General features: G+C 37.2%; 2 protein-coding genes, 1 non-coding gene and 2 pseudogenes across 5 annotated transcripts; all 5 read right to left on the bottom strand.

Moving 5' to 3' along the window:
- Window positions 1-28,635: 28,635 nt before the first annotated feature.
- TRNAA-CGC (transfer RNA alanine (anticodon CGC)) lies at window positions 28,636-28,708 on the bottom strand. Its single transcript has one exon. It is a non-coding gene; the product is annotated as a tRNA-Ala (tRNA).
- A 589-nt stretch (window positions 28,709-29,297) lies between these two features.
- Window positions 29,298-32,338, bottom strand: LOC146887692 (cysteine proteinase EP-B 1 pseudogene; annotated as a pseudogene).
- LOC114176058 (uncharacterized) lies at window positions 31,806-36,428 on the bottom strand. 2 transcript variants are annotated; one of them, XM_085670548.1, is made up of 9 exons: window positions 35,816-36,428; window positions 34,454-34,529; window positions 33,702-33,935; window positions 33,375-33,623; window positions 33,069-33,281; window positions 32,888-32,980; window positions 32,710-32,811; window positions 32,276-32,626; window positions 31,806-32,044 (listed from the first exon to the last, which is right to left on the bottom strand). In XM_085670548.1, exons 4-8 carry the CDS (start codon window positions 33,534-33,536, stop codon window positions 32,405-32,407), a joined length of 792 nt encoding a protein of 263 aa, XP_085526674.1. In that variant the 5' UTR covers window positions 33,537-33,623; window positions 33,702-33,935; window positions 34,454-34,529; window positions 35,816-36,428; the 3' UTR covers window positions 31,806-32,044; window positions 32,276-32,404. The 2 variants fall into 2 exon arrangements, with proteins under 2 accessions (XP_085526674.1, XP_027916765.2); XM_028060964.2 differs by lacking the exons at window positions 34,454-34,529; window positions 35,816-36,428 and having other exon boundaries at window positions 33,375-33,529; window positions 33,702-33,841.
- A 136-nt stretch (window positions 36,429-36,564) lies between these two features.
- LOC114176059 (uncharacterized) lies at window positions 36,565-47,028 on the bottom strand (annotated as a pseudogene). The gene is made up of 7 exons (XR_014993366.1): window positions 45,663-47,028; window positions 39,517-40,506; window positions 39,127-39,434; window positions 38,940-39,045; window positions 38,037-38,861; window positions 37,188-37,302; window positions 36,565-37,039 (listed from the first exon to the last, which is right to left on the bottom strand). The product of XR_014993366.1 is annotated as an uncharacterized LOC114176059 (transcript).
- Window positions 47,029-58,880: 11,852 nt separating this feature from the next.
- LOC146887691 (uncharacterized) lies at window positions 58,881-59,499 on the bottom strand. The gene is made up of 2 exons (XM_085670343.1): window positions 59,248-59,499; window positions 58,881-59,201 (listed from the first exon to the last, which is right to left on the bottom strand). Exons 1-2 carry the CDS (start codon window positions 59,497-59,499, stop codon window positions 58,881-58,883), a joined length of 573 nt encoding a protein of 190 aa, XP_085526469.1.
- Window positions 59,500-72,089: the final 12,590 nt, after the last annotated feature.

The raw sequence follows: 72,089 nt of genomic DNA, 5'->3' as shown, positions 1-72,089 counted from the left end.
AGGAATGCTTCGAAGAGATGAAAAAGAGGTTGACTACCGCTCCAATCTTGATTATTCCAGATACCAGCAAGATGTTTGAGGTATACTGCGATGCATCCTACCAGGGTCTGGGTTGTGTACTAATGCAGGAGAAGAGGCCGGTAGCTTATGTCTCTAGACAATTGAAGATGCACGAGAAAAACTACCCTACCCACGATTTGGAGTTGGCTACTGTAGTATTTGCTCTTAAAACATGGAGGCACTATTTGTATGGCTCTCAATTTCAGGTGTTTAGTGATCATAAAAGCCTGAAATATCTATTCGATCAGAAGGAACTGAATATGAGACAGCGGTGTTGGATGGAATATCTCAAGGATTACGATTTTGAGTTGCTTTACCACCCTGGTAAAGCTAATGTGGTTGCGAATGCCTTGAGTCAGAAACGGATGCACATTTCAGCTATAATGGTGAAGGAGTTGGAGTTAATTGAGAAGCTCAGGGATATGAATCTAGGTATGCAACTGAGTGATGATTGCATCAAATGTGGGGTGCTCACATTGACTAGTGATGTATTGGGAGTTATCCGAGATCGACAGAAGGATGATGCTGAGTTACAACAATTTGTGAGTTAGATAGGGACTGAGAAGGGGAAAGACTACCGGATTGGGACACATGGTATCCTGAGGTTCAGAGATCGAGTCTGTGTGCCTGGAGATTGGAGGTTGAGGAAACAGATTCTAGAGGAGGGCCATAAAAGCCGTCTTAGCATACATCCAGGTATGACTAAGATGTATCACGACTTGAAACAGTCTTTCTGGTGGAACGGGATGAAGACTGACATTGCAGACTTTGTGGCATCGTGCTTGGTATGTCAGAAGGCCAAGATTGAACATCAGCGACCGGGGGGTACACTGGAGTCATTGGATATTCCTCAATGGAAATGGGACAGTGTAGCTATGGATTTCGTTACTCACTTGCTGAAGTCTGCGAAAGGACACGACTCAATCTGGGTAATAGTGGACAGGTTAACAAAGTGTGCTCATTTCCTTGCTATTAATCAGAAGTGGTCAATGGACAGATTGGCGGAATTGTACGTAAGAGAAGTGGTCAGATTGCATGGTGTGCCGACCAGTATAGTGTCAGATAGAGACCCGAGATTCACATCTCGTTTCTGGCAGTCATTGCAGGCAGCGTTGGGGACTCAGTTGAGGATGAGTTCTGCATACCATCCTCAAACTGATGGTCAGTCGGAGCGTACCATTCAGTCTTTGGAGGATCTGTTGAGGGCTTGCGTATTAGATCATATGGGTAGTTGGAGTGAGATGCTTCCCTTAGTAGAGTTCACATACAACAACAGTTATCACACCAGCATTGGTATGGCTTCGTATGAGGCATTGTATGGGCGACGGTGTAGGACGCCACTGTGTTGGAACCAGGATGGAGAATCATTAGTGTTGGGCCCCGAGTTTTTACAGCAAACCTCTGAGAAGGTTAGGGCAATCCAGGAGAGGATGAGGGCCACACAGAGCAGACAAAAGTCCTATGCAGATAAGAGGAGACGACCTCTGGAGTTCGAGGCCGGGGATCATGTATTCCTCAGGGTAACACCGACAGCTGGTATTGGGAGGGCCATCAAATCGAGGAAGTTAACCCCGCGATTTGTTGGGCCTTATCAGATTCTAAGGAGAATTGGCGTTGCAGCTTATGAGATCGCCCTACCACCACACCTGACGAATCTGCATAACGTGTTCCACGTTTCCCAGTTGAGGAAATATGTTGCAGATCCGTCACATGTACTACAGTCAGATGATATTCAGATTCGGGAGGATTTGACGGTGAGCACTGGACCAGTGCGAATTCTGGATTCACAGGTGAAGCAGCTGCGGGGGAAGGAGATTAAAACTGTGAAGGTGTTGTAGGATGAGACTACTCAGGAAATGACCTGGGAAATGGAGGATCGCACGAAGCAATCCTATCCGTACTTATTTCCTGGTAAGTTTTATTTTCGAGGACGAAAATCTTAAAAGGTGGGTGTAATGTAAGACCCGGGAAAATTAAATAGTTATTTAATTAATTATTTAATTAGGACGGGTAGCGAGAACATTTAAAGCAATAAATGCGAGGAGCTATGACGTGGAAGAGTACTAGCTCAAGTGGTTGAGAGTACTTTATTGTGTGTGAGGACTTGGGTTCGAGTCCTATGTGTGCCACTTGGATGTTATTTAAATTATGTGTTTTTGTGTGCTTATATATTGAACGCGTATGGATGATGATAAATCCTTAAAATTGTGGGAGTCATCATGAAACATGTGTTGGTTGAGTGGTTTGGCCTTGGCTTGGTATGTGCATGAGAGTGGGCTCAAACCTTGTTGGGAACTAAATAATTCCTTTTTGCCAAATTTTTCTTGTGCATGAATGTGGAAGGATTAGAAACTTAGCAGCCAAGGGAGGGGTAACCTAAGGGCTGGAAATCAGAGAGTTAGTTGAGTATTTGGTTAGCCTTGGTATCATTTTTTTTTATTTAAAATTCGTGTAAGCCACTAAAGGAGCAATTAAAGGAGAGAGATAGTGAGAGGAAGGGTTAAAAGAGAAGAAAATAGCATTGAGGGTTCGTGGTACTCATAAGCAAAGGCTTTTCCGAGAATTGGGACTGATAAAGTAAGGTAGTGAGGCTGGAAACGCAAAGGTTGGAGTGGAAAGCAAGGGCTAGGGAGGTTTGGTGAAGGGATAAGCACACTTATTCGAATTTGGGCCAAGAATCCAGGTTAGGGGAGTTGCTTACTGTGTTTTGATTCGTGATCAATTGAATATGTACTGTCTTGTATAATTGCATGAATTCCTTTTCTTTTTGACGCTGTTTTTCTGAAAATTCTGGGTTCCGTCCAGAAACCGCCTGGCGGGCATGAAGGTGCCGCCAGGCGGCACATCAGTAATAGCCATTCTGGGTTTTGTAACATGAGCTGCCTGGCGGTGAGCATGAACCGCCAGGCGATGTGTGGCACTGTCGTTGTCTTTATTGTGTTTTGTTGAACTTGTGGCCTGCGTTATTTTCAATTGGATATTTCTGTCTGTGTAATTGGATAATCTTGTGTTATTTCATGTGTTCTGAGGTTTTGGGCATATTAAGAATCTGATTGGAGACATGAGAGATTTGTACGGGAATCAAGGGATGGTGTGAGTGGTAGGCTAAATAGGATTGCTATGCAATCGGAAGAAGTATGATAGGTAATTGAATAATATAATGATGTGATGGTTTGTTAATTCATGCTGAGTGAATTGAGCCTGAGATTGGGAATTGGTTAGAACTTTGGGGGGGTTTTGGGTATTCGCGGGTGCAGGAAAAGCTGAGATTCCATCATGGTACTGGGATGCCGCCTGGCGGCGTTACCCTTGTCGCCAGGCGATAGTGGGACGCAGACCCGTTTTGTGCAGAGATAGGGTGACGCGAGAAGGGGCAAAATTCGTGCGTAAGTTGTTAGGAAACTTTAATTAAGGAAAGATTCGTGATAATTGATAGAGTAAGAGAAGAAGAAGGGAAGTGTATTGTAAAGTATTGGTGATTAGTGGGTAACGGGAAGGTAATGAAGATGAATAATCGGGTATAAGAATGTGGTGGAAGAATAGTGTAGCTTCAATTAAATGGGGAGTATAAGATTTCAGGTTTTTGGTAAGCCAATTGATGACAAATTACTGAATGAAACAATGTTGGAAGTTGGTAAGTATAAGGATTTGGGGATTTATTGAAATTTGGTGTTAGTAGAATTAAGCAACTGTTCTACTGTGATACTTAGATAGCCTAGGGGGTGAATGATTTCTGAATCTGTACTTGAATAAGTCAGAGGGAATGAATTAGGCAATTTCTTTAAGGTAGACCTAGACATCATGCTGGGATAAAGAACTGGGGGAAATTCTTGTGGGGAGTATATGGACATAGGAGTATGGTTATGAGCAATTCCATTGATTGTTGTATGGTTGGGTAACTTTGCATAATGTACTGATGAATGGGAAGAGTGATACTTATGGTAATATTCTAGTAAGAACCAAATCAGTGAGTGTGCCAAAAAAAATCAGCTGCTGGAGGCTTCTGGTATGGCGCCTAGCGGTCGGTTGATAACCGCCACGCGATAGCCTTAGTGAGAGAGAGTCTGCACTGAGCAGGCGCCTGGCGGCACGTCGAGCTCTGCCAGGCGATGACGAGAAAACAGTGGGTCTGGGAGGACGCTGGCGCCTGGCGGTGAGTGAATACCGCCAGGCGGTCTGGAACAGTTTCGCCTAGCGGCATGTGGGCCGAGCTAGGCGGAAATGCTGTTGCTCTTTGCTTTTGAGTGTGTTGTTTCAACTGACCATGACGCTTTGCTTGGATCGGGAGATGCTGTGCCATGAGCGGGTAGGTTCATGGATGGTGTTTGACATGTGATGATATGGGCGGGGAGGTCCATATCAAGTTACTCTTACATGGGGATACGAGCGAGGTAGGTTCGTATGTTCCGTGCTCACGTTGAGAGATGCCACGTGCGGGGAGGTACGGGGGTTGGTGGATCACATGTGTTGGACTACGGGCGGGCAGGTCCGTAGAGTAGGACTACGAGCGGGGAGGTTCGTAGAGCAGGACTACGAGCGGGGAGGTTCGTAGAGGCAGGACCACGAGCGAACATGTTCGTGTGAGCATCAGATTCCCGAGTCCAAGGCTAACAAATTGTATGAATTGGAGACTGATAAGTCTTGGGGTTAGGGTCTTGGACAAGAATTAACTAGAACCAAATAGATGGGTAAATGATCTACCTTGTGTTTATATACTTGTTATTTTATTTTCTCAGCTCACCCTTTCTGTTTGTGTTTGGCGATGATCGTGTGATTCGTTACACGGGAGCAGATGTTGATACAGGTGGTGCTGAGGATGTTCAGATGGCGGAGTGAGGGCTAGCATGGGATTAGAGCTAGAGTTTTTAATCATATGTATTTTATGTTTTAAACACAGACTTTGGAAACTTGTAAACATTTTATGAATTCAGTTATGAGTTTTGGCGCGCTAACTTTATAAATTGAAATTTTCCCGCGTTGGGATTCTTATCGAGATGACCATTAATGAATTTATTTCTTTTATTATTTATTTTTAAGTAATATTCCCTAGGGATGTTACAGACACTGTGTCGAAGTGTACGTCGACGATATGGTTGTCAAATCCCTAACTCATCACCAACATGCTGAAGACCTGTCAGCAATTTTCTCCGCGCTACGCCAATACAACCTCTGGCTCAACCCCGACAAATGCGTATTCGGCGTTGACCGAGGCAAGTTCCTTGGTTTTATGTTAACCCAACGCGGCATAAAGGCCAACCCTGAAAAATGCAAGGCTATCATCGAAATGCGCAGCCCCACTACGATTAAAGAGGTCCAACGTCTCATTGGCCGTCTCACAGCCATTTCTCGTTTTCTACCCAAACTAGCCGAACAAACCCAACCCATAATCCAGCTCCAAAAGAAATCCGCCCGGTTCACGTGGACAGATGATTGTGAACAGATATTCCAGAAACTAAAAACAACCCTAACCTCCCCACCTATCCTCCACAAGCCGGACACCCAACATGACTTTTATTTTTCAAGAATTATGATCATCCCAATTACTGAATCAAATCCTAAAAATCCAATGTCAATATGTTTTATTGAAAGTAGGGAAATATTTTTGGTGGATTTCTTATGAGACATATTGTTTAAAAGTTTCACTTAGTAAAAAGTTAACTTTCACAATTTTCTCAAAAAGAAATCACAATTTTTTTTAAATGAAAAAAAACACAAAAAATAAAAAACACAAAAAACAAAAAACATAAAACATAAAAAGGAAAATCCTACCTACAGTTTGTCTCCCCCACACTTATTTCAAAAAAATGTCCTTGATGGACTTATTTTGGGGAGGAAACGAAAAATCTTGTGACAATTGGCTCAATCTGGCCATATGTCAAAATTTATTTTCTTTAATTTTATAAAGTACAAGTCAGCTTGTACAATTTTATTAAAGAAAACAAAAACACATATTTTTGAAATTTTTTTAATATTTTTAAAATTAAAAACAGAAACAAAAAATAAACATGCATGCAAATTAACTTTTCTATCAACAATGATTTCAAAAGAATATGAATCTAAGATTTTTACCTTTTGCAGCAACCTTTCTTCTTTTTCTGCAGCCATGTCAACAAAGATAACCACTGAAAACTTATTTGCATCATTCACATCAACAAACTTGATGTGTGGAGTATGTGGTTTCAACTCAACTTGAGCATCATCAGGTGCATTTAGATGGTTAAGCGGATCATCAGTAATCCTCATAATTTCATCTTCTGAGCAAAATTTTTCACCTGGTGTTGTTGACTCTACTACTTCATCATTAACCAAGTTAGTTGCAATAGTAGATGCTTCAGCTGCATCTTCGAATAGTGTAGGCTCTTCAACTGCACTTGGTTCCTCCATTGTATTGTTCTCACAACTTTGCTCTTGAAAATGATCATTTGTACTAATATCCTCATCAACGGGTACAACTTTATATTCACATTGAGCATCGTCAACATATCCATCAGTAGATATGTTTTTGTGAGAATCTTTAATTTCTTCATCAGCAACATCTTTAGCAAAATTGATATGTCCATCAGTAGACATATTACTATGAAAATCATTATATCCATCAATAGATATATCAATGTGATGTGATTCCGCTATTGGTTTTTCAGACTGATTTTGTAAGCTTTGTGTAGCGGCATTCATCATCTCTTTCTGATCTGTCTGATCCATCTTCATCATTTCAGTCATCATTTTCATCATATCTTCCAAAGTGACCTTTCTCACTGCATCATTCATTAGCTGACTCAAATCTTCAGACATTTGTTCAGCTCTGATGGCCAACTTCAGAAGCACATCTTTGATTTCATGACGAAGTACGTTAAAATCTGGATTTTTAGGAAATCTCTGATGGGGTTGAGAGGTGGTGTTAACAGTTACAAGTAATATTTGCTTATTTTCGTACCACTCTTGCTCAATATTTCTACATCTTTGATCAACTCGCAACCTTTCATCCATGGACTCTAATTTCTCTATAACTTCACCCATTAATATCATAACTTCCCTGTAGGATGGTCCATTGGTTGCTTCAACTTGTTGTGGTGGTACATATTGTTGCTGAAAACTATTTGGAACATATGGTTGCTGAGGTGGACACTCAGAATATGGTTGTTGCTCATATCCCAAAAAAGATGATCTAGGATATAGATCATTAAATTGTCGTAAAGTTAACCCACTTATATCAGGTGCAGAAGTAGGTTTGACAATTTGTTGTTGATAATCATATGAATCACGTGGTTGCTGTGGATAGTAATCATAATTCACTTGAAAATCACACTGTTGATTATTTTCATATGAAAAACTATTTTGCATTTTTGAAAGAGGTTTTCTGAAAAGAAATAAGTTGAAAGCTTGTTGAGTAGACTTCCAGGAAAGAGAGGTGCGTCTCAATGGACAACTTAAGTACCTTGTCTTTCCTTAGCCAAAGTTTTTCCCAACTAGTTTCACAAATCTCCCAACAAAATTCCTCAAACAAAAACTATGCTTAAAAAAAATAACTAAATAAAATAAAATAAAATAACTACAGAAAAAAAAATGTTAGTACACAAATTGAGAGAAAAAAATATGTTAGCGATAAAACAAAATCAAAATCAAAATCAAAATCAAAATCAAAATCAAAAATCAAAATCAAAAGAATAAAAATAAGAACTAAAATGATAAAAATTCTAACCGTGTTCCCCGGCAACGGCGCCAAATTTGATAACGCTGTCATTGACGCGATCAAATTAATACTACTTATCTATAACAACTTCAGTATTATTAAGAAAGTAGTCAACAAAATAGAAAGGGTAAAGTAACCCAAAGTCGTCTCCCAACGAACACGGAATTGATTTTTAACAAATTAGTTCTTATAAATTCTATACAAAAGAGTTAGTCAAATAAAATAATAAAAATATGGGGATTAAGATAAACACAGATAGAAATAAAATTTAAAAGATAAAAAGAAATAAAAACAATAGTAAAGAAAATAGATTGATTCCATTGCTTTTTCAAAATAAATTCATCATTGGTTATCTGAAGATTATTGCTCTATTAATTATTGTTATAGATTTACAAATTAATCAATGTAAAGTCTCAATTAATTTGTTGGCGTTCTCACTTTTAACCAAAGTACAGTCTCAATCAAAAGTGAGAACTTTTAGATTATCCACAGTAAATTCAACCAAAGTACAGTCTCAATCAAATTTTACTATGCCTAATCATGTCTATTCTTTTATCTTCTCACCAAATAAAAAGCTTAACTAATCAAAGTAAAGTCTCAATTAATTGTAGTTAGAGTAAATACCTTTAACCAAAGTAAAGTCTCAATTATTGGTAAAAACTCATTTAATCATATGAAAGTTTCTAAATAAAATCAAAGTAAAGTCTCAATTAAATTTAAAAACCCTTGAACTCATATGATCAACATGCATATAGATTTAAAATCATTACTTTTTACGTGATTCAAAGATAAAAGACATAGATGAATTAAAACCTCAACAATAATAAAAAGAACAAAGAAATTAATTCATTCTAACCTCAGAATCCATAATGAAATTACAATGGAATCAACCCAAGAAGTTTAGCACTCCATGAAATACAAAATAGAAATAAAAGAAGAATAGAGAGAGAAAGGAAACGAAATTAGGCCCCCTTGAGGGTTCCTAAACTCCGAAGTCCCGAGCTTGTTTTTTTACTTCTCCCTTGGTCTCTTTATATAGGAATTGGACTGGGCTTTTCTGTTGCTAAAATCTCTCAAATATCTTTTAAAATAAAGATAAATATAAATATTTAAAAATATTTGGAGAGATTTAGAGTATTTGACAAATATAGTTGGTTGATAATATCAATATCTAATATAATTAAATAAATTAATTACTTAAAGATATATGATAAATTATCACCAATTAATATTTGTATTAATTTTCCAAATCAACACTTTGCAATCTCCTCAAATTATCTTCTAAATAATCCAATATCTTCAAGATATATTTGTTTGTTGTGGATCTAAAAAGATTCCAGAAGATCTTGTCATATTTAAAAAGATTTGGTAGTTATTATCTTTTAATATTTTATGATATAATTAAATAAGATAATTATTTAAAAATATCAAATAAAATATCTAAGATATATATTTCTCAAATTATCTTCTATCATAAATATAAAGAAAATTGCAAGGTCCAATTTTTCTTTCCTCTCTTCTTGGTTTAGCCAAACTTCTTCACTTTTCAAGCTTTTCTTGTCGTCTTCATGTAATGCTTGGCCTGAATTTTTGTGCTTTTGATCATTTCTTATTCTTTGATTTATCTTTAAGGTGTCATGAAGCTTTAATCAATTTATTTCCACACCTCTAAATGAGCTTAAAACTTAACTTCAGCTGCATCAACAAACGTTAAAATATCCAAAAATAATTTATGCAGCTAAAAATCACTTTTTAAGACATTTTTATCACACAAGCTCAAACAACCTAATTATCAGAATTATCAATTAAATCACTCTTTAGGCACACAAATTCAATTAAATACCCAGAATTAAACATTAAATGAGGGCAAAAATACGCACTCATCACACCCATCAACCCCTGCTCGTATACATTACAGCCACTGACTATACAGTCAGCGCCGCACTGGTCCAAGAAATAGAAGGCACACAGTATCTTGTGTATTTCGTGAGCAGAACGTTACAAGACCCTGAAACCAAATACCAAATGGTAGAAAAGTTGGCCCTATCTTTGGTCCACGCGGCACGCCGTCTACGCCCATATTTCCAAAACCACAGCATAACCGTTAAGACCGACTACCCAATCCAAAAAATATTACAAAAACCAGATCTAGCCGGACGCATGTCATCATGGGCCGTGGAACTATCAGAATTCAACATCCGCTATGAACCCCATGGCCCCATCAAAGCCCAGTGTCTCTTAGACTTCATCAATGACCTACAACAAACACCTATAGGATTTGTGATTATTGGATTTATTGAGTAAGTTTGGTAAAAGTGGCGTAAAAATTGATTTTAGTTGCGTAAAATATTATTGGATATTCTAAAGTTTGTTAATGCAGCTGGAATTTATTTTTGGTCAATTAATAGTGTGATTTTGAAATATTCAAAGTTACAAAATAAGTCCAAAAATCAAGAAATTCTGGAAAAGAATAAATCAGGAGCTAAATGCACCCCTAGATTTTATTTGCACACTCCTCCTGCAAGTGGACCACAAAAAAACCTGTTCTGCACCCCCAGTTTTCACTAAGTTGCACCCCTCCTACCACTTAAACCCAACTCACTCAGATCATGCCATGTGGCAATCCTTCACTTATTAAATTAACCAATTAGATAAAGACATGTGTCATGATCTAGCAACTCAAAATTCAGCCAATAACATGTTGCAACGTCATCACCTTCAACCTCCCAAACCCTAGCCTCCATCTCCTTCCATCACCATGGCAGCCGCCACCAGCGCATCTCTATCGCAGCTTCACCATCTCTGCAGCAGCCACGACAACCACCGCAACACCGTCGCACACTGCCAGCGCGAACCTGCACAGCTCCGCACACCTCCACGAAGCAAACTGGCGCGCCTCCATTACAGCATCTGCACCGCACCACCACAGTTCAACCACTATCTTTTCTTCACGGACCATGACGCAGCAGCACCACCACGCCCGCCGGAGCAGCCGCCATTGTCGTCAACCGCGTCGTCACGCACAGCCAAGGGAGGAAGGAGGAAGGAGCAGCAAACCCTAATTCTGGAGAGAGAGTACTCTGCACCACGTGTCAGCATTTGATAGGACAGTCAAACTGGTCAACTCTGGTCAACTGGTCAACTCTGGTCAACTGGTCAAAGTCAGCAGTCAACTCTGGTCAAAACTGCAAATATGGTTAAATGAGAGGGGCAGAATTGGAAATTGGACAGGAATTAAGTTGCTAATTAATTAAATAAAAATAAAAGGTTTTAGCAACTGACAGATAAAGCCCAAAGTCCAGTGGAAGCCTATATAAAGAGACTTAAGCGAGCTGAAGCGGGGGAACTTACAACTTACAACGAAGACACTTAGAACTCTCTGGTTTTGGCAGACTCCGTCGTCCATCACATCTCTCATTCTCTCTTTTCGTTTTATTTTCTTTCCTTCATCATATTATCATGTATTCCATCAAAGCCATGGAGGGCTAAGCTTTTAGGGTTGATTCCACTGTAATTTCTTAACTGGATTCTGAGGTTAGATGAATTTATATGTTTTGTTATTTTGATATTGTTGTGGTTTTTGTTTATCTATGTCCTTTGCTTCTTAATCGAATAGAAAATAATGATTTTAAATCTACATGCATGCTAATCATATGAGTTAAAAGGTTTTTAAATTAAATTGAGACTTTACTTTGATTTTGTTTAGAAACTTTCATTTGATTAAATAAGTTTTTGCCAATAATTGAGACCTTAATTTGATTAGAGGTAACTACTTTAACTAAAATTAGTCAAGACTTTACTTTGATTAATTAAGTTTTCTATTTGGTAAAGAAACAAAGGAATAGACATGATTAGGCATAGTAAAATTAATTGAGACTGTACTTTGATTGAATTTACTATGGACAATCTAACAATTCTCACTTTTAATTGAGACTGTACTTTGATTAAAAGTGAGGATGTCAACAAATGAATTGGGTCTTTACATTGATTGATTTGTAAATCAATAACAATAATTAATTTAACAATAATCTCTAGATAACCAATGAAGAATCTTATTTAGAAAAAGCAGTGGAATTGACCTATTTACTATTACTGTGTTTACAATCTTCCGTGTCATTTTCTTTGCACATCAAAATCCCCCTATTTTTATAGTTGCTAGTTTTAATTGCATTTTTAAGAATCAAATATTTGAGATCAATTTCGTATTCGTTGTGAGACGACTCAGGGTTATCTTAACCCTAACTATTTTGTTCACTACTAACTGGCAATACTGAAGTTGCTAAAGTAGTGGTAATTTGATCGCCTAACGATAGTGATATCAAATTTGACGTCGTTGCCGGGGAGTACGGTTAGTATTTCTTTTATTTTGATTCTGCTTTTATTTTTTTTTATTTTTTTTATTTTTATTTTTTATTTTTATTTTATTTTTTTATTTATTCATTTTACGCATATACATTTAATAGAGTTTGTTATTTTGTAGTCTCTAGTTTTCTTTTAATATATTCCAATCAAAGTTCTATTTTTTTTTATTAAGAATTTCTTTTAAGAAATTTTTTGAGACTAGTTTGGAAAACTCTGTCTAGGAAAGACCTGGTATTTAAGTTGTCCACTGTGACACACCTCTCTTTCCTGGGAGTAGACCCAATGACATCTTAACTTATTTCTTTCTTGAAATCTTTCTCCAAAACAAGAATAGGAAGAAAAAAAAAACACACAGGGAAACACTTTCAGGTGGACTGCATAGTGCATGACTCGGGCCAATCCGGGTCAATTTTATCAACTTGATTCAGAACTTGAAAGGAACTTGCGTAAATCACGTAGGAGACTTGAACTCGGGTGTTCTACTAAAGGAGCACCATCATCATCTGAACCTACCACTGAAAGTGTACCACTAGAATCACCTCCGGTGATTAACATATCTTCTGATCCATCACCTAAACCAGAAATTCAAGAAGATAGAATGGAAGAAAGAACAATAAGAGAGTTGGCTTCACCGGATGCAGCAATTACACAAAACATGTGCATCCAATATCCAGATGGAGAATGTGAGCTTAAGTCTGGGTTAATCCATCTTTTACCCAAATTCCATGGATTAGCAGGAGAAGACCCGTACCATCATTTAAAGGAATTTCATGTTGTTTGTTCATCCATGAGACCTACAACAGTGACAGAGGAACATATCAAGCTTAAGGCTTTTCCATTCTCATTGCAAGATGCCGCTAAGAATTGGTTATACTGCCTTCCGCCAGGATCCATCAATACCTGGGAGACTCTAAAAAGATTATTTCTGGAAAAGTTTTTTCCAGCATCTAGAGTTGCTGCTATTCGCAAAGATATTTATGGGATAAGGCAACAAGAAAGAGAAAGTCTTCACGAGTATTGGGAAAGATTCAAAAAGTTATGTGCTTCCTGTCCTCATCACCAAATAAACGAGCATCTCCTCATTCAGTACTTTTATGAGGGATTGAGTATCATGGATAGACAAATGATAGATGTTGCAAGTGGAGGGTCATTGGTGAACAAAACGCCAACAAATGCAAGACAATTGATTGAAACTATGGCGTCGAACCATCAACAATTTTCCACAAGGAGTAATTCTATAACTCTATTGAAGGGAACCCATGGAGTAGAAGCTTCATATCTTGCAGATCACAAGAAATTAGAAGGGAAGTTGGATGACTTAGCGGCCATGGTAAGGACCTTGACAAACTTACAGAAAAAGCCTATCCCTTCTACTTTATGTGGAATTTGTGCTTCTACTAATCATCCTACAGAGGCTTGTTCTATGTTAAAAGAGACAGGGACGTTAGACAATGAACAACCTCAGGCATATGCTGCAAACATCTATGGCAATAATAGACCACCTCGGCAGCAATACAACCATGATTTGTCCTCTAACAAGTACAACCCAGATTGGAAGGAGTATCCCAGCTAGAAATGGGGAAATCAACAGCCTCAACACCAACAAGTCTATGTTCCACCTCAACAGAGGCAACAACCACAACCAGCTGCAACCTATGGTGATTCAAACATGGAAGCAATGATGAAAATGATGGCTGACATGATGAACGGACAAATCAATGAGTTGAAACAGACGATGGAAGCAACCAATCAAAACTTGCAGAACAAAATTGGACAAATGGCAAATGAGTTAAATCAGATGAAGTCTCAACAAGGCTCGAGCAATTTGCCTGCACAAACTGTAATCAACCCGCGAAATGTAAGTGCTATTACTTTAAGATCAGGTAAGCAAATACAAGGCCTTGGGGATGCCTAAGAAGATGAAGATAAGGACAATGAAGTTGTACCTAATGATGAAAGAGGAAGATCAGATGAAGCAACACAAGCAACATCTGAAATACCTACACCCAGTGATAACTCCAGGTTGGTATCCCCTAATACTTCCTCTGAAAATTCTTCTCCTTATTCTCCTCCTCCTTCCTATCCAAACCGTTTGAAACCAAAAACTAAAAAGATGGAGGAGTTAGACAAAGAAATCCTGAATACCTTCAAGAAAGTGGAGATAAACATTCCTTTGTTGGATGCTGTAAGACAAATTCCTAAATACGCCAAGTTTCTCAAAGAATTATGTACACATAAAAGGCGTATTATGGACAAAGAGGTAGTGAACATGGGAAGAAACGTCTCTAGCTTAATTAAGAAGCCTGCAGTCAGAATGTCGCAAAAGTGTAAGGATCCAGGTATGTTTTCTGTTCCTTGCATTATAGGAAGTACTAAGTTTGACAATGCTATGTTAGATTTAGGAGCTTCCATTAATGTAATGCCTTTATCAGTTTTTACTTCACTTCATCTTGGACCTCTTAAGTCTACTGGTGTGGTCATTCAATTGGCCAACCGTAGCACAGTTAACCCTACAGGTGTGCTAGAAGATGTGCTTGTTCGTGTGGACAAGTTAATTTTTCCTGCAGATTTCTATATCTTGGACATGAAGGATGATGAAGGAATGAGTTCAACCACAATTATCTTGGGAAGACCATTCATGATGACAGCACGTACCAAGATAGACGTGCATGCAGGATCCTTGACTATGGAGATAGGAGATGAGAAGGTGCAGTTCAATGTGCTAGAAGCCATGAAGCACCCAATTGAAGACCATTCTTTGTTTTGTATTGATTTATTGAGTAATGTAGTGAGCAATTATGCTTTTGGACTTTTGGACGTTTTATCTGGTTTTTCTTCTTCTTTGGATTTTTCTTTTTCGAATATTTCGGCCTCAATTTTAGACGAAAGAGAAAATTGTAAAACAGGTGATGTTGAGGACGTGGTGTCACTATTTGATAACTCTGTGGTGTCCGAGTGTGATGCTGAGGTGGCTAAAATTACCTTAGGCAGTAAAATGTTGCCATTTGTGGAACAACCACCCACTTTCGAGTTGAAACCTTTACCATCTCATTTAAAATATGTTTATCTTGAGAGGGATGGGAAACTCCCTGTTATTATATCTGCCTTGCTTACTAACGAGTAGGAACAAAAGCTATTGCAGGTTATCAAAGATCACAAGCGAGCAATAGGCTGGACTTTGGCAGATATTCCTGGTATTAGTCCTTCTTTCTGCATGCACAGAATACTCTTGGAGGAGAATGCTAAGCCAGTAAGGCAACCTCAGAGGAGACTGAATCCTCAGCTGATGGAGGTTGTAAAGAAGGAAGTCACCAAGTTGCTACAAGCAGGTATTATATATCCCATTTCTGACAGCACTTGGGTGAGTCATGTACATGTGGTCCCTAAGAAATCTGGGATCACCGTGGTTAAGAATGAGAAGAACGAGTTGATTCCTACTCGTATTCAGAATAGCTGGAGGGTCTGTATTGATTATAGAAGACTAAACCAGGCCACCAAGAAGGACCACTTTCCTTTACCATTCATGGACCAGATGTTAGACCGATTGGCAGGTAAGTCTCATTACTGTTTTCTTGATGGATTCTCTGGGTATTTTCAGATTTGTATTGCCCCAGAGGATCAACATAAGACTACCTTTACTTGTCCATTTGGTACATATGCTTATAGGAAAATGCCATTCAGCCTTTGCAATGCTCCTGGAACATTTCAGCGATGTATGATGAGTATTTTTATAGATTTGTTGGAGCATTGTATTGAGGTTTTTATGGATGATTTTAGTGTATATGGTTCATCTTTTGATCATTGCTTGTCTAATCTTGCTAGAGTCTTGGAGAGATGTGAAGAAACTAACCTTGTTCTAAATTTTGAAAAATGTCATTTTATGGTGGAACAAGGTATAGTTTTAGGTCACGTTATTTCCAAGAATGGTATATTTGTAGATCCTGCTAAAATTGATATTATTTCACAATTGCCTTACCCCTCTTCTGTGAAAGAGGTTCGATCTTTTCTTGGACATGCATGATTTTATAGGAGATTTATCAAAGACTTCAGCAAGATAGCCAACCCTCTCTCCAATTTGTTGCAAAAGGATGTAGCATTTGACTTTGGAGAGAGGTGCAAAGATGCGTTTGATACATTGAAAAAGGCGCTTACCACCACTCCTATCATCTAGCCACCTGATTGGACATTACCATTCGAGTTGATGTGTGATGCATCAAACTTTGCAGTAGGAGCGGTGCTTGCACAAAAAGATGGGAAGCTATCACATGTGATATATTATGCTTCCAGAACGTTGGACACAGCGCAGGCTAACTACACCACGACTGAGAAGGAATTATTGGCTATTGTGTTTGCCTTGGACAAATTCAGACCGTATATACTTGGTTCCAAGGTAATTGTTTATACTGATCATGCAACATTAATATTCCTTCTTAAGAAAGCAGATTCGAAACCAAGGTTGATCAGATGGATGCTACTGCTCCAAGAGTTTGACATTGAGATTTTAGACAGAAATGGAGCACATAACTTAGTAGCCGACCATCTTAGCAGGATTGAAAATGGAGAAGATAACATTCCTATTAAGGATGACTTTCCTGATGAACTCCTCCTAGCATTGACTGCTGTGAAAGGTATGTTTCCTGAACCTTGGTTTGCTGACATTGTTAACTATTTGGCTGTTTCTGCTATTCCTCATTCCTTCTCCAAATATGAAAGAATCAAGCTAAGGATTGGGCCACAAGATTGGATGATGCACTTTGGGCACGCAGGACAGCCTACAAAACACCTATAGGTATGTCACCTTTCAGGGTGGTTTTTGGAAAGGCTTGTCATTTACCTGTGGAGATTGAACATCCGGCCTATTGGGCCGTGAAAGCATGCAACTTGGATTTGGAAAAAGCAGGAAATGAGCGAAAACTTCAGTTGCAAGAACTAGAGGAGATTAGGCTTGCAGCCTATGAAAATTCAAAGTTCTACAAAGAGAAAACCAAGAAGTTCCATGACCAAAAGCTTGTGGCTAGAAAGGATTTCAAGGTAGGCCAGAAGGTATTACTATACAAATCCAAACTTGGTCACATGAGTGGTAAGTTGCGCTCTACTTGGGAAGGACCATACATTGTTACAGAAGTCTTCCCTTATGGAGCGGTGGAGATCAAGGAAGAATCTTCAGCAAGAACTTTTAAAGTTAATGGGCATCGTCTTCGGATATTCAATGAAAATCAAGATATGCTGAATAAGACGATGGATGGGATGAACTTGACTTCTCCCTCATACCTTCCACCTTGAGGAGGTAAGTACACTTCATACTTTTTCTTTGCATTTTATACATATTGAATACATTGAGGACAATGCATGGATAAAGTGTGGGGGTGTGGGGAGATTTCCCCCTTTTCTGATTTTGTTTTCTATTTTTGTTTTCTTTCTTTTCTAAATTTTGTTTTCTATTTGTTTTTATTAAAAAAAAAAGTTTTCAATAAAACATATTGACATTGGATTTTTGGGATTTGATTTACTAATTGGAACGATCATAATTCTTGGAAAATAAGAGTCATGTGCTATGAATGGATTGTTTCTGTGATTTACTGATTGAGTTGATGTGAGAGTTTCTGGAATAAATCTTTTGTGAAAGAGTTTTTGACCTTGTGAGTTTTGAGCTTTATTGTAAGGATGAACTACCATGTGTCATTCCTATTTTTCTTGTGTGACTTGCTCATGTCTTGTTGGTACTCAAATGTTTAGCTTGATTCTGTTGTTTTGCATCTTAGGTGAACATGCATGATTTGATATGACTGAGGCATTTCTTGTTTTTAGCTACTTGGCCAAATAAGCTAACCATGACATTGATCCATTGGCAGCCCCTTGAGCTTAAACCTCTTTTTCTTGTTTTGAGCATATTGCTAAATCTTAAAAAGAAAAAGGCCATGTTTTTCCTTACCTTAGGGAGAAAGAAGGAGCTAGTGGATTATGTTGAGATTGGTTGAGGAATAAAGTGTGGGGGTGAGTATTTCCCCCACAAAATTATAAAAATGGCAAAAGGAAAATAATTGTTGATGACATAGTGTTGTAATGATTGTTGTCTGAAAAAGAGCAACAAAGGATAAAAGAGAAAAAAGAAACAAAGAAAAAAAAAAGAGATTGTTTTTGAAACTATGCTCCTTAACTCTTTCTTCCTTACTATTTCAAAAACACACAAATCCTAAAGTTTTTCCTACCTTTGCCTTGGCCTCATTATAACCTGTGAAAAGTCCTCATGATTTTTGAATGCATGTTTTCTGAAAGCTGTGAATATTAGAGTCTTGCTAAGCATTAAGAGTGTTTACTTGCATGGGTATTTTGAGTGAGAACATAAGCCAAAACACTTGAGCGAATTTTGGTGAGAAAATATACATTTAACTTGAGTGTTTCTCTTTCATATTTGATTATCTTGTAAACTCAAAAGATTAACTCATGTGTGAAAAACAGAATTTTATCCATTTGTTTGTGCATGACAACATGATTTCTAGAAGATTGATCTGTTTCCATTTGTATTCATTTCTTTAATCCACTGAAAATATGGAATAAAAGACCTCAGAATAAAGTTTTGAAATTGTTCAATTTTGCCCAGGAGTGCAAAAGGATAAGTGTGGGTGTGTGATGAGTTCAGATTTTTGCCCTCATTTAATATTTAAATTTGGAGATTTAATTGAATTTTCTATGCTTAAAGATTGATTTAATTAGGATTTGTGATTATTGGATTTATTGAGTAAGTTTGGTAAAAGTGGCGTAAAAATTGATTTTAATTGCATAAAATATTATTGGATATTCTAACGTTTGTTAATGCAGCTGGAATTTATTTTTGGTCAATTAATAGTGTGATTTTGAAATATTCAAAGTTACAAAATAAGTCCAAAAATCCAGAAATTCTGGAAAAGAATAAATCAGGAGCTAAATGCACCCCCAGATTTTATTTGCGCACTCCTCCTGCAAGTGGACCACAAAAAACCTGTTCTGCACCCCCAGTTTTCACTAAGTTGCACCCCTCCTACCACTTAAACCCAACTCACTCAGATCATGCCATGTGGCAATCCTCCACTTATTAAATTAACCAATCAGATAAAGACATGTGTCATGATCTAGCAACTCAAAATTCAGCCAATAACATGTTGCCACGTCATCACCTTCAACCTCCCAAACCCTAGCCTCCATCTCCTTCCATCACCATGGCAGCCGCCACCAGCGCATCTCCATCGCAACTTCACCATCTCTACAGCAGCCACGGCAACCACAACAACACCGTCGCACACCGCCAGCGCGAACCTGCGCAGCTCCGCACACCTCCGCGAAGCAAACTGGCGCGCCTCCATTACAGCATCTGCACCGCACCACCACAGTTCAGCCACCATCTTTTCTTCACGGACCATGACGCAGCAGCACCACCACGCCCGCCAGAGCAGCCGCCATTGCCGTCAACCGCGCCGTCACGCACAGCCAAGGGAGGAAGGAGGAAGGAGCAGCAAACCCTAATTCTGGAGAGAGAGAGTACTCTACGCCACGTGTCAGCATCTGATAGGACAGTCAAACTGGTCAACTCTAGTCAACTGGTCAACTTTGGTCAACTGGTCAAAGTCAACAGTCAACTCTGGTCAAAACTGCAAATATGTGTTAAATGAGAGGGGCAGAATTGGAAATTGGACAGGAATTAAGTTGCTAATTAATTAAATAAAAATAAAAGATTTTAGCAACTGACAGATAAAGCCTAAAGTCCAGTGGAAGCCTATATAAAGAGACTTAAGGGAGCAGAAGCGGGGGAACTTACAACTTACAACGAAGACACTTAGAACTCTCTAGTTTTGGCAGACTCCGTCGTCCATCACATCTCTCATTCTCTCTTTTCTTTTTATTTTCTTTCCTTCATCATATTATCATGTATTCCATCAAAGCCATGGAGGGCTAAGCTTTTAGGGTTGATTCCCCTATAATTTCTTAACTGGATTCTGAGGTTAGATGAATTTATATGTTTTGTTATTTTGATTATTGTTGTGGTTTTTGTTTATCTATGTCCTTTGCTTCTTAGTCGAATAGAAAATAATGATTTTAAATCTACATGCATGCTAATCATATGAGTTAAAAGGTTTTTAAATTAAATTGAGACTTTACTTTGATTTTGTTTAGAAACTTTCATTTGATTAAATAAGTTTTTGCCAATAATTGAGACTTTAATTTGATTAGAGGTAACTACTTTAACTAAAATTAGTCAAGACTTTACTTTGATTAATTAAGTTTTCTATTTGGTAAAGAAACAAAGGAATAGACATGATTAGGCATAGTAAAATTAATTGAGACTGTACTTTGATTGAATTTACTATGGACAATCTAACAATTCTCACTTTTAATTGAGACTGTACTTTGATTAAAAGTGAGGATGCCAACAAATGAATTGAGTCTTTACATTGATTGATTTGTAAATCAACAACAATAATTAATTTAACAATAATCTCTAGATAACCAATGAAGAATCTTATTTAGAAAAAGCAGTGGAATTGATCTATTTACTATTACTGTGTTTACAATCTTCCGTGTCATTTTCTTTGCACATCAAAATCCCCCTATTTTTATAGTTGCTAGTTTTAATTGCATTTTTAAGAATCAAATATTTGAGATCAATTCCGTATTCGTTGTGAGACGACTCAGGGTTATCTTAACCCTAACTATTTTGTTCACTACTAACTGGCAATACTGAAGTTGCTAAAGTAGTGGTAATTTGATCGCCTAACGACAGCGATATCACATGTCATCATAGGCCGTGGAACTATCAGAATTCAACATCCGCTATGAACCCCACGGCCCCATCAAAGCCCAGTGTCTCTTAGACTTCATCAATGACCTACAACAAACACCTATAGAGGACCAGTGGACACTTTATGTAGATGGTTCCTCAAATCCAAGGGGTGCCGGCGCCGACATCGTCTTAGAAAGCCCCAACGACATCCTCATTGAAAAATCCCTTCACTTTGCTTTCAAAATGTCAAATAACCAAGCCGAATACGAAGCCATCCTCGTTGGCCTTTCCCTAGCCCGCGAGGTAGGCGTCAAGAGATTAACGTGCAAAACCGACTCCAATATAACGTGCAAGCCCAATATATCATCAAAGAGCTACACAAAGGTATCTGTGGTTATCATTCTAGTGCACGCACCATGGCTACCAGAGTTCTTAGAGCCGGGTACTTCTGGCCGACCATAGAAGCAGACTGCCAGGATCATGTCAGGAAATGCAAGCCATGTCAGAAACATGGCAACCTTATTCACCAGAAACAAGAACAACTACACCACATACTGTCCCCATGGCCATTCGCTAAGTGGGGAATGGACATTCTCGGCCCCTTTTCACCTGGCAAGGGGCAGGTAAAATTCCTAATTGTAGCCGTCGATTATTTTACTAAATGGATCGAAGCCAAGCCACTAAATACCATCACGGCCCAGCAAGTTCAACAATTTGTGTGGAAGGACATTATATGCAGATATGGTGTACCACATACCATCATCACAAACAATGGCCGACAATTTATTGACAAAGAGTTAGCCAAATTCTACACTGGCCTAGGCATCAAGCCCATCACAAGTTCTGTAGAACATCCACAAACCAATGGACAAGCAGAGGCGGCAAATAAAGTTATCCTCGTGGAGCTGCGCAAGAGATTGGATACCGCAAAAGGCCGATGGCCTGAAGAGTTAATAGAAGTACTACGGGCTTACAGATGCACCCCCTAATCATCAACAAACGAATCCCCATTCAGCCTAGTCTACGACGCAGACGCCATGATTCCAGTAGAAATTGGCGAACCATCCCTACGCCGAGAACTATACGACCCAACCCACAATCACCAAAACATGGCCTTACATCTCGACCTTCTACCCGAACTTAGAGAAAAAGCCCAGATACGCAATTTAGCTGCCAAACAACGAGCTGCCAGGAAATATAATGCAAATCTATGTCCACGATCATTCGTCATCGGGGACCTAGTATGGAGAATGGCCAGCAGTGCTAGAAAGAAGGATGACAAGTTCTCCGCCAATTGGGACGGCCCGTACCGCATATGCGAAGATGCAGGAGGAGGAGCTTATCGCCTAGAACAATTATCTAGGAAGAGATTCCCAACACTTGGAATGTATCCCACCTCATGTTCTACTTCAGCTGAATGTGTATTGTAATCGAACCAATACTTGTAACCCCGGGTGTACTCTTTTTCCTCACCGTGTCTTTTTTCCCTAAGTTCCCCACCCTTACCCTAAGTAAGCGACCTGGGTCGAACACCCTTATCTTGTGCTTAATTCGTTTAAGTTCCCCACCCTTACCCCAAGTAAGCGGCCTGGGTCGAACACCCTTATCTTGTGCTTAATTCGTTTAAGTTCCCTACCCTTACCCCAAGTAAGCGGCCTGGGTCGAACACCCTTATCTTGTGACTTACCGCGACACGCATACACCCCATATAAACAAAACACAACATACATAATAACATGTAGAATCTTAATCGCATTTAAACACAAGTGCAGTAATGTACCAATGTAGCTAAATGTACCAAATATTACAGACAAGCTCAAATAATATTCTTAAATCAGTTAAGACCAAAATCCTAGTCTGTGGGGACAGGTGTATCCTCGGAATCGCCCGCCTTCTTCTCCTCCTCCGCCACCTTCTCCTGCGCCTCCTCATTCCCATTGTCCTCATCCTCCTGGACCAGCTTCCCGTCAATAACATCCTTATTCACATCGAACCTCGAATCTGTTACGTCCATGTCTTGATGGAAAAAAGCCGCTTGACGCAACCCCTTCTCAAAACCATTGATGTGTTCCTGTATGATGCTATTCTTCAGAACATCCAGCTCACCAACAGCTCCATCATACTTGTCCTTCAAGTCATCATAGTCCTCTTCCAATTCCCCTATCCTTTTATTCAACTTTTCCTCAGAATCCAAGCAACGAACCCTCCATGTTGCCAACCTTTTTCTCTACGCTTCCCAACTTTCCTTTGCCTTCTCCAACGCAGCCTTTTCCTCCTCCAGCTTATCCACCTTCCCCTGCAACTCCTCCACCTTTTCCCGGCCCCTCTCCTTCACTTCTCTCCTATAAAGGGACCCCACGCGCTGACTCAAAACTAAAGCCTTGCTCCCAAACTCCACCATTGTCCTCACAAGGTGGTCCACATCCATGCCATCAATAGAATTCAAAATGGTATCTGGGAGGGTAATCGAAATGTCCTTCCTCATAGATATTTCTGGCAGCTCGATCAACCCAGATTCCGGCCCCTTCTCGCCACTGGCCGATCCTGCCCCACTAACCGACCCCGTTCCGAGCAGGACCGCCCTTACCTTCTTCACGTCTTTTCCCTTCCCGGGTCGAGGTGGTAACTCAACCCTCTTCTTCGTCCCGCCGTGCACATGCACCTTCACCACGGAGTCTTGCAAGTTGGGAACATCAGTCTTCCTAGCTGCCTTGGCCTTAGCGGCCATCTCCTTCCTCAGCGTTTGGAAAAGCGCTAAGTTCTTCTTTCTAGACTGCGCCATATGCCCTAATATGATACATTACAATTTGGATCAAAACAACTTAGAATTATTAACACAGTTTAAGTAACAAACAGATACCTTCGATATCTATTATCGGATGCACCGAATTATAAACTCTAACTAGGCCCTTAGTGGGCAACTTATCAATAAACTTCAACAACATCCCCACCACCTCCTTATCACCAGTCGACAACTCCTCCATCCCCATGTCTTTATACCGAGAGGGATTGCTGGTCAAACTAAAGGGAAACTTGGTACTCCCATCTGCATTGAAAAAATGAGCTTTGCCTCCTTCCTTGACGACAACCTTGAAGTACCCGTCTTTGAAATGCTTGAAAGACTGGGAAAAGGCATCCAGTCTGCTGATATTGGGCCGACTTATCAAAGATAACCAAGTAGTCGGCTGCCGGGGTCTGGTATCGTAAAAATATAAAAAAGCATAAGGAGTGGGCTCCAAATACAAGGATTGGCACAGGATGCGAAAGGCTTGCTAGTAGGCCCAGCTATTCGGATGCAGCTGTGTAGGTGCCACATTCAACGCCCGCAATACGCCCATAGTGAAGTCGTCTAACGGCAATCGCACATGAAGTTGAGAGAAATGACACATATACATGTAGAAAAACTTCTCGGTAGCCCCCTCCTGCCCATGGCATACCCGATTGATGGCACTAACCCTCTATAGGGAAACAATGTCCCCACTGACACCCTTGGAGACTACAGGTGTGTAGTTTAACCAAGAGTTCAGTAGACGGGACCACAGGAACAGGGATGATTGGCTGCGGACGTCGGCAGCCGCCCACCCATAGCCACCTTTTGCCGGCCAGTCACTTTCCGCCAACTCTTCGGGGGGATCTTCTCGAACCTCCCTTACAGTCTCCATTGGAATCCCACTTGTCACTACCCCAGAACTTGTACCCTCTTTGTCAAATCGTCTACCCTTACTTCTCTCCGACTCAGTACTCTCACTACTACTAGACATAGATAACGATATGCTATCGCTACTAGACATACTTGTTTTCGTTTTTACGGGAAGATGTCGGATGAATTTGGGAACTAGTCGGACACTATGATGCGCACACAAGACCTCTGAATGCAAAACTCTCGTAAATGAACCAAGTAGCCCTTCCCCTGTTTTGAAACCTATATCTATAGTCCACAATCGCAAACGACGAAAACTTTTCCCGCCAAAATAATACCCCAGACCAATCGACACCATCATTGCGAAAGATTCGACCTTTAAAAACGGCGGCGCCAAAACGTGTTGATTTGACCCCTGACACCCCCTCACCTACCTTCAGACGGTTACCACTTTTTTAGCCTTAACATTGTTCATCACACTTAAAGGCTGAGGGACTGGTGTATCACACCTAGCCGGTTCCGTTAGCATACCAACACATATCACCCTTGACCGACAACTCCTATCGGACAAGGCTGGGGGACTGGTGTACCACACCTAACCAAACTCAATCAAAGCAGCCAAGTGCTCAACCTAGGCTGAGTCAGTCTAACTTATACTGGACCTGGTCAATTTAACCATATAAATGATAAACCTCACAACATGCCAGAGACAACCCAAGTACACGACCTGGGCCGCCATGGTCTCGAACTTAACTGAACAAAGGCTAAAGTAACAACAAAATGGCCGACACGGATAGTGCGCGGCCAAGGACGACATCTGACAAGCCAAGAAGTAAACGGATCAGACCGCTCTCGAACACTTAGTAAAATGGAGGTCCCCGTGTTCGATGAACCTTAGAGGCCTGGGTTAGGGCCCAGGCCCACTCATAACCCAGGCTGGGCCCAAGCCATGGCCCGGCCCATTGGATAAACGAACATCATTAATGCTCTATAAATACGCATGGACCCCACGAATTAAAGGTACGCATTCATTAATCTCTGATTTGACTTTCTGAGAGCTTTGACTTACTTGAGCTTCGGAGACCCTTCTACAAGTAACCCCTCCTGGGTTCAAGCTGACATGTATCAACCAGGGAGAGACCAACTGAAGAGATAGCAGACTACATGGTAAGGTGCTACTTGTGCCTAACTCATCTTATTTGTTCTCTGCAGGAACAATGTAATATGTTAAAAATTCATTTTTAATAAAAAAATATCAATATAATATTTATACAAATGATAAATTTGGTGTCAAATTGGAAAGAGACAATATTGTTCTATTTTGAACAAATGTAATAATTAACAAAAGGGTTAAGTATGTTTTTAGTTCCCAAACTTTGACTCAAAATTGGAATTCATTACTGTCTGAAACTTCGATACATTTTGGTCCCTAAACTTTAGAAATGAATGAATATAGTCCTTTTAACCCAATTATGTTAACTTTGTTTGACGTATCGAACACTTTTCATATTAATATTGGAGTTTTTTACACTGTTTGACACATTCTTGGTTCAATATCTACTGAGAAATATGTTCGACACTTCAAAAAAAGTTAACATAATTGAGTTAAAAGGACTATATTCATTCCTTTTAAAAGTTTAGGGACCAAAATATATTGAAGTTTCGGACAGGGACGAATTCCAATTTTTGGTCAAAGTTCAGGGACTAAAAACATACTTAACCTTTAACAAAACATAAGTTAATAATATACAATAATATTGTATGTTAAATAGTCATTTTTAATAAAAAAAGTATTAGTATAACATTTATATAAATAATAATTGGTTTCAAATTAGAGGGAGACAAATTGCTGAATTTTGAAAAAAAATTGGGAAAAAATTGAATCAAAGAGACATAAGTAGGAACTAAATTGAATCATATATATATATATATATATATATATATATATATATATATATATATATATATATATATATATATATATATATATATATATAGGAACTAAATTGAAATCGAGACAATGTGGCATTGCCTTGACATGTCATGTCACACCAGCGACCTAAGACGTGTCAAAAAAAAATTTACAAAAAAATAAAAAATAAAAAATAAAAAAATTAATAAAACCATAGATTGACACATGGCATGTTGTTAAAGTTGTTAGTAACTTTTTTACAAATGACCTAATTGAGGTACTTTTTCAAAAGTTGGAACGCAATTGAAACATTTTTTAAAGTTAGAGATTAAGTTGACACATTCTCACAAAAGTGGGGACCATCCGAGTTATTAAGCGTTCTTTTACAATTTTATTATCAAATCCTTTATTTAATTTGTTTACCTTAATCTTCTTATATTATAATTTTTATTGTATTTGACTAAGCCTTTTAATGTATAGAGTATATAAGAACTAATTTGTTAGGAATCAATTATGTATTAGTTGGAAGACAACTTAAGGTTACCTTTCTATTTTGTTTGCTACTATCTTAGTTATGCTGATGTTGTTATAATTTATTAGTATTAATTTGATCACGTAAACGATAGTATTATCAAATTTAAATTAGAATATGTTCAAAGTTTTATGTTATAGTTGGCCTAGCCCACTCTAAATTTACTTTTTATTTTAATAATAAAAGACAGAACATGAAATGTCTCTCAATCCTTGGCCCCAAGAATTCCTTATCAACCACTACTTGCCATTTATGTCCTCATCATGCCCAATTGCAATAACAACATGGTTAAATTGAGTTCCACACTCGCTAATGGAAACTCTTCCCTTGTAAAACTCCTCGTCCAATCAACTTCTCTCGTTTGGTGGTCTATCTTGTCTTGACTCGTCTAGTCAATGTGTTTTACTAAACTTATCTTCTCAAAAAATTTTGCCTTAGTAGTTTTAATTCGTGTGGTAAACTTTTTTGTGTTGGTTCTCTACTCTTTACTTCTAGACTTGTTTACTTTGTTCTTTGTATTTGTTATACTAATTTTTCTTTTGATAAAGCTTGCTTGAAACTCGTCAACAAACATTAGATAATCAAATATAATCATACTTCATATTTGGTAGGTTATTAGACAACATTTGATCCTTGAATCGTCTAATGCGTACTTATTATAATCTAATGATGACCAATTCTAATTTAGTCTAATTCCTATGCAAAACCTTACATTGATGTGTGTCACTAATTGGAGTTACAAATTAGTGTTTTTTAGTTGTGTATTTATGCTCATTTTCATTAGATCAACTTTGGACGTCATCAATTAATGTGTTAATAGTTTTGTTTGTTTTTGAGTGCAAAGGTCTAACAGTTAAATGCATTGCTAAGGATAATTAGTGTGTCACGTTTTTGTTTTTAATTAGTAGTTAGTAAGTCTTAAAAAAAAATCAAATGAGTCAATAAATAATATTATTGATTACACGAATAATATAACAAAAGTTATTTAGAATTATTGACACAGATAGACTTGTTGTCAACAAATAGATCATTCTACATAATTGTAACTTAACCAATCGAATAAGAAAAGAAAAAGCACATGGTAATAACTACCTTACGAGTGTTTGACCATGGACTTACATGGAAAACACTCCAAGTACCATTATATAGGTGTGTACCAATTGGCCCATATTACAATATTATTATACCTTGAAATAAAGGGCCCAATAATTGAATGATTCGAGTATAAGTACCATATAATATATTAACCAACTTGAAATAAGGGAAAGATAATATTCAATAGATATATACTGTTATATGATAAAAATAGAATCCATTTACAAATAACAGAACAATGATAATATGTATTACTATTCATAAGCCTAAAAAAGACTATAAATACATGTCATCACGAGTATAATTATCTCAATCAGTTTTACTCACAAATACTCACCTTAAACCTCTTACTCCCTAGAGGTGATTTGGAGTTTGATCATACATCAACAATCAAGTTAGTCCACCCTCGAAGACTGCTTCGCCAAACCCTTCTCAACATTAGTTCTATGTTAATCTTTGTTTTAAAAATGTTTTAGAAACATGATTTATATTTTTTTTCTTTCAAAAGGCTATTGAGTGTGAAAAAAAAACTAAAATAAGAAGAATATATTTGGAGGACATGTTTGTCAAACCAAAACAAAAATGGAAATGGAGATGCAGGGGATCGAACCCTGTGCCTCTCGCATGCGAAGCAAGCGCTCTACCAATTGAGCTACATCCCCTTTTGAAAAGATCACCAAGTTCCTTAATTGTGTTTTATCATTTTTTTTATTTATTGAAACTATTCTTACCAAGAAATCTGGGTTGAACATGTTCAACACAAGTAAATGATTATTTGCATACGGTAAATTTTTTTATATCATATGTATATATAATTAATTCAAAAAGATTTAATAGCTTTTACAAATTAATATACAATCCACTAAAAAAATATCATTTATCTTTAAAATTTATTAATGTAAAAGACTAATATCTTAGTTATATACGAGAAATGTCTTATTCATAGAAATTACATTAAAATGCATTGTTAAGGATCATTAGTGTGTTATGTTTCTGTTTTTGTTTTTAATTAGTAACTAGTAAGTCTTAAAAATGAAAAATCAAATATAAGACTATAAATAGTATTATTGATTGCATGAATAATATAACAAAAGTGAATAAGAATTATTGACACGGACAAACATGTTGTCAACAAATAGAGCATGCTACATTATTGTAGCTTAACTAATTGAATAAGAAAAGAAAAAAGAGCATGGTCATAGCTTCATATAGAAGGAATGAAAAATAAGCACTTAAGAGAGTAATGAGACCTTAGGGGGCGCTGGTGTCCTTGAGAATCTTCATGTAACCCTCCTCTCCCCATCCTTGGCCTTAGGAATTTCTTATCAACCAATATTTGCCATTTTCGTCCTCGCATACCCGATTGCAGTAACTGCATGGTTAAGTCGAGTTCCACACTAATCACCAGCGAAAACTCCTTCCTTGTAAAACAAAACTGCTTGTCCACTAGCATCAAGAATTACTGAGACAGGTTGGTTAGTCACTACCCGAAGAAGTTCGTCCTCCCTCTATGGAGGCACCGTCTGGAAACCTCTAATCCTAGCTACAAGATTCACATAATGGAAAGTATTAGTTATTTCCTTGTAAGGGTATTCTTCAATAGTTTCAAGACCTATGTTTTTTTATATACCCAAAGGTGTTTTCCAAGGATTCCACATGGCATCTGTGATAACAGGCATAATCCACCAATTATTGCTCAGACAACGAAATCAAGTTTCCAATTTTTATTTGGGTAATCCCCTCAACAATAGCCATAGATGAAAATGCCCAGCAAGTCCTTACCACCTCAAATCAAAGTGAAATATGTAGTAAAAACAAAGTATTTCAAAAGGAAAAAGAATTTTCCCAGTTTTGAGTCTTGGGACCGCCATGAAGATGAAGATGAGAAACGTGAATCTAGATTGGAGTTTTTATAGTGTGTAGCGCTTGCAAAAGATCTGAGTAAGTGTCTTTCCCTCTCACTGAAAGATCCGCACTCACCTTCTATTTCGGAGGTTCGTTGTTATCATCCTAGTGGTGGTTTATGTGAAGGATGGAAGGTTGAACCTTTCCTGCAAGGTTTGGATGGGGGACACGACTTTCGCAAGTTATACAGATTTTGTTAATTTATGATCGAAATAGACCAATCATAAAAAGCATAAAAACTCTATCATAGAATAAATTATCACAAGTATATTTAGAGTAGTTCCGAATACCCAAATAGCATAAGCAAACATGATTAGTAGTTAGGAATGATGTAGATGGAAGAGTGGGAAGACTGGTATCAGAACTGCGTGTGAGAGAATACTACACTCATCTTAGTAGGATATGCCTAAAAGACTGAATGCTAAAAAAAAGGAGCACATATTTAATGTCTTATTTCTTTTTCTTAAAACTAATTAATAGGATATCAATTTTATATCCTTGCTAGTAGAGACCGGAGACCTCTCAATAGGTTACTGTATAATATCACAGACTGTTCACTGAACAGTCCAACCCATCATGGACCATTCATCAAAGACCCAAAATTATGTATTATCCATAAAATTAATAACAATATGCAATATAATTGATGCTGACAAATAATATAATTTATTAATTAATGTTAATCCACAATAATAACAAAACAAAGAATAATAATTTTATATAATAAAATTATATAAAATACAACATTCTCTCACTTGGATAACGTTATTTAATAAATTAATTATATAAATTACAACACATGCATAAATACCAATTAAGAAATATAAACATGAATTATAAAGATAATATCCAATAAGGATACATATCATATGCTTAGATTTCATAAATAATGGATAATAAATAAGACAAACATAATAAATATGTGATCCCAAAATGGTTCATACATGTTTATATGCTAAAAGAGATGCAATGAAAATGACATCAGTGATAAATTTACATTTCATGAAAATCATAATAATATAAAGTGTAAACCTCAAACTCCCACTAACCCAGTACATCAAAAGACTTAACCACACCCATATGAGTTACATGATTTTGAAAAAAAAAATCCAATAGTTAAGCCTTTAGTTAGTGCACTTGCTAACAAACAAAAATTTTATATCAAGATGCTTTGAGCATTAGAAAGTATGTTGTTTTGAGAGATATGCATGGTAGCAATGTTGTCACAATATATCATAAGTGGTCTATAAATACTTTCAACAATTTGAAAGTCAGAAATCAAATTTTTAAGCCACATGACTTGACAATAGCTTCACAACAAACAACATACACTAAAAAAAAAAAGCTAAATTGTGGAGGTTTTAATTTCGTTTAGTGGGGGGTTTTTACCTTTCACAAAATAATTTGCAGGGGTTTTTCAAACCTCCACAGTTAGGTTCCCCACAAGTTATTTGTGGAGGTTTTCTATAACCCCTGGTATCATGTTTATATTGTGGAAGTTTTTTAATGGAGGGTTATAACCTCTCCTATTCATGACTATTATTTTGTAGAGGTTTAAAACCTCCTTTATTTCCATAAACCTATTTGATTCGAAAATTCCTATTTTTCATTTTTTTTTGTGGGGGTTAATACCCTCCTCAATTTGAGGATTATACTGTAAAAATTTTAACCTGTTTCGTTTGTATTATTTAATTTGTAGATTTAATCCTGTATTTTTCTTGCACTATTCAAATCTCATAAAAAAACAATATTTTGTTTGTAATTAGAATTTTCTATTATACTTGACAATGTATGTCATCATTTGAGGTACTTATATTTTTACATCAACAATATTTTTTGTAAACTTCAATCAAATACTTCAACCAAAGTTCTCAAATATATATCTTTAGAACTTTTGATTCTCAAAATCAACATATTAACATAAAAGCAATTTAAATTGAAACAATTACAACTTAATCCATACTTACTCAAAGTTCATAATACACTAAAATAGTTTCATCCTAAAAAACATCATCAACACCCTAAATGTTGCTACCACCAGATGATCCTCTTGTACCCATAGAAGACTCGGGCTCATTTGCATCACCGGTTTGCTGAAATTATAAAAGATAAATATTAGTTGCAAGAAGGACGTCAACCTCAAATCATGAAATCAACATGCATATACTAAAATAGTTTATTACTAGATCATTGACCTACACAAAAATCATGATTATTTGGTATCGATGATTAACTCACACCGATACAGTATAATTCTTGTATCAAAAATCACATCACAAATAAGTACCAAGATAATTAGTTTCCAAAGGCTGGACATAACTTACTTGTGGTTGAGGATCAAAGAAGGCAGTTAATTCATCAGGGATCTTTCCTTCCTTCATTATCATGTAGGCTTTTAGTGCACCCAAGGTGGTTTGAATTTGGGATTCTAAATTAGTGTACTTTTGTTGCCACTAATCAGAAGATGTTGATGATGTGGCAGCACTAGATGAAGCAATGCTTAAATCCGAAAGTTGAAATCTTGTATTTCTAAATGAGTTAGTAGGAGCTGCTCCTAAACCCATGCATCGCACCCTCCCAAAATGCTCTGGGCCTAACACTTTACCAACAACATCATTAGGGGAAACCTCTGATTCATCATTAGTGCTTTGAGTAAAACCCACTTCAATTTGTTCCTATAGGCATACAACAATATGTAGTGAAAACGCTAAACATTTAAGGAAAATGCACAAAAATATCACATTATGGTACAACTAACCGATATAGCCTTTGCCGCATCATTTACAAATGATCCATCCTTTCTTTTATGAGTATCAATGTATAACTTTCCCCGACTAGGCAGCTGTCCAGTTTCCAAAAACTAAATAAAAAGAGAAGTTAAGTTAAATAGTAAAAATTAAAAAATAGTAAAGTGTCATGTTAACTAATATCATTACCATCTCATGTCTTCTTCTTGACATAGGTTTAGAACCACCGGTATGAGGAATTACTTGCTTTTTGCGATTTTCTCTATTTTTTTTACAAATCTCCTATGAATAAAAAAATTGTAAGTTCACACAACAATAGAAAAATATCTACACAAACAATTCACAACATTCAAAATAATGTAACTTGTACCAATGTTTCCGGTTTTAGATGATAAGTAACAAAATGAGCCCATTGAGTTATGTTTATACCATTTGGCACATTACTTATGATTTCATTTTTTCTTTTCGTTAGATCATAGAACTCATTCCATAAATTCTGCCTATGTGCAACCCACTTCCTACCAAGAGTTAGTTTGCAATACCGTTGTGCACTAGCTTCACCAGTCTTAAAACAAAATCGAGGCTTTTGAAAAAAGAAGACATAGTTAGTGTGTAAACATTTGAGTAAATGTAACATTTACAAAAGATATAAGGTCAAACATGCATAAAGATATACCTGTAATATTTCCTTAAAGCATTCCAAGAAGTAAGTGTCAGGCATGCCTATTTTCCCAGACCATCTTTCAAAATTAATTGGAAACAAATTACAATCAATTGCCAATGTACCACAATATCCTGCAAGCACGCCTTGTCCTTCACCAATTGCCATGCCTAACATCAAAGTCCACAATGATGCGTTCCCCAAGAGGTAAGTTATTTACTTCTCTGACCTTCACCTTAATTTTCTTGATAACTCCTTCTAAGTCTTTAACCATAAAACAACTTACTTAACCATAAGTAAAATTTTAAAAATTATGGTCATGTAAAAATAAATATGACATACCTATTGCATGAACAGTCCAATATGATGAAGATTCACGTCGAACATGTTTTGTAGATGTTTCAGGTTGCTGTGAGTTCTCGGTGGGCAATGAGGAATCTATTGGTGGTGTTGTGCTCATTGAAGTGTGTGATGAGGTTTAATTTGTTGGTGCAAGATTTGTTGATGGTAAAGAATAGGCTGGAGGCTGAAGTGATGATTTTTGTGGATTTCGGAAACGCTTCACCTTTGGCATGGCTACATATATTTATGAGAAACCAAAAGTGAATCACAACAGTGAAAACTAGATATAAAGAATGCATGGGGATTATCCACGAGGAAAAAAAGTTTATTCAGTGAAACTGGGTCAAAGTATCTACAAATTAATAACTTAGTTTAAGAGTACTATGTAGTCTTAAGAAAGTAAGTGATTGAGAATTTTTGACAATATTTATTTCATGCTTCAAATAAGAAAAAAAGAATAATACAGCAAAGACTCAATGTTCTAAAAGAATCTTCGATCACACCACAAAAAGTTGAAAATAAATGCTACAATTTTGTTAAATCATATGTTAGGTCAGTAAGTCATGTTTGAAATAGAGGAAAAAAATAATTGAATGAGTGGGGAGGGTAGGGAGTGTGATACAGGAATCATGCAGTGTGGCCAAAAGAGTGCGGCCAAAAGAGAGAAAAGGAGTACATACGAAAGGTGGGTAGTTCTAAATCAAGGAAATTAGATAGTATTTTGGAAAATCAAATCCAAGGGTGAGACTTACCTGCAGCTTGATCACTTTCAGCTGGGGGAGTACAACAGGAAAACCAAGTGAAATCCAAGGGTGAGTACCCTCAAACCTATTTACATGCAATGAATTTGTCATTACAAAAGAAGTACATCAAGGTCATTCTTTGGTAGATGGTCAGTAAATTGACATTAACCAAGTTAACTTTTTCACATTTGAGATAGAAAACCAAAATGTACTGGACACATGTACAATACCATATAATATATACATATGGTAAATTTTAGATGTTACAACACACTGACATCACTGTAACATAATATATAAAATTAATATAAAGCCCAAATCTTAAATTAAAGGGGTGAATCAAAATTTCAAAACTGTATGAATCACTATAAACATAATAAAATACTCATTCAATTGATATGACATTCCTATTTATATTCATACACAGTCTGTTTAGTTTAGCAAGGTCAAACTGAGGTTGTAGGGGACTTGGCTAGCATTTTTTCACTCACTTCTGGTCTTTTTAATACACTACTTTTAAAGTAGTAATGTTTGAGCTTATGATGTACACATTACTGTTTTTTCTCTCATGTTTATCCTCAGCTATCTTAATTAAAGTCTTATTTTATCCTCTCTCAAACAAAAGCCAAAATGTATTATACATGTTTCACTTAAAAAACTAAAAGTTCACACTTATAGATGTTGTGGCATGTTACCATTACATTATTATCTTGATAAAAGATACTGCTGAGTCTAGAGCACCAATATGTCTAGAGGACCACTTGTAAAGTAAACATGGAAACATAAGCAATACATGAGAATGCATGGAATATATTTATTTATAAGGAAAAGAAAGCACAAGCCATTTCATATTTATGTATTGAGTAACCATCTAACCCACTATTTATTATTTTTTGCCAGTCAAATTAAAAAAATGAAAATATACAAAATACATAAGAATATTCAGACCATTTTAGTAATTGAGATTACCTACATTTCAGCAGCAGGGATAAACTACCCAGAATAAAGTAATAGACATAAACATGTCCAATGGGATAAGATAAGCCACAACATATGACACATTAAAACAAGAGGTGATTTACCTCTTATTATAGCTTTAATCAATAGGAATAAAAAGAAGGAAATATAGCATTAACACACAAGATTAAATTGTCATAACATTATACGAAAAAAGTTCTAGTTTACACTTCAATATAAAGGTTAAGGAAAATAGTTTACTCCTTGATTACTTGTTACTTGGTCACAATAAAAATGATAACTTTATATAGTACAAAAGTATCCTGATATAAAAATTCAGTTTTCCATGTATGTAAAATGGAATCACAAAAGCATAAAACATGAAGAAGTTCATGCAAAGGAAGGTGTACATACGAGTATATGCCAAAGTTGCTCAGTACTCCATAGTTAGGAATTTCACCAGAAAAAAAATTGATAGTCAAGTTCCTAAGACAGGGAGGAAAAAATGAATCATAAAGTGTAGAAGCAAGCTCAAAGAATCATAAAGAAATAGAGAGAAAAGCAAGGATTGTGATATTATTTGCACATTTAGGTATTAAATTATCAGTGCCTCACATATTGAAGGACCAAATTGATGATTAGTGTTGTCTTGGTTAACCCTTTATAGGAACTAAACACATGATAGCTAACTCTGAGTAAGGCTGTTATAATTTCTGCACATACTTGTTTGTAAAGATGATAATAGAGTCTTTTGAGAGAAACTGAAGAAGTGGTCATGATTATTTTATTATATTTTTCAATTTAAACAATTCACAGTTAAAAATGAAACATTCACAGATTTCAGTGAGAGAAAAGGAATTGAGGACAAAACAAGCACTGTTGCCATTAAATCTACCCACACTAATAACAGATTAGCACCCAATACAATTGCAGCTATATCACACACTAACTACCTACACTAAAATACAAAAGAAGCACAATAAAGCTTTGAGCAAATCTAATGTAGAAGCAAGTATTCCTTCTCTTCTTTTCTTTCTCTTTATTGATAAGATATTACTACTTTTACAATACTGCCAGACAGAAGAGATAAGAAGACCTATACTTAATTACCAACCCCAAATGTTTAAATTGACTTTTTATTATATAAAGACAATTTACAGCTATCCCAGGACTTTATTTGGCTCTTTTCTTTATTAGGAATTGAACCCTAAAACTTCATTTTACTTTATTCACATTCCAACCTTTTAAACCAAGTTGATAGGCTTAGATTCTCATAGCACACTAAATAACAAACAGTATATGACAAAGAGGGAGAATAGTGGCATTTGATCTCATCACTCTACTGCGTGGTGTAGACCTACCTCACTTGAAGGGAACACTGTCACAGCTTATAGAATTTGATTATAGAATTTGATGATTCACTTGATGAAAGTACCAAGTGACTGTAACAGAAAAAATCTTTTACAGCATGTCTATTTTCAGTTTCAGTTTCAGCATCATTTACAGAAAAAATCATGATGGATAACATAAAAGCACTGCAATTTATAGGAAATTAATAAATACTTCTTTAGGAGTGAACCATTTCACTTACAATGCTCTTAGATCAGAACAATTGGTAAGTTCACAACAAGGTCAGACCTAACAGATGAAAAAAAATGCTTTAGATAGTTAAAGTTCACAACCAGAATGCATTTATTCTCCCCCCACAAAAAGGAAAAAAAACTAAACAAAAAGTATAAAAGAGAATTTGTAGCAGAGAAAAAAATAAGAGATTCATAGTTCTAACCATCCAGGGTGAGAGCAAGAGAAGAAGGACTGAAAACAACAGAAACCACCTGTGGAGCCTTCAATATATGCTCTCTGTTGCAGAATTGATTCTGACAAAATGAGGTTTATAAACTCTACAAGGACAAATTGGTTAACATCTTAATTATTGAGAAAAGTCAACTAAGAATATGAAGCAGAAAATTCTAAAGAAAATTCTTGACACCATTAATTCCAAATACTCAATTGCTCTATCCATCTTTTTCTATTGACAAAACCCATGAAGCAATAGATTGTAACTCAAGGAATTTGGCACACAACCATGCTTTGGCATTTTCTCCAAGACATCAATTGCTCTTCCCAGTAACCGTTTCCGGCACAAGAAGTTAATCAAGATATTGAAAGTAAAAACACTAGGGACACAACACTAGTTCTTATTTCCATCAGTTCTTTTTGAGACTCTCTCATACCCACTTACACAAAACTATACTAATAACAATCTCTTCTTCCTGCAGGTAGTTGGAGATTCCATTGCGTTGGGTGTAGGACTGTTGGGTGTACATCTTATTAATAACCATTAGGTCTTCATTGTTTATTAGTGGTACATGCTTGCCGAAAGATTTTTGCTCACTAGATAGTTAAAGTTCACAACCAGAATGCATTTATTCTAAGCATTTTTCAAAGTACCCAGAATGCATTTATTCTCCCCCCCCCCCACAGAAAGGAAAAAAAACTAAACAAAAAGTATAGAAGAGAATTTGTAGCAGAGAAAAAAATAAGAGATTCATAGTATATAAGTTATAACTTGTGAAGAGAACCAAAGAAGAAAGAGAACTAGAGAAGAAAGAGAATCAGAGAATAAAGAGTACACTTTTTATTATAGGTTCTTTATATATATGTCCTTCCTAACCTGAAATTGACAAGAGGAAGCAACATTAAGAAATCAAACATGAGTCAAGTATACATGCATTGAAAATAACTTTGAATATAAAAAATCATTACCTTTAAGAAAAAAATTATTACTAATTATTTTTTCAACTCATACATTTGAGTCAAGGATATCACCATCTAAATGGTTTGTAGCCAATTTCACATATTCATTGTCATTACTATAAAATTTCTCTAGCTCTTGATCTTGGTATGGCTCATTTTCATACACCTCTTCTACTATTTCTCCCATTTCATACAAATCTCTTGGCTTTAAATGCACAACAACACTCCATCCTTTATTGACCACATCATCTACATAATATACCATTTGTGCTTGAGATGCCAAAATATAAGGTTCATGTTCTTCACGATCTCCAATATGAATTAGTCTATCAAAGTTAACACAATTAAAATTCCATTGATCCTTTTTATATCCTCTTTCTCGTGTAGTATCTGCCCACTTACACTTGAAAAGAACAACTTTGAATAGACCATAATAATTAAGCTCAATGATATCCTCCAACTTTCCATAATAAGATAAGTCTACTTGCCTTAAGTTCCTGTCAACACTGCTTGATACACAAGCTGTATTAGATGTTAAAAACACACCACTATTTTGTGTTCTCAATCCCTCATCTCGAGTCAATGTTCGAAATTTAAACCCATTGATGTTGTACGCAGTAAATCTGTTAGCATTTTCCAATGGACCTCGTGCTAGAAACTTTAAGTCATTAGACATTGTATTTGTTCTTTCTGGATTCATAATCTAAATAAAGAAGTTATGTTAGCCATAATTGAAAGAAAACATAGTAAATAACAGAAAGTGTACTATTTGATAACCCACCCGCCTTTGAAACCAATCAACAAACTCTTTATACACTCTAGTTTCAATCTCAATGGTTGAAGGTCGCCTTCCCCTTGAACTTCTTTTTATTAGTTGTCTAAATTCACTACATATATAATCAAACAACATGACTAATATAATTTAATTAGTTTAAATACAAATCACACACTTAATGTAGATTACTCACTCAACAAATGATGTGACTATTGCACAATTTAAAAGCACATATCGATGGGCTTGTAGTTTTGCATCTGAGTTAAAGTAAAATTTGAGGAACCTCCTACTGGCTTCCCACCTTGTGGGAAGATAGATGGCAGAAAAGGCTCATTATCACCTGTTTTATCACAAACACGTCTTGGTCTATTGAACCTTGTCTCTATATCTTCAATGTATCTAGAACAAAAGGTAAGAGACTCTTAAGCTAAGTATCCCTCAGCTATAGAACCTTCTGGTTTTGCCTTGTTTCGTACAAAGGTCTTTAAATAACCTAATTCCCTATAATAATGAGAAATAATTAGAGTAAAAAACTTGGATATTTATGATAATGATACCTTAATCTAAAAGTACTAAGCATTACCTTTCTATAGGATACATATATCGATAATGAACTGGACCTCCAAGTTTTGCTTCCTCCACCAGATGGACAGTTAAATGAACCATAACTGTGAAGAATGATGGTGGGAATAACATCTCTAAGTGGCAAAGTGTTAGCACAATGCGATCTTGAAGCATTTCAAGTTCTTGTGGATTTAAACTTTTACTACAAAGGACTTTAAAAAATGAGCAAAACTCCACCAAGGTTGCAGTGACATGGTTTGGTAACAAATTACGTATTGCCAGCTCCATAATAATATGGCAATCGTGACTTTTTAGCCCGAATATTTTTTATTGCACCTCATCAACACATCTAGAAATGTTACTTGAGTAACCATCCGGTACTATAACATTTTTCAAAGTATTGAGAAACAACTTTTTGGTATCACGAGTTAGTGAAAACAAAGCAAGGTGATATCTTCCATTATCATCTGGCCAAAGATCCTCTCTTATGCCCATTTCCTTCAAATCTTTCCTAGCATTTACATTGTCTTTCGATTTAGGCTTTTCATTTAACAAAGTATACACCAAATTGTCAAATACATTTTTTTCAATATGCATGAAATCTAAATTATGGCGTAACAAATTAGACTCCCAATATGTAAGTTCAAAGAAAATGCTTCTTTTTTTCCATTGTTTAACTTCTTCTCTAGATCTTTTTCCTCTACCATCCAAAATTACTCCTCTCCCAAATGTAACATTAATATTTTCAACTTGCCTAAAAATGTCAGATCCTGATAATTTTAGTGGTGGATTCCTTGTTTCAGTGCTTCCATCAAAGCGAACACGATTCAATCTAAATCTATGGTTTCTACTCAAAAAGCGACGATGCCTCATAAAACACCACTTCTTACTATAAGGAAGACGACAAGGTTTTGCATCAAAGTTACAAGTAGGGCAAGTTAAACATGTGTGTGTGTACCAACCATATAAAATTCCTAGGCCAGGAAAGTCACTAATTGTCCACATAAGATGATGAAAGATTGACCCCAACCAAGGATGAAGGCACATGCTTAAGAAGACTAAGCATGTTTAGAAAGGAAGTTCACTAATCCTTCATCCCTTTCATTTGTGTTTGTTATTTTTGATTCCCTAAGTTGACTTAGTTGAATCAACTTTAGTTGACTTGTTGACCTTTGACTAGGTTTGACTTATTGACTATAGTTGACTTGACTTAAGCCAACATGCTATGTACCTATGTACCTTTGGTCTCCTTTGTTTTTAGCACACTATGGCCACTTTCTAGAGACATATGAGACACATTCTTGGTCTCCTTTTGTGCTAGAACGAAATTAGCCTTGCACACACCATAGTTAGCTCTTTTGTCTCTCATTTTTGTAACCTTATTTGACCTAGTTTCTAGAAGCTAGGGTTAGGTTTTTGTAGAGACATCCTTAGGTATCTTTTATTTGCTTAGAGGCCCCTAAACTCTTCTATATAAGGGGTGCTCCTAGACATGTAAAAGGGTTGAACATTTTGAAGTAAAAACACTCTTGTGTCTCAACCACTTGTGAGAGTTTCCTCCCTTGGGAGTGAAACTTTTAAGCCTTATCTTGCATAGCAAGTGGCGGCACACATCCACTCATCTTCAAGGTTGCCATGGCTTCTAGCCTAGCCTTGTAGTGGCGTGCTTCTCACATTTTTACCATTTCTTTCCTTTCCATTTTATGTTTTCTTCTTCCTTTAATTGTTCTTGGTTTTCTATGGTTTATGTGCTTTCCATTTCCTTTTTGTTTTGAATCAATTCATCATCTTATTCTCTTGAGCTTTGTGAAAGGAACCTTCACATCTAGATAGCTTGCTATCTTAATGTCCAGTGGGGATTTCGCTTAGCTTTCTTAATCAACTCACACCATATTCAATCATCTTAAAAGGGAACAAGATAATCCTTCATCATTTGGTATCTAGAGCTTTGGTTGTCCTTGAAGATGGTGTTTTTCATGTGCTAATCTTGTCTTGTTGTAGCTATCTTTGTATGGTTCAAATCCACTTCCATTGCACACAAAAACAATGCTGGCAGAAATTGTTCACGATTTTAAAAGATTAAACTGCACCTGCTCAGTGATCCAAAAATTACGTTCTTGATGTCAAAAGAAAGCTCTGTTAGTCTAGTTTCTAACAAAAAAAGAACCAATGCATTTGGAGTTCTGTGGAGAGAGTTATGATCAAATGAGTGAGCAAAGGTCAGAGCTGCCGAGAATACGAAAAACAACGTTTTCAGGTTATGTTGTGGCAATTTTTGCTTCGGTTTTGTGATGCTTTAACTCCTAAATCTGGTTGGATAACATGTCTTTTGATGCTTAGTCTTTGAGCCTCAAATCCATGAGTTTAAATGCATGATAGCTACATGTTTGTGTCTTTGTGTATGTCATGTTGAGTCTTTAAATGTGTCTAACTTTTGCTTGAGTCATATGTCATATGCTTCTTTGAGTTTTCTTATTCTTATTTCTAAGTATTTGAGCTATTGCATGAGATCTATGCCTTTTGTTGTAGCATGCTCCTTGAAATTGATTTTGACCTAATTTTAAGGAACTAAGTGTTCAAGACACCCTAAAACATCCTTCTAATCATTTTAAGTACCTAGTTTTGAAAAGAAAAAGTGTTTTCAACACCAAAAACAGTTTGGCCGAGAGCTAATGTGTTGCTTGGTAAATCCATTTGGCCATTTTTACTAGGTGTTATGCTACCAAATTTTATACTTGGATTTTGGGTGATATTGGCAAATTAGTTCCATGCTTTAACTTGGTTATCATCTTTCTTGGTGTATGCATAATTTGAGGTATAATCTTGGCTTGTTCAAATGCTTTCCATAGAGTCTTTAAAAGTGTTTTTCATTGCTTTAGTCTTGTTCAAGTTTTGTCTGTAAAACAAAATTTCCTTAGAAGTTAAACTTTCTTGTTTTTGTGCTTTTCTTGCTTGTCACTAGGTGTTCTTTGTTGTGTCTTAGTAGTTTTCTTTTCTTGAAACTCTTGGGGTGTTATGGCCGAATCACTTGTCTTGCATTTGAAAGGTTTTGAACAAGTTTTTAAAAGTGTTTGCTTCACTCCTTTGGAGGAGCTTTGAGTGTAGCCTTGCCTTGTTACTTTGGGAGAGTGATCTAAACACTTAGGTTACATTTTGGGTTGGAATTGGTCTTGGTTTTCATGTTGTCTAACTCCTAATTCATTTATTTTGTCTTGGCTTTGAGTGTTTTGTTGTAGGAATCATGGCAAGTTCATCAAATGCACCTACTCTAAACAAAAACAATACATTGATGAGATTACTTCGGGATTTAGAGTTCTCTAGGAAGGAGTCCTTTGAACAATTGAGAAAAGAAAAGGAGCAAAGTGACCTAAGAATCCAAGAGCACATTCAAAGGCTTGAAGCTAAAGAGCAAGAAAGAGAGGCTAGGAAAAGAGGGCATTCTAGGCGCAACCCATCACAAGAGAAGCAAACTCCAAAGATTCCTAAGTTCTATGGTGGAAGTGATCCAAAAATCTTCCTTGATTGGGAAGCTAAAGTTGATCAAATTTTCAATGAAAATCATGTAAAGGATCAAGCACAAGTTGATCTAGTAGTTTTAGGATTTTTGGAGTATGCCAATACTTGGTGCCATAAAGTTTGTAAGAATTATGACCAAGGGCCACCCGCGGGTTCTTGGATGGACATTAAAACTCTTATGCACGCTAGATTTGTTCCTCCCTCCTATAGGAAGGAACTTTCTTTGAAGCTCCAAAGGCTTCACCAAGGTTCTATGAGTGTGAGTGAGTACTTTAAAGAATTAGAGTCTCAAATGCGTAGGGTTGAAATAAAAGAAACTAATAAAGAGAAAATAAAAAGATTTGTGAGTGGTCTTAGGAGAGACATAAAAGACCAAGTAGAGTTGTATGAGTACTCCACTCTTGAAAATGTTTTCACACTTGCCCTTGGGATTGAAATTCAATTGAAAAGAAAAAGAAGGGCAAAAAAGAGTTACTCACCCAACCACTACTCTAGTCACTCATGGAAGGGAAATGATAAAAAGAAACATGATAAGTTCCCTTCTAACTCTCATCAAGAACCACCAAGTAAAAGTAAGTCACCAAGTGATCACATTCACCATTCCACTTCTCAAAGATCAAGTTCCATTAAATGTTTTAAATGTTTGGGTTATAATCACATTGCTTTAAATTGCCCAACCAAAAGGACCATGATCTTAAAGAAGAGTAATGATGTTGAAAGTCAACACTCATCTCCCCATTCTCTTTCAAAAGAATCTTTTTCCTCTAGTAAAACTAAAATTTTTGAGAAAGACCCTATGTTATTAAGGCGCATGATAGGTCAAGATCAAAGTGAGCTTGAGCCAACTCAAAGAGAAAACATTTTTCAATCTAGGTGCAAAATTAACAAATGGGTTTGCTCTCTAATTATTGATGGAGGAAGTAGTACCAATGTAGCTAGCACAAGGTTGGTGGAAAAGCTTAGCTTAGAGACCATTCCTCATGCTAAGCCCTACAAGCTTGCTTGGATAAGTAAAGAGGGAGAAATAGATGTCAATAAACAAGTCCTAATTAACTTCTCTATAGGAAGCTACAAAGATGAGGTGCTATGTGATGTTGTTCCCATGGAAGTCACACATATCTTACTAGGTAGGCCATGGCAATTTGATAAACAAACTTTACATGATGGCTATACCAACCAATACATTTTCTTCAAAAATGGGAAAAAGACAACTTTACTACCTCTATCACCTCAAGAAGTTAATAAGGATAGAAATATAATAAGAAAAGATAAAGAAGAAAAAGAAAAGGGGCAAGCTTTCACCAAGGTTTTACTTGCCTACAAAAAAATTCTTCCAAAGCAAGATGTGCATCACTCTTCCTTCTCTTCCCAAGCCAAAAAGGAAGGCCCAAAGCATAAGCAAGAGAGGAAGAGTAGTCTAGAAAATAAAGATGGCATAACCAAAGCTAGGGGTAATACCCTTAGAAAGGATGAAACAAAAGCTCATAAAAGGGAGGCGCAAATCCTCCCCCAAATCAAGTCAAGTTCCATCTACAAAGGCTTCAAGAATTTGTGGTCAAATTCTCTCCAAGAAGGGGAGGATGATGAAGGATTGACCCCAACCAAGGATGAAGGCACATGCTTAAGAAGACTAACCATGTTTAGAAAGGAAGTTCACTAATCCTTCATCCCTTTCATTTGTGTTTGTTATTTTTGATTCCCTAAGTTGACTTAGTTGAATCAACTTTAGTTGACTTGTTGACCTTTGACTAGGTTTGACTTATTGACTATAGTTGACTTGACTTAAGCCAACATGCTAATCTATGTTTATTTGCTATGTAGGTTAATTAGGAGTAAGAAAGCAATGCTAGGTGGCGCATGGTGATTGGGGAGCATAAATGATGTGGAGGAGAGAGTAAAGCAAAGGCATAAAGCATAAAGAAAAAGGCATAAAGCAAGTGTACCTATGTACCTTTGGTCTCCTTTGTTTTTAGCACACTATGGCCACTTTCTAGAGACATATGAGACACATTCTTGGTCTCCTTTTGTGCTAGAACGAAATTAGCCTTGCACACACCATAGTTAGCTCTTTTGTCTCTCATTTTTGTAACCTTATTTGACCTAGTTTCTAGAAGCTAGGGTTAGGTTTTTGTAGAGACATCCTTAGGTATCTTTTATTTGCTTAGAGGCCCCTAAACTCTTCTATATAAGGGGTGCTCCTAGACATGTAAAAGGGTTGAACATTTTGAAGTAAAAACACTCTTGTGTCTCAACCACTTGTGAGAGTTTCCTCCCTTGGGAGTGAAACTTTTAAGCCTTATCTTGCATAGCAAGTGGCGGCACACATCCACTCATCTTCAAGGTTGCCATGGCTTCTAGCCTAGTCTTGTAGTGGCGTGCTTCTCACATTTTTACCATTTCTTTCCTTTCCATTTTATGTTTTCTTCTTCCTTTAATTGTTCTTGGTTTTCTATGGTTTATGTGCTTTCCATTTCCTTTTTGTTTTGAATCAATTCATCATCTTATTCTCTTGAGCTTTGTGAAAGGAACCTTCACATCTAGATAGCTTGCTATCTTAATGTCCAGTGGGGATTTCGCTTAGCTTTCTTAATCAACTCACACCATATTCAATCATCTTAAAAAGGAACAAGATAATCCTTCATCATAAGAGCTACTCGCATCCTAAAAGTTTCATTCAATGAAGAATCAAAGGTCTCCACACCATCATTCCATAGCTCACGTAACTCATCCACAAGGGGTTGTAAGTACACATCAATATTATTTCCTGCCATTTGCTTGCCTAGAATGATCATGGATAGGATCAATGAAGTGTGCTTCACACATATCCATGGTGGAAGATTGTATGGAATTAAAAACATTGGCCAAATACTATAAGTAGAACTCATAGTACCAAAAGGATTAAAACCATCACTAGCAAGGCCTAAACGAACATTTTGAGGATTAGAAGCAAACTCATGACGCAATAAACTAAATGTTTTCCCTTGGATGCCTTATGAACCCATCCTTGTTCTCTAAAGAATGCCATCTCATATGCTCTGCAGTTTTAGAACACATAAACAATCTTTGCAATCTTGGTTTCAATGGAAAGTAACGCAAAACTTTTGCAGGTTGCTTTTTTTTCTTCTTTGGGTTCCATCTAGATGTACCGCAATGTTTGCATGTTTGCAAATCTTTTTCATCATCTGTTAAATATAACATACAATCATTCGGACATGCATCTATTTTGGTATAGTTAAGACCAAGTTTGTTGATGGTTTTCTTAGCCTCATAAAAAGAAAGAGGCAAGTTTGCTTCATTAAATGAATCTTTTAACAAATCTAGGATCATAGTCATTGCCTTGTCACTTAATCCACACAAAACCTTGATGTGATATAATTTGATTACAAACTCTAATTTTGTGTACTTGCTCCCGTCACACAATGTTTGATTTCCATCATTGAGAAACTCAATAAACTCATTATGATCCTCCTTTGGCCTTTCATTCAAAACATCATCTACACCCAATGGTTGTGTTCTGCCTAGATTAGTACCTTCTTGCCTATAGTGCCCAAATGCTTCATTGATCATTGTTTCCATTGGATTTTCATAATGAAATGCCTCTTGTATATCATCTTCATTACTAGAAATATCTTCTATTTGTTTCTCACCATGAAGATTCCATATAACATAATTTTTGGGAAATGCTTTTAAAATCAAGTGCTCCTCAACTACGCCTCTAGTTTGCCATTTCATAAACCCACATTTGGGACATGGGCATTTAATTGTATCTCCAACAACCCCATTTTCAAAAGCAAAATCTAAGAATTTTTTTAAACCAATTGAGTATTCAATTGTATTCCGAGGTTTAACAATCCAAGATTTATCCATTGAAATAGATACCTAAACAAAATGACAATGAGTATTTTATAAAATACACAAACACTTATAAAACATAGAAGAATATAAGAAATATGGTTCACCAATAACTAAATAAGAAATATGGTAAATTAATGTGCTCTAAAATTGAAAGGAAATACTAATAAAGATACTAATAAAGATACACATAATGTATTATAAAAAGACTATTCAAAAAAGTAAATTATATTCGATTAATTCGTTAGGAAATGTACGACATACTTCTTTTTATGATTGGAGTGATGCATGTGCAAGTATATATAATATGGTGGATGATTATTACTATATCATGCTGCTTAATATCAGAGGCTATTATTTTTAGAAATGATTTTAATTTAGTAAATGATATGATGATGAGTGAATATTAATAATATTATATATGTATTGCTGATCTGTACGCATTTTTGTGTCCATTAGTATAATAATATCACGTGACCAAATGACAACAGAATGAAACCAGAAACAGAAACATTTTTAGGGTCCAATTATGCAGAGAATTCTTTTGAAATACACACACCTCTTCTATTTCAAATAATCTTTTCAGTAAGTATATTTTCGAAAACCGATTTTCGGTGACCCAATACACACCGTAACAGTTCACCCCACTCTGAAAAACACACCTAATACTTGGTTATTACCTGCAGCGACGTATCTCCTTCTTCAAAGACTAACAACGCTCCTTCAACAGCTTAACAATGCCAAACCGTAGCAACCACTAACCAACCTTCTCCAAGGATGAATCACCATTCTTTTGTTATTTCCCTAGTTGACAAAGAGTTAAGGATGAAACTGGAATTAAGTAAAATGATATGGTGCAGGAAGAAAAATGATAGGCTACATGAAATAATTGTCAATTCTGGAACAAGTGATTTCAATCCACATTTCATGTGGATATAGAATCCCATTCCATCATTTTTGTTTTTGACCACAACCATATTTGAAAAAAAAGAAGAAGATCCAAATCACCTTTTGTCATGAAAATTTTTAATTATAAGAATTAAGCAAGAACAAAGGAACACAAATCAGATAGAATCTTACAGGAAATATCATTTGCTAAGATATGAATTGAATGTGGATCCTTAGTCGCTACTTATAATTAAACCTTCCTATTCTTTCCTGAAAGCTTCATACTCAACTTTTTTATTAAATTTTTTTACATAGGTTATGGTTAATTTGATGATTGAAATTGCACTGTGAGGGCGATTTTGGATTGTGTTGGATGGGGGCTTTAATGGTGAGCGAGGAAGCATAAAGAAGGGATGAAATTGAATGAGGGTTTTAATGAGAGCATGGAGGTCGAGATGTTCAATAATTGATTTTAAGAGATTAAAAATTGTTGTACTGAAATAAGTTACTTTGCGGTGTTGTTAATGGTTGCCTTTGATAAAGAAGAAAGATTGATGATCAAATAAATGAATTTTGACAAGCAAGTAATATTTTGTGGCTATCAAACACCACAAATTGCAAATTCATGATTCAACATTAGCGATGGTAAGATACTAATAAAATTCTACAGTCATTGGTTACATTTCGTGAAGTTAATAACTAAAACCCAAGTCACGTAAATTTAGAAATGCAAGTACAAACCCAATGCGTGTAGGTGGAGAAATAGAAAATTTACTCATGACATTCCAAATTATTTTTAAATCAATCTCTAATGTTTGTCTCTATATATGAAAGTGAAACCTTTAGCACATTCACACATTTCACAGAGCCCTCATTTTATCTAATTAGATAGTTTAGTGAATATGAAGTTGTTTAGTTTAGTTTAGAGCTAGTTAGAGATAGAAAATTAGTTTTACTTTACTTGCTCTATTTTGTTGCAGTTTTAGTTTTGGTGTTTTTTTTTTTCATAAGTGCATTTTTCGATTTAGCTGTTATAATTCTAAAGAGTAGATAATTTTAAGAATAGTTTCTAAAGGGAAATTTAGGTTTGTTAGCATTGTTATAATAGTGTTTTGTAAGTTTTAGTATTAGGATATATTATAGAACAATTTTTAAATTTTTTGCAGAATAAAGATAGGAATAAAGACATAGATGGTAGTTGTTCTTCTATGTAGGCCACACAAATAATACTAGTTTTTATAATATAGGCCACATAAACATGACAAATGACAAATGAATAAAGAGATAGAGAATAAAACCAGGATGCTAGTTGAGATTAGGTAATGAGTCCGGCTGCAAGTAAAAACAAAAGTTAAGAAACACATTAATTGACCATAAGTGATATTCTCAGAAAGTTTTGTGCCACACAAGAAGACTTGAGTTTTGTGCCACAAAAGTTATCATGCCACACAAGAAGACTTGAGTTTTGTGCCACAAAAGTTATCATGCCACACAGGAATTAAGATTCAAATCAAGCATATAAGAACAAGACCTACCAGCCAAGTATAGTTATATAAAATATCAAAGGATAACCAGTAAATCAATGCAATCATAGCTAAAAACGTAAGTAAGTACATACAGCATTTCATCATTTCATCATCACCCTTGCACATTTCATCATTAAATATAGAATAGCACTTGCTATTTTCAATACCAAATAAAGAAATTGTGAGCATCATTAAACATACTGAAGAAGTTCAATTCACTTTGTCTTCTTCTTTTATTCACATAAAATAGCCAACAGAGCAAAATTAACCTTAATGTTTATCTACTAGAGAAGTGAATAACTACCAGGATAAGAAATAGAGGCACCACCCTTCAATAGCAATTTCCGAATCGCCTGTTAAAGAAAAAACAAAATATAACATCCAACACTTCTACCTCACACAGTGAACAAAAAATCTTAACCAGGAACATAAAAGGTATATGGATAAGGAACCTCTAGATAACAAAAGAGGCTACCATAGAGGCTACAACGGAGATGGCGCGACGACGGAAAGGGGAAACAGAGACAGCGCGACTGAGATGAAGCGAAGAAGACAACCCCGACGGAGGTGGCGCGACGACGTGATGGAGATGGCGCGACGGCGTGACTGTGATGACCCGACGAAGATGGGATGGCGCGACGGAGATGAGAGGGCGCGACGGAGATGGGACGGCGCGACAGAGATGGGAAGGCGCGACGGAGATGGACGGCGCGACGAAGATGGACGGCGCGACGGAGATTGCTACACGCGATGGTTGAATTAGGTTTTCGATTGGTCGAGGCTACGACACTGAAGTTACGTTTTCGATTGGTTGAGGATGCGACACTGAACTTAGGTTGTCTAAAAAATTCACTTTAATTTTTCTGATTTGGGAGGAACACGTGCGTTTGCTCGAAGAAAAATGTATTCCAATTTGCGGAGGTTATAAACCTCCTCAAAAAAACTAAAAAACCTCCTCAAAAATGTATTCCAATTTGCGGAGGTTATAAACCTCCTCAAAAAAAAGAAAAAACCTTCTATGTTATCAACTTTTAAAAAATCTATTATAACCAGCTCATATGATCTTTATTTGTGGAGGTCTTTTTAACCTCCATAAAATGACCCATGCTATATATCTTTTTTTTTGTAGTGATACTACCTCCATGGTAGGAGTAGAGGTAAGATTTTGTTTACACTCTTCCAAGAAATAGCTTGTACTGCCACCATAAAACCAAAGTCGGAAGTAGATTTTCGGTCGTCATGGAAACCAACAAAATCAGAATCAGAATCACCAATGACTTGAAGTTTATCAGACTTTTTATAGGTCAACATGTGATCGTTGGTTCCTTGCAAATATCTAAAGACCTTTTAATGGTTCTCTAATGACCCAACCTAGGTTGCTCAAGTATCTCCCTAAAGCATTAATAGCCAAAGCAATATCGAGATGAGTACAAACTTGAGCATACATTACACTACCAACAACGAAAGTATATGAGACTTTTTCCATTTTGACTCTATCATTATCATATTTTGAGGACATTGAGATTTAAAGAGTTTGTCACCCTTTTAACAGGTGCAAGCAAGAATGCATGTTAAACCTTTTGAGGACTTTATCGATATATCCTCTATGAGACAATCCAAGAATGCTATGTGACTTGTCACGAAAAATTTGAATGCCTAGAACAACATACATCACCAAGGTTCATCATATCAAAGTGGCTATGTAACACAAACTTTGTCTCAGTTTAAAGTTCAACACTGCTTCTAGCAAGAAGAATATCGTCAACATATAAGACAAAAATGATGAAATGACTTTCATTAGTCTTCAAGTAAATGCATTGATATGAGACATTTCTTTTTTTGAAGCCAAAGGAAATGACCACCTAGCCAAATTTCAAATACCCATTGTCTAAAAGCTTGTCTCAACACATAAATAGACTTCTTCAACCAACAAATCAAATGCCCTTTGCCTTTTCCAACAGAGCCATTAGGTTAAACCATATAAACTTCTTAATTGTTGAGTGTTCATCAGACACACTTTGTTTGAGTGTTCGGATTTCTTACGAGAAGACTCGGGACAATAGTGAACTTAGGAGTAAGAGCTAGAGGCTTTCTTCTCTAAAAAAAGAGTCCATATTGATAATTGCCAGATACAAATCCAAAGATTCTTTCCAATCCTCAAAATTTGTCCCATTCAAAGTTTTGACCGAAGTCAATTGCATAGGCAAAGAAGTTGATATCAAAATGACAAAGAAACATCTAATATGCACAATTATTGTGCAATAAAAATTTAACGTTTCTAAATACATAGTCAAACATGCATGGCTATAATACAAAATTTCTCATCCACTATGATCCCGACTAAGGGTCCCAAATCATAATAAATGAGAAATATAATTAAGAAATAAAAGACAATGTACAACTCATGTCATAAAAAAACTAATACTAATAGGGTACAAGACAATTAATTTATAGGTGTCAACAACCAATTTTATCCGGATTATAATGTATTTTACATTTTTTTCTCTTCTTATCTTATTTTACTTTTATTTTGTTTTTTCTTTTCATCTTATTTTACTTTTATTTTATTTTTTATTTTTTTTATTATTATTATTATTCTATTTTTAATTTAATTTAATTTTATTATTATTTTTTTCATCTTAATCTTATTTATTTATTTTTATTTTATTTACAATTTTCTTTATATTCCTTTTTTACTTTTTATTATTTAAGAAAAAAGAAAATAGATTAAAAAAATAATAAGAGAGAGAAGATTGCAGAGATCAATGGAAAGCTAGTGTCTATGGTGGACAAGAGATAGGGTAGCCAAGTTGCAGGAAGCAACCACCCTTTCCACTTCTCGCACGACTCAAGAAATACATGCATCAGGGACTTTAAGTTGGATTTTTATTTTCCACTTCTCACACGGCTCAAGAAATACATTTATCGTAGTGCAGCACGGTGGTGTGAATTCCAGGACCCGATGTCGCTGGCACAAGAAGAAGAAAGAAAGGGCGTCGGCGCTTTCAATGTTGGTGACATCGCCAGCGAGACTCTTGGCTGGCAGAGAGGAGGAGCTGTGGCGCTGGTCACACAAAGGGAAATGGCTGCCATGGATGAGAGTGAAGGAGAAGACCCTGGCTCCACGTGTGCATGATAGAAGAAATGAGAAGGGAGGAGATTTCGGGGGTCGGTTTCTCGTCGGCGACGCCTTCGATGGTTGCTGGCGTCAACGACGACGTGGCGTCGCAGTGTTGTGGCATGGCGCAGTAGTGCGGCGGCTGTGGATCGTGGAAGGAAGAAGGCAGCGTGTGAGTGTGTGAGAGGGAGAGAAATAAACCCTTTGAGGGTTTCTATTGTTTAAAAAAAATAATAAGTTGGATTTGGGTTGGCAAACCCATCTTTACTCCATGCACCCCCGTTTTTTATCTCTACGCACCCCATATTTAATCTCTGCACACCCCCCAATTTTTATCTCGGCGCACCCCTTTTTTCTTAATCTCTACACCCCTATTTTCACTTCATACACCTCCATAATTACTAACCTCGCACCTCTACCACACTTGTTTCATGTTTTACTCTGTGCACCCCATTTTCCTTTATCTCGCACCACTATTTTAATTTTATGCTACGAGTAACCCCTGATATTTACTAACCTCGCACCCCTGCCACACTTGTTTCATGTTATACTCTACGCACCCCCTTTTCCTTTACCTCGCACCCCTGTTTTAATTTTATGCTGTGAGTACCCCCTGATATTTACTAACCTCGCACCCCTGCCACACTCATGCTGCGAGTACCCCGTGATATTTACAAACCTCGCTCCCTTGCCACACTTGTTTCATGTTTACTTCATGCACCCTTACATTTACTTCACGCACCTTGCCTGCTTACTGCTTGTACCTCCTATATCTGATAATCGCACCCCTTATGTCTTTGTTTCTCATTTTTGGGGCTTGTGTTTATGCATTACTCGCTACACCTCCCACATTATTCATGCACCCTACTATTGTTGTTTTTTTTTTTACTTTTATCTTTTTTGTTATAATTTTTTTTAAAGAGAAAATGAAAATATTTTAAATTATAAAAAATTACAAAAAATAGAAAAATCTAAAAAACGAAAAATGTTCTCTTTTGTTTTATTGTGTTTGTCCGGTCCCCTGCACCGTGTGACACTCATTTTCAAAAATATCAAAAATAGTTTTCTTTCTCTTTTAGTGTCTGTCCGACCGCTCGCATCGTATGACATATATTTTCAAGTAATTCAAAAAACACCAAAAGAATACAAAATTTTCAAAATATAAAAATATCAACATTTTCAAACAAAAAAGTCTTAAGAACTACGTGATCCTTGATTCTCCATTGCGAGATACATAGGAGCAAAGCCAACCCTTGTCAGGTTCACTTTAAAAAAAATCAAATCATTTTCTCAATTGTTTTCCAAATATCTTTCCAAGAACTGTGTAACCCTGATTTCTCACTTTAAATGAGAATACGTAGGACCAAGGTCAATCCTTGTTGGGCCCAAAAATCAAAAAAATATTTTTGTTTCTTTTTAGTATTATTTGTCTCATTATTTTTGGGGAAAATTAATATTTTGAAAACCATATCAACTTTGAAATTATAATTAAAGGTGCCTTCGGGCAGGCGCTGTAGGGTGCTAACACCTTCCTTACGCGTAACCAACTCCTGGATCCAAAAATCTTGTTTTTCATAGACTTGCTTTATTTTTATGGTTTTCCATAGTTTTCCAGAAATAACTATGGTGGCAACTCCAAATCTCTTTTCAAACCCATTTTCTTTTTTGGTTCGTCGTCCCATCACGATTTGGATTGCGACAATAGGTTTAAAAGATCTTTATAAGCCAAGAAGTGGGGGTTGAATTATATTAAAAAATATGTTCAATTAAAACTTATGAAAACCCTTTTAAAACAAATTCAAATGACTAGAAAATCAGAGATATATTGTTGTAGAATCACATTTTTCAGTGAATTAAAAAATAAAAACAGTTGATTATATGTTCATGCAATATGATTCAACAAATTAAAAGATAAAATCAACCAATTAATATTATGTAGAAACACAAAAAAGCACCAAACTCACTACAACAACATTGTTTATGAAACAAGATTTGTTCCACTTAATATATCCAACTTAGTTGTATTACCAGATAACATAAAAACACATGCACACCTTACAAAGATTGATTTAATGAGTTTTGTTGAGATTTAAAACAAGATCAAGGAGAGAGGGTCACACACTAATTTCTATATTAGTTCACTCAATACCTGAGCTACATCCAGTTTATCAGAATAACTTGAGCTTGATCATGCACTATATCAAAAGTTTTACAAAATTCCTCAAAGATTACACTTTTGAATAAAGCAAAACACCAAGATTCTTGAATCCCACAAGAATCTTACCCCCAAAACTGTAAGAATCCCATTTACAAAGCTGGAATCACACCAAGAACCACACATATGTACAAGAACAACCAAACATGTGTTCTTCTAACTTCAAGCAAGCAAAAGTTTGCTCCAAGATCTCAAGATCTTCAATCAACATCTGCACAGTGTGTAACCCAAAGAGAGTTTCCAATTTTGTATCATTGTTTTTCACGCTAAAAAATCTCCGATGTTTCTCATCTCTCTAAAAAACTAGCTTATATAGCTTGGTCTTAAGTGAATTCAATAGGTTGATTTGTCTATACAATATGTGGATTTCACTTGACTTAAGTGGAATCAATCGTTGAATAATAATTCAACTGATTAAATATATTCATACCAAAACTATATGCAACAAGCCTTTTAACCTATTAAATCCCTTTTTAATAGATTGAAAAGGGCACACACAAGACAAAACAACATCTAATCTATGTCATAAAGTCTACTAATACAATACAAAATACACGCTCCATGATCTTCAATAAATTCAAGCTTTAGCAGATCCCTAGCTTGATCACCAATGCATCTTGATCCATTCCTCATCTACCACATATGATCATATGCACTTGCTTCATCAAATTCATGCACCAAGGTCACTTATGCTAACATAATTAACATAAGATAAAATTCAAAGTAAATTGTATCAAAAAATAAAATAAAATACATTAACAACAACATACCAATAGGGCATGATTGACATTAATGTAATATAAAATTAATTAATGAGATAATTAAATTATCTCATTCACTCAAAAATTTCACACAACTACCTATGATGTGTGAGTTGACAATCACAAAAAATCTTTCATGCTTAACAAAATTTAATAAAATTATATTATGCATGAATAACCTCTTAAATAATGACATAAACATTTACAAATAAGGATAAAAAAGTTTACTTCAAGTAGAAACATGTTACCAGGAAGAGCACAACACACTAACAAGTCACCAAACTAACAAAAACTTGTACAAAAATTTCAAACCCAAAATCGAGAATAATATATATATATATATATATATATATATATATATATATATATATATATATATATATAAATGAAAATTAATTCTTGAAATAATTAAAATTAAATTATTTCATTCACACATAATTTCATACAACTGTAACCACGATAGGTGAGATCACAATTGTATGAAATTATATTACTCATCCTTTGGGCCGACCAATAATCATATAGATATACATAAACACATATATTTAACATTTTTTACTAAGTATCTACTCGAAAGAGGTCATTTTGACGACTTCTTGATTCAATTTGCTCATCAAAAGTGTTAAACGTCAAATAGGTTAAACTACCAATATTTAAATATTTATCTATGCCGAAAACAAATGTTATATATATATATATATATGTGTGTGTGTGTACCAAATCCAATATATTATTCAACCATGATTCATAATTTATATATACATATACTATTTATTTTAAATTCATGCATGCATGTATTCAAGTGCATCCAATTATACACGTAATATATGTATTTCAATTGTCGTGTAACAACATATGTTCATGTTATACGGATTTCAAACCACATCAATAATTGCATCAGGAGTGAAAAAATTTACCAAACATGCTATTCAAATCAATTCCAAGAAACAAAGATTTAATTTTCCAATTACATAAACGTTAGAGAAAAGCTTAATTAATTTAATCAAATTTGAAGATACCATTAATTCTCTTAAATAGACATTACCTCACGGTAACAATGGCAAGACACATGAATTCCAAATGAAAAACATATGCACACAAACCCATCAATCTAAAAACATTAGCAATTACAATAAGCATCAAATTAATTAAACACATAGTGCATAACAATGAACCAATAACACGTCCACAACAAAACCCCCAATAAAGGTTTGTTTACTTTCCTGTATTTAATCTTATGATATTAAACTGTTAATTATGAAGCCCATTTCCCAAATTCTACCAAAAAATATATTTCTGGAGAATCCAGTACAAATCTTCCCATGTGGCAAGCGTATTGTTATACGTGCGTGACACAATGTTCACTTAGAACCTCTGTAAGACCCCATTTAATTTAACATGCGAAATTAAAGGAAACGTCACATAAGGATAACATACTAACGCAGTCCTAGGGTTTAAAACTCAACCCCCTTACAACCCAAGGCACACGATGATGTCCAAAAGAAAACTGGATAAAGAGTTTAACAAAAAGTATATAACTCCAAGGACGAACAAGTACATGGGCCATAGCCCTAAAGAAAAGCCCATAAAGAAATTAAAGTCCAGTCCATGCGGACTATGCAGCGGAACCATCACCTCCCTGTTGCCCACAGGTGTTCCTCGCATCTGCTCACACCAACAAGTTGATGATCATCGTAAAAGAGAGTACCACACAGCATAACACACAACAATAAAAGTAGGGTAAGCTAGAGCACAAAAGATTTCATCCATACAATCAAATATATTTCCACAATCCCATATACACATATCAACAAAGCATGTTAAGACTTCTCAGACAATACACTAAGACACAACTCGACTCATCCGGAATATATATAACCTGGTCGGATTCAGCGGATGCTTGCACTTGTGGTGGATACCTCTGCTCACCCCCGAGCTGCTCACCCTCGAGCACTTGTGGTGGATTCAGCGGATGCTTGCACTTACGGATGCTTGCACACGTAATACAATGAATCAATTTCCCTCACCACAAGGTTAACCCTTAATGAATTTCAGGCCTCCTACTACTCTCACCACAGGAGTCAGTCCGCTCTAGGTGAGACTAACTGACTCCTTAGAGTGTCAAGATGCAACCTTACCTTGAATCCTTACCAAGTTATACAGATGGGGCACCACCATGGACACCCACTAACAGGGGCCATGGAATTTCGTCCCGACCACTAAAGCATGACCCTAAGACCCCACTTAGAGATCTCAATGATTTATGCACTAACTATCGACCAAACGTTTTCATTCAATGAAGAAAAATCCATCATGCATATATGTATTTACACTATACCAATCTTTATATAGCCAATCCCTTTCGCATCCCAGCTCAGTAAATACCAATTCATGTTTCATACTCCATTCGGAATATACCATTCCAACTCATCTCATTATCATGCCACTTTAATACCAATCTCCTCATTAAGGTCACATGCTAAGTTCATGCCAAATTCATCATTTACAATCCATGAATCACATCACTCATGCATATTTATTTGTCTCATGAATTTAACACCATAATCAAATCCAAGCAAGCATAAACTATTTTAGATTCCAGAAACAACCAAACAATTGCACTACCTCGCCCAGCTCCTCGCTCAGGCTGAAGGGTCTTGCTCAGGTAAGAGGCTCTCGCTCAAGCAAGCACCCTTCGCCTAGGCGAGGGCTCGAAAAAGGGGAACAACAGCCTCACGCGGGATCTCACTTAGGTGAGACCCCTCTCGCTTGGGCGAGATGCTCGCTCGCTTAGGAGCAACGTGGGTCGCCTGAGCGATCGTTCGCGTGAAACAGCTTGGGCGAGCCTCTGTTGATCTCGCCTAGGTGAGACATGCTCGCTTGGGCGAGAAAAACAATGCTCACCATTGTTCTTTCGTGCACAAACACTCAACAGGTCGCCAATGGCTCAAAATTATCATACACAGGTTCGCATCAACATACCAAACATATTTAAAACAGTAAAACAATGACACAAATAGCATAACTCAAAAGAAAGGGCGAACTCTAGCTTCTCGTACCTGGAAAATGTTAGCTAAGGCTTTTATACTCGAACAGTGAAGGACTGTAGCTTAAGGAACAATTTCGCAAACTGAAAAATAGTGGGACAAGGTCAAAACGAGCTCACTAGAAAGCTCTAACTAGGAACATAAGGGAGAGACGAAATGAACATAGAGTTTGAGTTGGGAGAGACTTACGCGGAATGGAAGAATGAGGCTGAGCTTGCTTGGCTATGGCGATTCCAAATCCTAGCAGAGTATGACGACAGCTGCTCCAAGGGATGTGAGGGATTTGCTTTTACGAAAAGTGAGCACAAGTTAGGGTTTGGGGCACCTTAGGTCAGAAATTGGATTGGGCCACCCCCCTTAGGCCCATAAAATTGGGCAACCTTTAAAATAAAATGGGCAGAATCAATTAGGCCTTACATTCTCTCTAACAACAAAAATTTTTGACCTCGAAAATGACAACTTACCAGGTAAACATATGTGGGTGTGATTTCCTCATATCGTCCTCCAACTCCCAAGTAGAGTCACCCGTCCTTCGATCCCATATGACTTTGACAAGACTGACTATCTTTCCTTGGCGTTCCTCAACTTTACTGTTCTCTAACACGATGGGTGGTACTTCAACAGTAAGATCCTCGCTGATTTGTATATCCTCAACTTCCAACACGTGATCTGGATCGAACACATACTTCCTCAATTGTGAGACGTGGAACACCGGATGAAGGTTTGGCAACTGAGGAGGTAAAGCTATTTCGTACGCCATCGGTCCAATCCTTCTGGAAATCTGATAAGGACCAAGAAACTTGGAAAAGCTTTCTTGAGCGGAGAACCCTTCCCATGCCCGTGGTTCGGGTCACCCTCAAGAACACATGATCTCCAATCGCGAATTCCAAGGGTCTCCTCCTACGATTCGCATAGGCTTTTTGCCTACTCTGTGAAGCCTGCATTTTGTCGCTCACCATCCTCACTTTCTCAGTGGTCTGCTCTAACAACTTAGGTCCAACCAACACGGCTTCACCATTCTGATACCAACATAGGGGAGTCCTACACTTCCTGCCGTATAGAGCCTCGTATGGCGCCATGCCAATGCTCGCATGAAAGCTGTTGTTGTAGGTAAATTCGATCAGGGGCAGTACCTCATCCCAAGCACCCAAATGGTCAAGTATGCATGTTCTCAACAAATCCTCTAATGATTGAATTGTTCTCTTAGACTAGCCATCAGTCTAAGGGTGGTAAGCTGAACTCATGGTGAGCTTGCTACCCATAGCACTCTGTAGCGTCTGCCAAAACCGAGACGTGAATCGTGGGTCTCTGTTCGAAACTATGCTCGAAGGCACCCTATGAAGCCTTACTATCTCCTTAATGTACAATTGGGCCACTTTGGCATTTGACATCATCAAGTTCATCGCCAAGAAATGAGCACTCTTGATCAATCGATCCACTATAACGCAGATGGTATCATTGATGAAGGATTGACCCCAACCAAGGATGGAGGCACATGCTTAAGAAGACTAAGCATGTTTAGAAAGGAAGTTCACTAATCCTTCATCCCTTTCATTTGTGTTTGTTGTTTTTGATTCCCAAAGTTGACTTAGTTAAATTAAGTTTAGTTGACTTGTTGACCTTTGACTAGGTTTGATTTGTTGACTATAGTTGAATAAACTTAAGCCAACATGCTAATATATGTTTATTTGCTTTGTAGGTTAATTAGGAGTAAGAAAGCAATGCTAGGTGGCGCATGGTGATTGGGGAACATAAATGATATGGAGGAGAGAGTAAAGCAAAGGCATAAAGCATAAAGTAAAAGACATGAAGCAAGTGTACCTGTGTACCTTTAGTCTCCTTTGTTTTTAGCACACTTTGGCCACTTTTTGGAGACATATGAGACACATTCTTTGTCTCCTTTTGTGCTAGGACAAAATTAGCCTTGCACACACCATAGTTAGGTCTTTTGTCTCTTATTTTTGTAACCTTATTTGACCTAGTTTCTAGAAGCTACGGTTTGGTTTTTGTAGACACATCCTTAGGTATCTTTTATTTGCTTAGAGGTCCCTAAACTCTTCTATATAAGGGGTGCTCCTAGACATGTAAAAGGGGTTGAACATTTTGAAGTAAAAACACTCTTGTGTCTCAACCATTTGTGAGAGTTTCCTCCATTGGGAGTGAAACTTTTAAGCCTTATCTTGCATAGCAAGTGGCGGCACACATCCACTCATCTTCAAGGTTGCGATGTGCTTTCCATTTCCTTTTTGTTTTGAATCAATCCATTATCTTCTTCTCTTGAGCTTTGTGAAAGGAACCTTTACATCTAGATAGCTTGCTATCTTAATGTCCAATGGGGATTTCACTTAGCTTTCTTAGTCAACTCACACCATATTCAATAATCTTAAAAAGAAACAAGTTAATCCTTCATCAGTCCTGGCCAAACCCGACACCGGAGTAGACACCGCAAGCTCACACTACAGCTCGCACACCGTCAAACCCAACCGTTCCACACATGCATTTGACACAAAAGAGTGTGTCGCTCCAGAGTCATACAACACACAACATCTCATTGCAGAAATCACACAATAACCCATAACAAGGTTACCTGAGCCTGCAGCCTCTACTCTTGTCATCGTGTAGACTCTGCGTGTCGCCTGAGACCTGTTGCCTCTATCCCTCCTCTAATGCTGGTGGGGAATCTGAACTGGAGGGCGTGTCACTGCCCTAGCAAGGTTGGGGCAATCCTTCCCAAAGTGGCCATCCTTGCCACAGTTGTTGCACCGGCGATAACCCTTCATACGTGGACAGGCGTTCCTCAGGTGAGGGCCTCCACATATATAGCACTCTACTCGGCCCTCTTGGGGAAAGAAACTTCTAAACCCCTAGGACTGATGGTGGGGTCTGTCATATGACCTCCTCCGCTCCTCATGCCTAGGTTTGGACCTAGATGGTCCGCCAATCCCCTGAGGCTATTGTGGCTGTTGTGGGCGCTGGCCTTCTACCTCACGTTTCATCTTCTCCATCACTCTAGCCTTCTCCACCAGAGCGGAAAAGTCCTTGATGGACAAAGTAGCCACCATCAAACGGATATCACCGCGGAGACCATTCTCGAATTTCCAGCATCACGACTCCTCATCAAGTGATAGTCTATAAAAGCGGTTGAGGTGCTTGAATCTCTCAGCATACTCTGCCACAATCTTCCCTCCTTGGGTCAACTAGAGGAATTCCACCTCTTTAGCGTATCAAATGCTGTCTGGAAAATACTCAGAGAGGAATCTCTCTCTAAAAGCATCCCATGTCACCGGCTCATCTCTCTCCTCTATGATGGATTTGGTGCTAATCCACCAATGATCCACCTCCCCCGTGAGCATATACACAGAGAACACCAACCTGTTCTCCGCGGGACACATCTTTGCATCATAAATGCGCTCCAGGTCCTTCAGCCATTGATCTATGGCATCAGGACTAGTCTTGCCGTCAAACTTCATCGGGTGATGCTTCAGGAAATCTTCCAAACTCCACTCCCTGACTACAGGTCGTGGCTCGAGACCAAAGGTAGGTGCAGTTGTCCTGGTCTCCTCCAACAGGCGGAGTGTTTCCATATGCTGCCTATGTCCATCCTCGGCAGCCACTCGTGCAACCTCCATCTGTTGCATCACTATCTGCTGTTGCTCAAGCTACGCCGCCTGTTGCTACATCGATGCCTCGGGCTGCTGCATCATCACCATGCTTTGCTGCGTCATAGCAGCCACCATTGCTTATGTAGCCCTAGTGATATCAGGTGCATCGCCTTGAGAGGATTGAGAGGTCTTACGATGAGGTGCCATAGTTCACTGACATACAGAAAATCACTTGGTTAGGCTTGATAAGACAGGATTTCAACCAAACACTCAGAGAAACTAAGCGGACAACCTAAGTCCACAAACCTAAGGAATGACCACTTTGATACCATAAATGTAAGACACCATTTAATTTAATATGCGAAATTAAAGGAAGCTTCACATAAGGATAACATACTAACGCAGTCCTGGGGTTTAAAACTCAACCCCCTTACAACCCAAGGCACACGACGATGCCCAAAAGAAAACTGGATAAAGAGTTTAACAAAAAGTATATAACTCCAAGGACGAACAAGTACATGGGCCACAACCCTAAAGAAAAGCCCATAAAGAAATTAAAGTCCAGTCAATGCAGACTATGCAGCAGAACCATCACCTCCCTGTTGCCCACGGGTGTTCCTCGCATCTGCTCACACCAACAAGTTGATGATCATCGCAAAAGAGAGTACCACACAGCATAACACACAACAATAAAAGTAGGGTAAGCTAGAGCACAAAAGATTTCATCCATAGAATCAAATATATTTCCACAATCCCATATACACATATCAGCCAAGCATGTTAAGAGTTCTCAGACAATACACTAAGACACGACTCGACCCATCCGAAATACATATAACCTGGTCGGATTCAGCGGATGTTTGCACTTATTGTGGATACCTCTGTTCATTCCCGAGCTATGTGTTATAAGTGTTACAATGAATTAATTTCCCTCACCACAAGGTTAGCCCTTAATGAATTTCAGGCCTCCTACTACTCTCACCACATGAGTCAGTCCGCTCTAGGTGAGATTAATTGACTCCTTAGAGTGTCAAGATGCAACCTTACCTTGAATCCTTACCATGCTATACAGATGGGGCACTACCATGGACACCCACTAACAAGGGCCATGGAATTCCGTCCCGACCACTGAAGCACGACCCTAAGACCCCACCTAGAGATCTCAAGGATTTATGCACTGACTATCGACCAAACATATTCATTCAATTTAGAAAAATCCATCATGCATATATGTATTTACACTATACCAATCTTTATAGCCAATCCCTTTCGAATCCTAGCTCAGTCAATACCAATTCATGTTTCATACTCCATTCGTGAATATACCATTCCAACTCATCTCATTATCATGCCACTTTAATACCAACCTCCTCATCATGGTCACATGCTAAGTTCATGCCAAATTCATTATTTACAATCCATGAACCACATCACTCATCCATATTTATTTGTCTCATGCATTTAACACCATAATCAAATCCAAGCAAGCATAAACCATTTTAGATTCCAGAAACAACCACACAATCGCACTACCTCGCCCAACTCCTTGCTCAGGCTGAATGGTCTCACTCAAGCGAGAGGCTCTCGCTCAGGTGAGCACCCTTCGCTTAGGCGAGGGCTCGAAAAAAGGGAACAGTAGCGTCACGCGGGATCTCACTTAGGCGAGATCCCTCTCGCTTGGGCAAAATGCTCGCTCGCTTAGGTGCAACGTGGGTCGCCTAACCCACCGTTCGCATGAAGCAGCTTGGACGAGCCTTTGTTGATCTCGCCTAGGCAAGACATGCTCGCTTGGGTGAGAAAACCAGTGCTCACCATTGTTCTCTCATGCACAAACACGCAATAGGTCGCCAATGGCTCAAAATTATCATACATAGTTTCGCATCAACATACCAAATATATTTAAAACGGTAAAATATTGGCACAAACAACATAACTCAAAAGAAAGGGCGAACCCTAGCTTCCCGTACATGGAAAATGTTAGCTAAGGCTTTGATACTCGAACAGTGAAGGACAATAGCTTAAGGAACAATTTCGCGAACTGAAAAACAGTGGGTCAAGGTCAAAATGAACTCACTAGAAAGCTCTAACTGGGAACATAAGGAAGAGACGAAACGAACATAGAGTTTGAGTTGGGAGAGACTCACGTGAAATGGAAGAATGAGGTTGAGCTTGCTTCGCTATGGCGATTCCAAACCCTAGCAGAGTATGACGACAGTTGCTCTAAGGGATGTGAGGGATCTGCTTTTACAAAAAATGAGCACAAGTTAGGGTTTGGGGCACCCTAGGTCAGAAATTGGATTGGGCCACCCCCCTTAGGCCCATAAGATTGGGCAGCCTTTAAAATAAAATGGGCAGAATCAATTGGGCCTTACAACCTTAGACTTGCATGTTTGCTTCAAATATAAAAACTAAATCATCATTATATTTTTTTTGTTATAATATCAATGTGGTTTTCCTTGTTGCACTGGACTTATTTTAACATTATCATGCAAATGTCCAACATGATAGCATACAAATCATAAGCTTACACAGTCAAACCCTTAAATTATCTTATTTGTAAGAGGTTGATAGCAATTAGATTATTTTAATAACTAATATGCATGTTATGACTATTATGTTTAGCTGACGATCCCGAATAATGTACATTATGTTGAAACCCACACCACCAGATACCACGTGATACCTTGAAACCACCGCAGCATCGCAAGTGTTTTGCGAGCCACCCAACTTGCAGATCTGCAAGCAATAATGCAGCAACGAAACCAACAATCCCAATGGAGGCCATCATGAAACCATCAACGCACTCTCGCTAGCAAACCACCACTACGAGCTGCACTTGTGAAGGCCAGATCCAAACACCATTGCAATAGAGAGACACCACCACAAGGTTTGGATGAAGTAAGCAACCAAAGTCACCAGGACGAGGAAGAAGTTCTGGCGCAGCGCCTAGGCTGCCGTCGCGAACCTTACGGAGGAGACATGCTCAAGGCATGCGAAACTTCTCCATTATGCAGCCACAAACAAGACAGACGCACCTCCACCATAGACGATGAACGCGATGGCTCCTTTTCTCCGTCATCGGTGACTTGATTGGTCGAGCGGATCGAAGGGATTGATATCGCGATGGCTGCGACTAAAAATTGGATTTGCAAGAATGATGGCCAGGCTTCGAAAAAGGGGTGCAAGATTGTGCGAAATGAAAAACCTTGATTGGTCGAAAGCTCACCCTCATCGATTGTTCCGAAACATAATTGGGAATATACGTTTCGAAATAAAAATCCTCACGAGAATAAAGATACCAGATTGGGATTTTCTACAAAAAAATAGGGTTTATCAATTCACACATGGCTTCGAATGGGGTTTTAAGAAGAATGCAGTGTATTCTTACAATGCCATACGAAATTACACACAAGAATTTTTAGAGGTGTTTCAGGTGTAGGGGCCAAGCACCTACTGTTAACACTCAAATTATCCCTCTTTCTCCTCTATGCGTTCTTCTCAAGTAACCTGTTGTATCCTCCATTCCACGCAATTTTCCTTCTTCCTTGATCAGTCGAACGGACGATCGGTGTATCTGTCTAAAAGGCTCCGATGCTTAAATCAGTTTTAAGGCCGATCGTTGATAATTATAACTATTGTAATAAATGCAAATTAAAGATCCTCACCAACCTACCTCAAGGCCCTATTTATAGTTTCCGGTGTGGGCATGTGATTAGGGCTCCTTAATCGCGGCCCAATGGCTTTTTAAATATGATTACTGACTTGATTTACTTTAATTAATTTGGCTGATTGGTCCAGTTTTCCACTTAGTCGGTTGACCGATGGTCGCACGACCTGGCGGGTTATCTTTTATAGGTGAGCAGTTTTAAACGATTAAAGGTGTTTAACTCGTTTGACCGATGGGCTAGTCGCCTCAAGGTCTGCTACATGGTCTATCCGTAGCTAGCAGCCTGTGGCCGCTTGAGTTTGGTCCATTAGGCCGATGCACTGATAGGCCGTTCAGTACACAAGCCCTCCCAGCCTTAAGCGATGACGAAGGTGAAACGCGAAGGTTTTTAGGGAGAGACTACTGTGCCGAGGGGCCGGTGGGCCACACAATACAAGAAGGAAATAAAGAGAACTCCTTAATCTCACAATTAGGATTCGCCATAAAATTGAGGAAAGTACAAATTAGGGTTTATGTTTGTGATGAAGGATTGACCCCAACCAAGGATGGAGGCACATGCTTAAGAAGACTAAGCATGTTTAGAAAGGAAGTTCACTAATCCTTCATCCCTTTCATTTGTGTTTGTTAATTTTGATTCCCAAAGTTGACTTAGTTGAATCAACTTTAGTTGACTTGTTGACCTTTGACTAGGTTTGACTTGACTTAAGCCAACATGTTAATCTATGTTTATTTGCTTTGTAGATTAATTAGGAGTAAGAAAGCAATGCTAGGTGGCACATGGTGATTGGGGAGCATAAATGACGTGGAGGAGAGAGTAAAGCAAAGGCATAAAGCATAAAGTAAAATGCATGAAGCAAGTGTACCTATGTACCTTTGGTCTCCTTTGTTTTTAGCACACTTTGGCCACTTTTTGGAGACATATGAGACACATTCTTTGTCTCCTTTTGTGCTATTACGAAATTAGCCTTGCACACACCATAGTTGGCTCTTTTGTCTCTCATTTTTGTAACCTTATTTGACCTAGTTTCTAGAAGCTAGGGTTAGGTTTTTGTAGAGACATCTTTAGGTATCTTTTATTTGCTTATAGGCCCCTAAGCTTTTCTATATAAGGGGTGCTCCTAGACATGTAAAAGGGTTGAACCTTTTGAAGTAAAAACACTCTTGTGTCTCAACCATTTGTGAGAGTTTCCTCCCTAGGGAGTGAATACTTTTAAGCCTTATCTTGCATAGCAAGTGGCAGCACACATCCATTCATCTTCAAGGTTGCCATGGCTTCTAGCCTAGCCTTGTAGTGGCGTGCTTCTCACATTTTTACTATTTCTTTCCTTTCCATTTTATGTTTTCTTCTTCTTTTAATTGTTCTTGGTTTTCTATGCTTTATGTGCTTTCCATTTCCTTTTTGTTTTGAATCAATCCATCATCTTCTTCTCTTGAGCTTTGTGAAAGGAACCTTCACATCTAGATAGCTTGTTATCTTCATGCCCAGTGGGGATTTCACTTATCTTTCTTAATCAACTCACACCATATTCAATAATCTTAAAAAGGAACAAGATAATCCTTCATCAGTCCGGGAACAAAATTTTAATCATAAATTTAACATGCTCTGAAATGAATGGTTAGATTATGATCGAAACTAACCAATCATAAAGAGCATCAAAACTCTATCATATAATAAATTATTCCAACAAAAGAATGGAATAATGAGATTTCAGTTTTATATCTTTACGGGTAGAGATCAGATACATCCTACTGAATAGTATTAGATATTGTTCTGGTGTGGATTTTAGGATTTTTAACCCACCGGAAAAATTCTCTCTCTCTCTCTTTCTCTCACTTTTTTCCATTATCGCTCGTATCCCCTTTACTCATCGTTGGTCTTTCTTTTATAGTTTCTTCTGATAACTGTTAGTTTCACTGATGAAGGATTGTCTCGGATATGGGGTGTAATTCGTCTAGAACGAAAATGCGTATGAATAGAAAAGTGTGTCACAAGGGCTTATATACTATTGGCCGAAACACCAAAAGGCCCAACACAACTAAAGGTCTGATAAAGCCCAAGAAAAAACATTACAAAAATTATAAAAGAGTTCTTGTTCTACAATCTGAAGCGAATCCAAGATCTCTTTTAAGGTCTTAGACATGATTCCATCAATTGCTCTGAAATCCTTGTGATAATCCTGAACCACGCCTCCATCATTGCCTCCGGGTTGGAGAAAATTCGACCTCGAATTTTAGCACTTTATTACCTACAACCAAACACACAAACATAAGTGCTGAAAGCACACAAAACTAGAATAGTCTAAAGACAGAAATAAAATGCTATTAAAAAAATGATTGGAATCATGGAAGAGGCCAATCTCTTATTATCAAGGTCCTTGGAGATTATCCTCCAGGATCAAAGATAAACCTGCAGAACACATCAAAGAGTTTCAACACAACTATACTATCCACAGTGAAACAAAAAGGAAAACAACCCCTAGTAATTAGAATAGAAAAAGAGTGTCCCTGAAATCCCTTAGGATTTTCATGATAGAACAAACAGACAAGCAGATGGTTAAAGTTAGGTTCATGTTTTGTCCGTGTTGTTGCTGCCTTTTCTAGCATCTTTTCTTCACCCCAATGCTTATGCCATTGGGCCTTAATGTTTAAGTCTTCCCTAGGCATTAAGACAAAAAGAGAGGGGTTAGTAAGTGTTCCCAATGAAAATGAAAAATCATGATGTGAATGGGAACAACAATTGAACGCATTATCATCCCCCTTTAAGGATTTCATCTCAACCATGCATGTTAAGAGTGTGAGAAGAGACTCCTTCTCGTGTTTCTCTCTTTGTTCTTCTTCTTCCTTTCCTCGTCGCTCTTTCTCTTCTCGCTCTTTTAGCTCTTTTCTTTCTCTAATCTCTAGCTCTTGTCTCTCTTTTAACTTTCTCTCTTGTCTTGCCTTTTCCCACATTTCCTTTAGTGTTCTTTTCGCCTTTTCACATTCCCTTTTTGCTTGTTGCTCTTGTTTGACTTCGAGCTTTTTATTAACACTCATTTTCACCGCTTTCAAGTATACAATGTAATCTTGGAGTTCCTGAAGAGTCATGTACTTTGCGTTCCAATTAGGACATTGATAATGTTTGTGTCCATATCCTTCACACTTTGTGCACATAATAGCACTTGTTTTGTCACTTAGCAATGATCATCTATCATGTTTGTACTCCTTTCTAAGTTCCCCAAGTTTTCCATTCAGCCTAATGATTCTGGACACAATGAAGTTGATATCCTCTATTAAGGTCGAACGTGTATGAACATTGTACAGTGCTCAAAATTGCTAATTCCTGCAATGAAAAAGAGGAAACAAGAACTAACACAAAACATAGTAAATGGTTAGCAAAAGTAATGAAGATAAAATTATCAAATAGGTCTCACCACTTCTTACGTGTTTACACTCAATTTCACTAGTGTTTCACTCTCAAAGTGTATTCACTCGCCCTCAAGTTCCTGTTCAGTTCTTCATAGAACCTCCAATCAACCCATCCAGAATTCAACATCAAAGTGAAAGATGTAACAGATCTAAGCTCAAATCTGGAAGCCAAGTAAAGGCAAACTCCAAGACAAAACCAAGGAAATTTAAAGACAAACTAAAAAGCACCAGAAACAAGAAAGGGTTAAACCAAAGAGAGTGAATCTATTTATAATACAATTCAAAGAATCACAAAAAGCAAAAAAATACACGTGTAATTTTCTCAGAATTTGTTCAATTTCAGAAATTTAAATTTTTTTACCTCTTAAGGTAATTTGGACACGTGTCATCTTCTTAGCCCGTCTCAACCATCTTTCTCGCTTTTCACCACACTCACGTTAATCCTCTCTCTTGACTTCCTCTCTCTCTTCATTTTCTCTCTCAGGCTGTTTACGCACTCTCTACTTCTCTCTTTCCTCAAACCCTTCACTTCCGCTCTCTCTCTCTTCACTTTCTCTCTCAGCCCGTTTACGCACTCTCCACTTCTCTCCTTCCTCAAACCCTAGCCACCTCTCTGCCTCCGCCTCCACCTCTCTGCCTCCGCCTCCACCTTAGTCGCTCTGTTTCGCTCTTCTCCACAAACGCGACACCAAATAACGTTCTTCACCTCTCTTCACTTTCCCTCTGTCGAACCCTACCCTGTTTTACGCATTCTCCACTTCTACGCGATCCACCTCCCTTCCTTCTCAACTTCATTCGACCTTTTTGCCTCGTCCAACCATCTCCACAATTCTCTCGATTCCTACAGGTTTAGGGTTAACATCAATTTTTTTTGCTTCTAACTAATTTTTTTGTTTGTTTTGTTTGTGTAGATGGTTTTTGTGCTTCATACGCTCTTCCTCCACAAACGCGATCCACCTCTCTTCTTTCGTCAACTTCATTCAACATTTCTGCCGTGTTAAACCATCTCCACGATTCTCTTTACTGAAACCATCTCCATTTTTGTGTCGCATGAAACGCTCTCCATTGGAATCGCACTCTCCCCCTTTCTGCCTCATCAAACCCTAGCCACCTCTCTGACGCCGCTTGAAACGCGATTCTCAAACCCTAAATTTTTGTTCTTAGACTCAGTGAATCCAACTTCGTTAACATCAATTTTTTTGTCTTCTAACTCATTTTTTGGTTTTTTTTGTTTCTGTAGATTGTTTTTGTTCTTCTGTGCGCCCATCTCTCTGACGCTGCCTCAAACGCTCTCCATCGCTCTTGGGTAATAACTTTTATCTCTTCACTTTTAATTTTGAAACCCTAATTTTTCATTTCTTACTAATTTTTTTCTTTGTGTAGATTTTTTGTTGTTGTTCTGTACCTTTTGAAACCCTCTCCATGTCTCTGCTGAATCAGACTCAAACCCTACCATTTTTTTGTTCTAACTCATTTTTTTGTTTTTTTTGTTTATGTAGATTGTTTTTGGGTTCATTCTTTCATTAACTCTAATAAGATAACTTCATCCTGACGTGCACTATGTATTCCAGTTGCTGATTGATAGAGGTCGTACCCAACCAAATTAAAACATATTAAATATAGTATATGAAAGTGAACCAAGTCATCTCCCAACGACCAATATTTTCATTTAAAGCGAAATTTCCAGATGAACACAACAATAAAACACAAAGGGGGGGGGGGGGTTGGCAGATTCACACAAGTTTGCTAAATTCTAATCAAAACACCAAAACTGAATTAAACACACAATTCAAAACGTACTGGTCCCTTGATTCCACTGAAAATCAACCAATCACAGGTTACTAAATCAAGTCTCTTATCCAATTTACTCTCATGAAATCCGAATTTATCAACCATGCGAAAATTAACACAGCTTCATTATGCCATTAAGCATAGCACACATCCTTCTTTCAATTTCACACACACACGCACAGATTAAGCAACTGTGGCCAAAACCCGAACTCACTAAGCATGACAAGGATTCTGAAATTGTGCAAAATATGAACCCATGATTAAGCATCACAAATTCCATTTCATTCAAAGCTACGAAATTGAATAGGATGAAGAGAAATTAGGAATTGGAGTGCACTGCAAAACATTAACCTCATGGTTTCAAATCAGTTTCTTCAATGAACCAATACGAAAAACTTAGCTAGACATGGAAAATGAACAATCAAACACTTCAAAACTGCAATAACAAAATAGAACCAAGAACCCTAACTTATGAAATCTGAAAAACGCAATTTAAGAGCAAAAATAGAGATTTCAAAGCTTAAATGGAATGCAAAACGGTATTGTCATATATAAATGCGAAAACCCCATGAATGGGTACTGTTCCAAGTCAATAAAACCCACAAAACGAACTGCCCAAGCAAGAAAGTGAATTCAAAACGTAAAACCCTCAATGGGTGCTGTCAAATATGCATAAAAACGGTAAAAATGAGCCAAAAACGTGAAAAACCGCAAGGGGGCGTCCATGGAAGCTTGGAGAACGAAAATGGAGGTTTTTGAAGAGAGGTTAAAGATGATGGAGCGGCTGGCCTCCTCATGCAGACCTAATTCGCGTGGTCATATCACCCTTGCCACTCATAATTACAAAACTGCCACTCTGCCACTCAGATTTACAAAAATGCCACTCTGGGCCTCAAATGTTGACCCATTGACTTTGCTGACGTGGAAATGACATGGAAATGATGTGGCAATGATGTGGCAAGTCTCTTCCACTAAATATTAATGTCCAAGCTCCAAAATTTGCTTCACCCAAATACCTAAAAATAATTAAAAACAAAAATTAGGCCAAATAATGTGAAATTAGTCCAAATTCGGAACAGTGGCCTAATAAAGCCCAACAGATGAAAAACACTCTAATGATGAACAATTAAGCACTAATCAACTGTCTAATGGGTACACAAAGGCTAGTGAAATGGAAGAAAATAATGACTCATCATTGATCAAA

The sequence above is a fragment of the Vigna unguiculata genome, chromosome 3 (genome assembly GCF_037176805.1).
Source record: "Vigna unguiculata cultivar grain cowpea cultivar isolate G323 ecotype 2 chromosome 3, ASM3717680v1, whole genome shotgun sequence".
Classification (NCBI taxonomy): Eukaryota; Viridiplantae; Streptophyta; class Magnoliopsida; order Fabales; family Fabaceae; genus Vigna; species Vigna unguiculata.
Note: the sequence above shows the minus strand (reverse complement) of the source record. Positions and strands in the feature narration are given on the sequence as shown.

Excerpts from the sequence above, each read along its gene's own strand:
- LOC114176058 (XM_028060964.2), bottom strand. The coding sequence starts at position 33,819 with ATGAGCACAACACCACCAATAGATTCCTCATTGCCCACCGAGAACTCA. Across the intron at positions 33,530-33,701 it reads TTGGACTGTTCATGCAATAG|GCATGGCAATTGGTGAAGGA; the intron begins GTATGTCATATT and ends CTTTGATGTTAG. Across the intron at positions 33,282-33,374 it reads GCTTTAAGGAAATATTACAG|CCTCGATTTTGTTTTAAGAC; the intron begins GTATATCTTTAT and ends TTTTTTCAAAAG.
- LOC146887691 (XM_085670343.1), bottom strand. The coding sequence starts at position 59,499 with ATGGCGCCATACGAGGCTCTATACGGCAGGAAGTGTAGGACTCCCCTA. Across the intron at positions 59,202-59,247 it reads GAACCACGGGCATGGGAAGG|ATTTCCAGAAGGATTGGACC; the intron begins GTTCTCCGCTCA and ends GGTCCTTATCAG.